Below are 72,089 nucleotides of genomic sequence, written 5' to 3' on the forward strand. Positions count from 1 at the left end.
CGTTGGGCGGACGCCTCGGGGACGTCTTCCTGCTGGCGTCCCTGAGGCTGCTTGTCCTTCTGGAAGATGGCTTCGACCGCCTCCTGACCAGAGGCGAACTTGGTGGCAATGTCCATCAACTCGCTCGCCTTGGTGGGAGTCTTGCGGCCTAGTTTGCTCACCAGGTCGCGGCAAGTGGTACCGGCAAGGAACGCCCCAATGGCATCCGAGTCGGTGATGTTGGGCAGCTCGGTGCGCTGCTTCGAAAACTGTCGGATGTTCTCCCGCAGGGACTCCCCCGGCTGCTGGCGGCAGCTTTGGAGATCCCATGAGTTCCCAGGGCGCACGTACATGCCCTGGAAGTTCCCAGCGAAGGCCTTGACCAGGTCGTCTCAGTTGGAGATCTGCGCAGGAGGCAGATGCTCCAGCCAGGCCCGAGCGGCGTCGGAGAGGAACAGGGGGAGGTTGCGGATGATGAGGTTGTCGTCGTCCGTTCCTCCCAGCTGGCAGGCCAGCCGGTAGTCCGCAAGCCACAACTCCGGCCTTGTTTCCCCCGAGTACTTGGTGATGGTAGTCGGGGCTCGGAACCGGGCTAGGAACGGCGCCCGTCGTATGGCCCGGCTGAAGGCTTGCGGACCTGGTGGTTCGGGCGAGGGGCTCCGATCCTCCTCACTTTTGTGGCGCCCCCCACGCCTGGGGTGGTAGCCTCGGCGCACCTTCTCGTCGAGGCGGGCTCGACGGTCGCGGCGGTGGTGCTCGTTGCCGAGGCGATCCGGGGCTACAGGCGGCGCGTCCCGCGTGCGCCCGGTGTGGACCGAGGCCTCCCTCATGAGTCGGGAAGTCGTTGTGCGATGCTCCGGGGGGCACCCTTGCCTTCGGGAGGCAGAGCTTTCGGCCCGTCGGACCGCGGAATCCTCCAGGAGATTCTTGAGTTCTCCCTGGATACGTCGCCCCTCGGTGGTGGATGGCTCCGGTATTGCTCGGAGTAGTATTGTCACTGCAGCCAGATTCTGGCCGACCCCGCTGGAGGCCGGGGGCAGCCTTGCCCTGGCATCGTCAATGATACGGCGCTAGACGTCCCGGGCCTGATGACGCGCTTCTCCGGCGAGTGCTCGGCCTGCCCACTCCTGCTCGATGTTTTGCCGGAGCTGCACAAGTTGCCCTGCTTCCTCGTCGAGCTTGGCCTGCATCTCGCGGATTTGCTCGAGCGGTGTGTCCTGACCCCCCGCAGGGAGTGGGACCACAGCTAGCTCCCACGGGATGTCAACACGAGAAGCAGGCCCAAGGGGATCGTCATCCTCCGGCATACCAAGGTGGTTGCCTTCATCGCGACCCCCCAGATCGACGTGGAAACATTTGCGACTTGGGTCACAACCTTCGTCGTCAAGGTTGTCGCCGTCATCGGAGCAACCGGAGTGGCAGTAGTCACATGCGGTCATGAGGTCTCGTATGGCACTAGGATCATGGAGCCCGGAGAAATCCCAACCGGAGTCAGGACCGTCCTCTTCCTCGGAACCCTGGGGCCCGTAGGTCGAGACGGCCATCAGTCGGTCCCAAGATGACCACATATGGTACCCCGGAAGGTTAGGATATGCCTTTATGAAAGCGCTCACCAAAGCGGGGTCGCTTGGTGGATCGAAGCTGAATCTAAAAGGCACAGGGTGGAAAACGGACGGTACCTCTTGATCGATGGACGGTGACGAAGTCGCGTCGAGGACGGACTGCACCGTTATCTCAGGTACGAAGCTAACGCCCAACAAGTCCTTCGCGAGTGTGCTAGCGTCATCTGTCTGCTTGGGGTTGGCACGTTGCGGGGAAACGACACTCGTCGTTGTCTCAGGTTCGAGGACAACGCCCGACATGTCCCCCGCTGGGGTGCCGGCGTCATCGGCTCGCTCCGGACCGACAGCCGACGAGGCGCCGCCTCCCGCCTGGCCATGGTTGCCCCGTCTCCTCCTTCTACAGCGAGGAGGGCGGCGGGACAAACCCGGATGCTGCTCTTCCTCCATGGGGGAAGACGTCGTCGAGTTCGCCGCCGCTGGGCGAGCAGACGACCGTCGTTGTTGCTGTCGCGCTGCGAGGGGAGGAGCTCCATGTCGTAGCTGCCGTCGAGGGACATGAACTCGAGACTCCCGAAGCAGAGCACCGTCCCGGGCTAAAGAGGTTGCTGAAGACTACCCATCTGGAACTCAACGGGAAGTTGTTCGTCAACACGCAGCAGGCCCCTACCTGGCGCGCCAACTGTTGACGTTTCGACCCTGGGGGGTCCCTGGACAGACGAGTAAATTTGTCGCTGCGTGCCCCTGCCCAGAAGGGTTGGCGCAAGATGGAACACAATAGGAAAGTGTGGCTCGTGTTATCTCGCACCAGGGGGTGTGCTCATAGTAGGGGTTACAAGCGTTCGCGAGAGGGAGAGAGAGAGCCTGTTCATCAGCTCGTTCTCCCCCGTGCGACCCTCTCGCATGAAGGCCCTGGACCTCCCTTTTATAGATGCAAGGAGAGGGTCCAGGTGTACAATGGGGGTGTAGCTATGCGCTAACGTGCCCGGCAGAGAGGTGCCTGAGCCCTGTGTACATGCCAACGTGGTTGTCGGAGAGGTGCTAGAGCCCTATGTACGCGGTAACGTGGCCGTCGGAGAAGCGCCTGAGCCCTGTAGAAGTGCACCTGTCGGTGCTGCTGGGACCTTGCTGACGTCTCCTTGCTTCCGTAGGGGGCTGAGAACCACCGTCGTCATGGACGCACGCGGAGAGCCATCATTACTTGTTACCGGGGCGAGCCAGATGGGACGCCGGTCTTGTTCCCCCGTAGCCTGAGCTAGCTAGGAGTAGGGTAATGATGTACCCCCCGTGGCACAGTCGGTCGGAGCCCAAGGTCGGGCGAGGCGGAGACTTCTCCTGAGGCTGAGGCCGGGGTCGGGCGAGGACGTGATTCCGCTCGAGGCCGAGGTTGAGGTCGAGCCCTGGGTTCGGGCGAGGCGGAGACCTTCTTCCGAAGCCGAGGTTGAGGCCGAGCCCTGGGGTCGGGCGAGGCGGAGACCTCCTTCCGAGGCCGAGGCCTAAGGTCGGGCGAGGCGGAGCTTCCTGTTGCGCCCGAGGCTGAACTTGGGTGCTGTCAGCCCCGCCCTGGTGGGTGGCACAGCAGTCGGAGCGGGGCTGGCGGCGCTGTTTTCCTGTCAGGTCGGTCAGTGAAAGGGTGAAGTGACTGCGGTCACTTTGACCTTGCCGACTGAGGCACGCGTGTCAGGATAACGTGTCAGGCGATCCTCGCATTGAATGCGCCTGCGATACGATCGGTTGGTGAGGCGATTTGGCCAAGGTTGCTTCACAACGAAGCCTACCCGAGCTGGGCTTCGCGCGAGTTGAGGGGCGCCCGTCGCTTGAGGAGGCCCTCGGGCGAGGCGTGAATTCGTCCGGGACTACTGTTCCCGCCCGAGGCCGGGCTCGGGCGAGGCGAGATCACGTCCCTTGGGTAGACGAAGCCTTGACCTGAATCGTGCCCATCAGTCTCTGCAGCTTGTGCTGATGGTGGTTACCAGCCGTGTTTAGGAGTGTTGGGGGTACCCCTAATTACGGTACCCGACAAGTTTAGTGTGTTAACTTGCAGAAGAAATGAATCTCGATTACATAGTTTTCATGTTTTTGCATTTCGAGTCCCAAGTTTAAACCAGTACCACTCGATCCAAGATCGGTGTTGCCTCGACTTGCCTCCCCACTATAGTGGATTGGTCATATGCAGTCTCTTCATCATCAGGCGAATCAATGTCGGAGTAATAGATATTTTCCCATTGTCCCCTTACCTTGGTCCGGGTAACACCTTGGTACCAAGCCTGGTACCGCCTGTAGTCGTTGTTGTCAGGTGGGTCCTCATTGTCGTCGAGGTTCTCATCTATGTCTTGCCAATCTTCAATGTAGGCATGGTGGTGTCTCTTGAAGTCATTAATCTTCTTATGTTTCCAACGATCAAACCTGAATGTGAACCACAAAAGTCATTTGTAGATGCAAAGTAGCCTAAATTAATTTAAGAAACCACACTTACTTGTTGTAAGGAAAATGGACGCCGGGCCATTTGAAAGCTCTCTTTTGGGTTTTGGTGGTTTGGATGACAACCCAATTATAGGACTAACAAGTGTACTAAGTGTTGAACAAGTGCTTAATGCAAAGCTAACAGGGTTCAACACAAGTGAACAAGTGTGATGGTCCAAAGACTGGATTACCTATAGATAATGGATATCACACGTAAGATGGACATTGCTTAAGTGAGACTCAATGTGCGTAACTCAGAGACAATCGATCAAGCCAAGGATGGAGGCAAGAAGAGCTTCGTGGTACCAAGTGCACGGGAGAAGGTCAAGGAGACCAGGAACCCAAAGCCAGGGGTGAAGAAGAAGACTTGCAAAGTCAAGGTTGATCGAGTTAAGAAGAGTTATGGTGCATCAAGGATCACTACATAAGGACATGAGTTACAACCAATGAGGTAACATCTATAGTTATGTGGTGTAAGTCATAAAGCTCAAGATCAAGCTCGAGAAGTGAACAAGGGGGTTGGAGCTCAGATATGTCGATCTAGATCAAGTCAAGTTGACTTGATGGTTTAGAGTCCAACATCAACCTCAAACATGCCAAATTGGGTAAAATGATGAAAAGGTTAAGTATGTAAGGTTTGAGTGTTCAACCATGTTGCATACACCTCTTACTACAAGTTTGGTGCTTTGGTTTGCTCTCCAACTCCTTCTGTAGAGAAAGTGCCATTCTGAGCTCTGCTTGAGGAGAAACAGAAAGGTTAGGAGAAGAACAAGAAAGAGGTAAGTTTCTAAGACTAAGTCAATTGGATTATACTCTAAATGTGTTTGTTTAGGTCTCAGGAAAATCCTCCCAAAAGTTGAAGTCAAACGGAGAAAGAATGGAGGAAAAAACACTTAGTGTGTTGTTGGCTGGTGCATGGGATAGTGAATAATAATTATCCGGTGCACAGGACAGTGAATAGTAACATGTTCGGTGCACAGGACAGTGAATAGTTACCTGTCCGGTGCACAGGACAGTGAATAGTAACATGTCCGGTGCACAGGCTAGTGAATAGTAACATGTCTGGTGCACCAACGGCTAGTTCTTCCAGAGAAGGAAACTGTCAATCAGATCAGTTACTGTTCACTGTCCGGTGGCGCACCGGACAGTCTGGTGCACCCACAGACAAGGAAGGCTGGGAGCTTCCAAATGAAGCTTCAACGGCTCATAGGCCCTTTGGGACTATAAAAGGTACCCCTAGGCGCCTCCAACAAGAATAGAAGTGCAGCCAACAAGTCCATACATCATTTGGATCAATTCTTTCTCTCCCTCTCTTGTGTATCTCTAGTTTGTGTAAAGGCGAAGTTATAAGCCTTTAGAGAGAGGGGAAGTGCTGCTGAGAGCTAGAGCAAAATCTTGGGCGCATTGTTACTCTGTCGGAGTGCTGTCAAGAAGATTGTAAGCAACCACGGCATCGTTGTAACTGATATCAACATAGTGGAAGGCTCTATTTGTCACACTGACAGATCTGAGCAAACAGAGGAAGGAGTTGAAATATACTCCAAGCCAAGGTGTGGCTAACTCCAACGAGGACTAGGCAAGCATTTCAGGCTTTGCCAAACCTCGGGATAAATCCCTGTGGTATTTTAAGATAGGAACTTCAATTCCGCTGCAACCTACTCGAAGGGTCTTTCATTCCTCTGTGATCCAACCTTCGAGTAGAGTAAGAATTTACAGTTTTTACAGTGATAATTATTATTTGCCTATTCACCCCCTTCTAGGTGACATCCAGATCTTGTTCTCGGGCATAGGGAACTTTCAATTGGTATCAGAGCTAGGCCTCTCCAGTGTGGTCTTAGCCGTCCAGAGATGACGATGTCGTCACAAGAGGTAACTGTAGAACTTCTTAATTCTGATGGCTCTAACTATGCATCTTGGTATTTTCATTTATATAATACTTTTAGGAGTTTAGGTCCTGAAGTAGAGCAAATATTTGATGCTAGTGATTTGCCCATTAATATTGATATGAAAAATCCATCTGAGCATGATCTAAGATGATTGAGTCAAAATTATCGAGCCTATGGCATCCTAGTCAATTCCCTTAGCAAAGATGTTTATTTTGCTGTCATAGGTAGTAATAGTGACGTTCTTGTCGATGCTCATGATCTATGGACTAGAATTAAAATAAAAATATTCTAAGTCCAAATGTACTACTTCTACTCCCTATGTTGCTTGTGGTACTAATCTTTCGAAGGGAGAAGAAAAACGATGAGTCCACCTCACTGACAGGTTTGTCTTCCACTAGTTATAAATGTCTTATTGCTAACAATGATAGTGGAGACGAAAGCGATGATGAGGAGGAATATGAGGATGATAGCGAATATGAGTCTTCATCCACTAATAATAATAACATGGAAAATGAGATCGACGATGTGGAAGAAGAGGAGATTCATCGGTTCTACATCCATCTCAACAAAGAATACAAAGTGCTCTTGGTTAAGCTGTTCAGGAGGAACAAGGAACAAGGCGAGATGCTTCTCAGGCTGGAGGAGACTCTCATCAAAACCAACGACAGCCTGGAAAAGATGACCAAAGAACATGAGGAGCTAAGGTGATCTATTGTTCGTTGTCTACGCAAACATCTACAAAGAACATGAGGAAAGGTGATCTATTGTTCGTTGTATACACAAAGATGTGCAAAGAACATGAGGAGCTAAGGTGACCAAAGAACATGAGGAACATCAGGGAAGTCTCCTGCAACACACTCGGGAACCACGGATTGGTCGTTTTCTACGCAAAGCAATCATTCATTCAACACACTTGGGGAATAACAAAAGAACAGTACACCAAACATGTGCAACAGGGTAAACATATGTTCAACAGAAAGGTAAATACACACAGGTGCATTCTTGGTTTGGGGTAGGTCACTATGCCAAGTGATCTATTGTTCTCTAGTTAAGCCTATCTTAGCAAATTACTTACTCAAATACAATTATTTCAGGGATGGGATTATACATTAACTAGAGTTGGGTCTATAAACTTAAGAATTTGAACACTCATTAGGGGCTTTCATGTTTATTTTATTTCTAATAAAGTTTCCATAGCCTTACTCTAACCTAGACACCAACTATAATATTGAGACATGGAAATAGTGGATGTACATAATTAAAACAGATTGAAAATATTATAATGAACATTTCCAATTTGAACCATCCAATTTGGAGTTCATATGACAAAGTTATGAATTTTGGAAGTTTTAGAATTTAAAAACTCTAATTTATACCCATTTCTGTGATTAAAATAAAGTCCAGGGGTCTCTCTACAAGAAACCAGGGGCTCAGGCGAAAGAACATAGGACAGGTTTATTACTGAGAAGCTGGGGGTCTCTTTACCAAAATCACTAGGCGAAGGGGTTGAGAGCACCTAGAGGGGGGTGAATAGGTGATCCTGTAAAATTCAACACTAATAGCCACAAAACTTTGTTATGTAAGTTAGAACGGCTAAGTAGCTTGAAGCGAGTTCTTGTGACCACAGATAATCAAAGGTAAAGTACACAAGAGACACGCGATTTTTATCCTGTGGTTCGGCCAAGTAATACTTGCCTACTTCCACGTTGTCGCGTCCCAATGGACGAGGGTTGCACTCAACCCCTTTCAAGTGATCCAATGATCAACTTGAATACCATGGTTTTTCCTTTCTTTGTCTTTCTCCCGTTTGCGAGGAATCTCCACAACTTGGAGGCTCTCGCCCTTACAATAATGATCACAAAAGAAGCAAAGAAGTAAGGGAGGGGAGAGCAACGCACACAAGACTCAAATCACAGCACAATCACGCACACAAGTCACAACTTGAGCTCAAAACGCAACCCACGGAGTTCACAACTCAAATGGAGCTCAAGTCACTATCTCAAAGAATCAAATGCGCGAAGTTGGAGTCTAGAAGTCTTAGAATGTTTCTTGAATGCTTGAGTGACTCCTCCATGCGCCTAGGGGTCCCTTTTATAGCCCCAAGGCAGCTAGGAGCCGTTGAAGACCAACAAGGAAGGCTATTCTTGCCTTCTGTCGAATGGCGCACCGGACAGTCTGGTGCGCCACCGGACAGTCACTGTAGACGGTCCTGTGCCGATCTCTTTCCTATTCTGGCGCAGACGACCGTTGCAGATTCCTGGCAGTTGGCGCACCGGACACTGTCCGGTGCACACTGGACAGTCCGGTGCCCCCTGCCGATCGTTGGTGCGGGCCACGCGTCGCCCGTGGATTGCGTGGTCGACCGTTGCGCTGGCGGCCGTTGGCTCACATGACAGTCTGGTGCACCACCGGACAGTCCGGTGAATTATAGCCATACGCCGCCGATTTTTCCCGAGAGTGCCCTGTTCACCGGAGGCTAGCCTGGTGCACCGGACACTGCTGGACAGTCTGGTGTGCCAAGCCGAGCTAGACTTTGGCTGTACCAAGCCAAGTCTTTTGCATTTCTTTTCTTCTCTTCTTTTCTCTGTTTCTAGCACTTAGACAATATATGTTAGTACTCAAAACAATGTACTAAGTCTAGAAACATACCTTGTTACATGATTTGCACTTCTTGCTTGTTTGGCACATAATCAACTCACTTAATGTGTGTTGGACATTTAATCACCAAAACATTATAGAAATGGCCCAAAGGCACATTTCCCTTTCAATCTCCCCCTTTTTGGTGATTTATGCCAACACATCAAAAAGCAACACAAATAAGTGCAACATCGATGCAAATAAGGACCAAATTGTTTTTTACTCTAATTTGGCATATTTGGATCATTCTTTGCCACCACTTGGTTTGTTTTTGCAAATCAAATTCATTTTCCTAGCTCTAAGTCAAACTCACTTGTTTGGGCACAAAGAGAGATATTCCAATGGAAAATTTTATCAAGAGCCAAAAACTCCCCCTTTTTCCCATAATCATAAATTTTCCCTCACAAGAGACCAAACTTTGCAATAAGAGTATTTTGGACAAATCAAAAATTCTAACTCTAGTATTTTCAAAATTCTCAAGTGGTAGCTGATCCATTTGCTTTGGCCTTAATTTCTCCCCCTTTGGCATTAAGCAACAAAACGGGATCATTTTTGGCCCTTTAACCCCATTGCCTCACCAAAAATTGTCAATTAAGAGCAAAAGGCAATAAGAGCATAAGAATGAACTTGGAGGTGAGTACACTAATACTGGAGTGCAGTGGAAGTCTTTGCATGGTCCAAGTTCACCTTTCCCTTTGAATGCACCTTTGAGACTACATCAAGTAACTCAAATACAAGTATTAGTCTCAAAGGGTCAAGTTGTAGCACTTCTCCCCCTAAATATGTGAATCATTCACACATGGACTTGTGAGGTCCGGGGATCCCTTGCACAACTTGAGCACCATAAATAAGCAACAAATTGCATAAATGTATAATTAACATGATCAAAGGCATAAAACACATGTATGTTATAGATCAATCCAAGTTACGCGAATCTAAGACATTTAGCTCACTACACAGCCTGCAAAAGGTTTTCTCATCTAATGGCTTGGTAAAGATATCGGCTAGCTGGTTCTCGGTGCTAATATGGAACACTTCGATATCTTCCTTTTGCTGGTGGTCTCTCAGAAAGTGATGTCGGATGTCTATGTGCTTAGTGCGGCTGTGTTCAACAGGATTATCCGCCATGCGGATTGCACTCTCATTGTCACATAGGAGTGGGACTTTGCTCAGATTGTAGCCAAAGTCCCGGAGGGTTTGCCTCATCCAAAGTAGTTGCGCGCAACACTGTCCTGCGGCAACATACTCGGCCTCAGCGGTGGATAGGGCAACGGATGTTTGTTTCTTTGAGCTCCACGACATCAGGGACCTTCCGAGAAATTGGCACGTCCCTGATGTGCTTTTCCTATCAACCTTGCACCCGGCATCATCGGAGTCTGAATATCCAATCAAGTCAAAGGTAGACCCCTTTGGATACCAGATCCCGAAGTAAGGCGTAGCAACTAAATACCTAAGAATTCGCTTAATGACCACAAGGTGACATTCCTTGGGGTCAGATTGAAATCTAGCACACATGCATACACTAAGCATAATATCCGGTCTACTAGCACAGAAATAAAGCAAGGAACCTATCATAGACCGGTATGCCTTTTGATCAACAGACTTACCTCCTTTGTTGAGGTCGACATGCCCGTCGGTTCCCATCGGTGTCTTCGCGGGCTTGGTGTCCTTCATCCCAAACCGCTTGAGAAGATCTTGAGTGTACTTCGTTTGGGAGATGAAGGTGCCATCCTTGAGTTGCTTCACTTGGAACCCAAGGAAGTAGGTCAACTCGCCCATCATCGACATCTCAAACTTTTGAGTCATCACCCTGCTAAACTCCTCACAAGACTTTTGGTTAGTAGAACCAAGTATTATGTCATTGACATAAATTTGGCACACAAAAAGGTCACCATCACAAGTCTTAGTGAAAAGAGTGGGATCGGCTTTCCCAACCTTGAAAGCATTAGCAATTAAGAAATCTCTAAGGCATTCATACCATGCTCTTGGGGCTTGCTTAAGTCCATAGAGCGCCTTAGAGAGCTTAAAAACGTGGTCGGGATACCTGTCATCCTCAAAGCCAGGGGGTCGTTCCACGTATACCTCCTCCTTGATTGGCCCGTTGAGGAAAGCGCTCTTCACGTCCATTTGAAACAACCTGAAGGAATGGTGAGCGGCATAGGCTAATAGAATGCGAATAGACTCTAGCCTAGCCACAGGAGCAAAAGTCTCCTAGAAATCCAAACCTGCGACTTGGGCATAACCTTTTGCCACAAGTCGAGCCTTGTTTCTTGTCACCACCCCGTGCTCATCTTGCTTGTTGCGGAACACCCACTTGGTTCCCACAACATTTTGCTTAGGACGTGGCACCAGACTCCAAACTTCGTTCCTCTTGAAGTTGTTGAGCTCTTCCTGCATGGCCAACACCCAGTCCGGATCCTACAAGGCCTCTTCTACCCTGAAAGGCTCAATAGAAGAGACAAACGAGTAATTCTCACAAAAATTAGCTAGACGTGAGCGAGATGTTACTCCCTTGCTTATGTCACCCAATATCTGATCGACGGGGTGATGTCGTTGGATCGTTGCTCGGACTTGAGTTGGAGGGGCCCGTGGTGCTTCTTCTTCCATAGCTGGTTCTTCTTGTGCTCTCCCTTGATCACGCACCTCTTCTTGAGGAACCTGTTCATCATTTTGAGTTGGGGGATGCACCATCGTTAAGGAAGATGGCTGATCTTGCTCTTGTTATTCCTGTGGTCGCACATCACCTATCGCCATCGTGCGTATTGCGGCCGTTGGAACATCATCTTCATCTACATCATCAAGATCAACTTGCTCTCTTGGAGAGCCATTAGTCTCATCAAATACAATGTCGCTAGAGACTTCAACCAAACCCGATGCTTTGTTGAAGACTCTATACGCCCTTGTATTTGAGTCATACCCGAGTAAAAACCCTTCTACTGCCTTGGGAGCAAATTTAGAATTTCTACCTTTCTTCACTAGAATGTAACATTTGCTCCCAAATACACGAAAGTATGAAACGTTGGGTTTGTTGCCGGTAAGAAGTTCATACGAGGTCTTCTTGAGGAGGCGATGTAGGTAGAGCCGGTTTATGGCGTGGCAAGCTGTGTTCACAGCTTCCGACCAAAACCACTCAGGCGTCTTGAACTCTCCAAGCATTGTCCTCGCCATGTCGATAAGCGTCCTGTTCTTCCTCTCTACCACACCATTTTGCTGTGGTGTGTAGGGAGCGGAGAACTCGTGCTTGATGCCTTCCTCCTCAAGATACTCCTCCACTTGCAGATTCTTGAACTCGGACCCATTGTCTCTTCTTATCTTTTTCACCTTGAGCTCAAATTCATTTTGAGCCCTCCTTAGAAAGCGCTTTAGGGTCCCTTGGGTTTCTGTTTTATCCTGCAAAAAAGAACACCCAAGTGAAGCAGGAAAAATCATCAATAATAACAAGACCATACTTACTTCCCCCGATGCTAAGGTAGGCAACGGGTCCGAAGAGGTCCATATGTAGTAGCTCCAGTGGTCTTGATGTTGTCATCACATTCTTGCTGTGATGAGTGCTCCCCACCTGTTTTCCCGCCTGGCAAGCTGCACAAGGTCTATCTTTCTCGAAACAAACATTTGTTAGTCCTAACAAATGTTCTCTCTTTAGAAGTTTATGAAGGTTCTTCATCCCAACATGTGCTAGACGGCGATGCCACAGCCAGCCCATGCTAGTCTTAGCTATTAAGCATGCATCTAGATCGGCATCCTCTTTCAAAAAATCAACTAAGTAGAGTTTGCCGTCTAATACACCCTTAAACGCTAATGAACCATCACTCCTTCTAAAGACAGAAACATCAACATTTGTAAACAAACAATTGTAGCCCATGTGGCACAATTGACTTACAGACAGGAGATTATATCCAAGCGACTCTACTAAAAATACGTTTGAAATGGAGTGCTCGTTGGTGATAGCTATCTTGCCCAAGCCTTTAACCTTGCCTTGGTTCCCATCTCCAAAGATGATCGTATCCTGGGAATCCTTGTTATTGACATAGGAGGTGAACATCTTCTTCTCCTTCGTCATGTGGTTTGTGCATCCGCTATCGCTTGAGCCCCCGGATGCATAAACCTGCAAGGCAATTTACATTTGGGTTTTAGGTACCCAACTCTTGTTGGGTCCTATAAGGTTAGTCACAATAGCCTTTGGAACCCAAATACAAGTCTTGTCTCCCTTGCATTTGGATCCCAACTTTCTCGCCACTACTTTTTCATTTTTACATAAGAGCGCAAATGAAGTATTGCAAGCATGGTAAATGGTAGAAGGTTCATTACATACTCTCCTAGGCACATGATGCACAACATTACTTTTCCTAGGCCTACCATGCACAAAAGTAGAGCTAGAGGCAATCATAGCATGTGAATTAAAGGCATCATGATCAAAACTCCTATTATAATGAGCATTTCTAGAAAATTTTCTATCATTATAAATGAAAGCATGATTCCTTTGAGTACTATTAGCCATAGGGGCCTTTCCTTTCTCCTTGTTGGGAATGGGAGCCCTTTGGCTTGTTAAGTTCTTGGCTTCTTTTCGAAAGCCAAGTCCATCCTTAATTGAGGGGTGTCTACCAACGGTGTAGGCATCCCTAGCAAATTTTAACTTATCAAAATCAACCTTGCAAGTCTTAAGTTGAGCATTAAGACTTGCCACCTCATCATTTAATTTGGTAATAGACGCAAGATGTTTATCACAAGCATCAATGTCAAAATCCTTGCATCTATTGCAAATTACAACATGTTCTACACATGAACTAGATTTATTAGCTACCTCTAGCTTAGCATTTAAATCATCATTCAAAATCTTTAAACTAGAGATTGATTCATGGCACACAGACAATTCAGAGGATAACATTTCATTTCTCTTAATTTTTAGAGCAAGAGATTTTTGCACACTAACAAACTTATCATGCTCCTCATATAAAATATCCTCTTGCTTCTCTAGCAATCTATCTTTTTCATTTAAAGCATCAATTAACTCATTGATTTTATCTACTTTAGTTCTATCTAAACCCTTAAATAAATCAGTATAATCTACTTCATCATCACTAGAATCATCAGCGCTTGAAGTAGTATACTTAGGGGTTTCTCGAACACTTACCTTCTTTTCCTTGGCCATGAGGCAAGTGTGGCGTTTGTTGGGGAAGAGAGAAGACTTGTTGAAGGCCGAGGCTGCCAGTCCTTCATCGTCGGAGTCGGATGAAGAGCAGTCCGAGTCCCATTCTTTGCCAAGGTGCGCCTCGCCCTTTGCCTTCTTGTAAACCTTCTTCTTCTCCCTCTTCCCATGCTTTTCTTGTTCCTAGTCATTTTCATTATCGGGGCATTGTGCTATAAAATGACCAGTCTTACCGCATTTAAAACAGGAGCGTTTTCCCTTTGCTTTGTTCTTGTTGAGGTGCTCCTTTCGTCCTTTTAGTGCGGTCTTGAAGTGTTTAATGATTAGGAACATCTCTTCTTCATTTAGCCCAACAGCTTCAACTTGTTCCACCTTGCTTGGTAGCGCCTCCCTGCTGCTTGTTGCTTTGAGTGCAACGGTTTGAGGCTCGTGGACGGGTAGTGGACCGTTTAGAGCATTGTCCACATATCGGGCCTCCTTCACCATCATGCGCCCGCTCACAAACTTCCCAAGGATCTCCTCGGGCGTCATCTTGGTTTACCTAGGATTCTCACGAATAAGGTTGACAAGATGAGGGTCAATTACCGTAAATGACCTTAGCATTAGTCGGACGACGTCGTGGTCCGTCCATCTTGTACTTCCATAGCTCCTAATCTTGTTGACCAGGGTTTTGAGCCTGTTGTATGTTTGTGTTGGCTCCTCTCCCCTGATCATCGCGAACCTTCCCAGCTCACCTTGCACCAACTCCATTTTGGTGATCATGGTGGCATCGTTTCCCTCATGAGATATCTTGAGGGTGTCCCAAATTTGCTTGGCGTTGTCCAAGTCGCTCACCTTGTTGTACTCATCCCTGCACAAAGATGCTAGCAACACAGTGGTAGCTTGTGCATTCTTATGAATTTGCTCATTTATGAAAATGGGGTTGTCAGTATTATCAAAATGCATTCCATTTTCAACAATCTCCCAAATACTAGGATGGAGAGAAAATAGGTGACTACGCATTTTGTGACTCCAAAATGAGTAGTCTTCTTCATCAAAGTGCGGAGGTTTCCCAAGTGGAATTGATAGTAAATGAGCATTAGAATTGAATGGAATACGAGAATAATCAAATGAAAAGTTTTGATTAACCGGTTTCTTCTTAGACGAGTCGTCGCCGTTGTCTCTTGGTGAAGAAGAGGAGGCGTCGCTGTCGTAGTAAATGATCTTCTTGATCCGCCTCTTCTTCTTCCCGTCCCTCTTCTTGTGACTCGATCCTGAGTCAGTGGGCTTGTTGTCCCTTGGCTCGTTGAAGAGGGACTCCTTCTCCTTGTCGTTGACCACCATCCCCTTTCCCTTAGGATCCATCTCTTCAGGCGATTAGTCCCTTAGATGAAGAGAACAGCTCTGATACCAATTAAGAGCACCTAGAGGGGGTGAATAGGTGATCCTGTAAAATTCAACACTAATAGCCACAAAACTTTGTTATGTAAGTTAGAACGGCTAAGTAGCTTGAAGCGAGTTCTTGTGACCATAGATAATCAAAGGTAAAGTACACAAGAGACACGCGATTTTTATCCCATGGCTCGGCCAAGTAATACTTGCATACTTCCATGTTGTGGTGTCCCAATGGACGAGGGTTGCACTCAACCCCTTTCAAGTGATCCAATGATCAACTTGAATACCACAGTTTTTCCTTTCTTTGTCTTTCTCCCATTTGCGAGGAATCTCCACAACTTGGAGCCTCTCGCCCTTACAATAATGATCACAAAAGAAGCAAAGAAGTAAGGGAGGGGAGAGCAACGCACACAAGACTCAAATCACAGCACAATCACGCACACAAGTCACAACTTGAGCTCAAAACGCAACCCACGGAGTTCACAACTCAAATGGAGCTCAAGTCACTATCTCAAAGAATCAAATGCGTGAAGTTGGAGTGTAGAAGTCTTAGAATGTTTCTTGAATGCTTGGGTGACTCCTCCATGCGCCTAGGGGTCCCTTTTATAGCCCCAAGGCAGCTAGGAGCCGTTGAAGACCAACAAGGAAGGCTATTCTTGCCTTCTGTCGAGTGGCGCACCGGACAGTCCGGTGCGCCACCGGATAGTCACTGTAGACGGTCCGGTGTCGATCTCTTTCCTATTCTGGCACAGACGATCGTTGTAGATTCATGGCAGTTAGCGCACCGGACACTGTCCGGTGCACACCGGACAGTCCGGTGCCCCTGCCGACCGTTGGTGCGGGCCACTCGTCGCCCGCGGATTGCGCGGCCGACCGTTGCGCTAGCGACTGTTGGCTCACCGGACAGTCCGGTGCACCACCGGACAGTCCGGTGAATTATAGCCGTACGCCGCCGATTTTTCCCGAGAGTGGTCTGTTCACCGGAGGCTGACAGTCCGGTGAATTATAGTCGTACGCCGCCGATTTTTCCCGAGAGTGGCCTGGCGCACCGGACACTGTCGGTGCACCACCGGACAGTCCGGTGTGCCAAGCCGAGCTGGACTTTGGCTGTACCAAGCCAAGTCTTTTGCATTTCTTTTCTTCTCTTCTTTTCTCTGTTTCTAGCACTTAGACAATATATGTTAGTACTCAAAACAATGTACTAAGTCCACAAACATACCTTGTTACATGATTTTCACTTCTTGCTTGTTTGGCACATAATCAACTCACTTAATATGTGTTGGACACTTAATCACCAAAACATTATAGAAATGGCCCAAAGGCACATTTCCCTTTCAGGGGTATCAGGTGTTCTCGGTCATCGAATCTCAGATCAACGGCCGAGAACAAATCAGCGGGCGGGCGGGCGAGCGTGGGTGCGAGCGTGCACTGACAGGCGAGCCAGGGTGGTCAGCGTCTCATGGGTGAGGGCGGGGCTGACCGGTGGGGCCTAGCGCCAGGGGAACTAGCGACTAACGAGAGGGGCCCAAGGGCAGGGGCGCTAACGCGAACCGGTATCTGAGGATCCAGGCCGTTGGATTAGGGACGGGTGGCTGAGATCGTGCGCCTAGAGGGTTAACGACTTTGGGCGACGCCGCTCCCATCCGCAGTGGTGAAGTCGCCGGAGACGAGGCGGGCATGGGTTCCAGTGGGTCTGGGGTCGTCGAAGTAAGCTAGGGCTAATGAGGGGGACCCGACGAACTCAGTGGCGGGGTTTTGGCCATGAGAGCGGGACTGGAAATGGGTGAACAACGCAGGGGGTGCTCCAGGCGAGTCGGTGGGTACTCCAGCGTGCAATCTCGGCCATGGATTGGGGCGATCGAACGCACTGAGGCCAGCGCAGGCTCTAGTGAGGGGTTTGGGACATATAGGGCCAAGACTTAGGCATGGGGCAGAGTTACATTAGCTGGACACCGTGCAGGTGCGGTGGACCGACGCGCAGTGGCACCGACGAGCTCCAATTCGCCGCAGAGGAGAGGAATCGAGGCAAACAAGGCGTGGGGGTGATTCCTTACCTTAGGACGGCGCTCGAGAGGGCTTGGCATGGCGTCTAGAGCTCCGGGTAGTCAGCACGGCGGGCGCGCGTCACCGGCGAGCTCGGGCGGCGGCGGCTATGCACGAGAAGGGTTGGGAGCAAGAGAAGTGAGGCAGGGGAGAGATGGCGGGCGTGCGCGAGGCTCAAAAGGAGCTACAAGTCGTGGGGCGTGACGTGGGTTGGCTCTCTCGATGTGCGTGCGCGCCGGGCGAGCGATGGTTGCGGGGAAGACGGGACTGACATGCGGGGCCGAGGCATCAGCAGCTACATGCACGAGGTGGCTGGCGAGTGGGTCCCGCGGCATAGAGGCACGGCGCGAGAGGGGGAACGGGCAACGGTGCTGACAGGCTAGGCCCACGGTGGAGAGAGCGAGGGAGCACGCGGGGAAGAGATCAGCGCCGACAGGTTGGACCCACCGGGTAGAGGGAGCGGAGGAGCGGGCGCACGCGGGGAGAGCTGGCCCTAATGGGCCGAAAGGCCGAGCAGGGGCGGGCTGCGGGCTACTTTTGCCTTTTCCTTTTAATCGGGATTTCTATTCCCTTTTCTTTTTCATTTTCTCTATTGAATTCAAACCCAACCAAGCCACAAATTCAAATTTGAATATTTCAAACATATGCATCAAACAAAGATCAAAGTTTAAGCTCAACATGATGCAACAATTTATGTCTCCCCTAGGGTTTAATCTACTAAAGTATTAATACACCTCCAAATAGATAACCAAACTTCTACTGCAAGAAGGGAAAAAGGAACACCTAAACTTGGTAGATATTAGAGAAGAAATTTTATACCCCCAAATTTAGGGTGTTATAGCTCTTCCCTTCAGTAGAGGTGCTCGCCTGAGGGCTGGCTATCATGTTGCTGGGTTGCTCGACAGGCAGGTTGGTCGGTAGCCCCGCCTCGCTGGGTTGCTTGGCAGGCAGGTTGGTCAGTGGCCCCGCTTCGCTGGGTTGCTCGGTAGGCAGGTTGGTCCACGGCCCCGCCTCGCTACGTTGCTCCGCTATATTTGTCCGGTGGGCGGGTTGGTCAGCAATCCCGCCTCGCCGAGTTGGGTCGGCTTGGCGGTCCGTCATCGGGAGGCCTTTTGGACCTTCACGCCGAGTTGCCTAGCAGGTGGGCCGGGCAGTTAGTGGGCCATCTTTGGGAGGCCTTTAGGCTTTCTTTGGGTACCCAACAATCCCTTCCTTTCGCAAAGGCCTCATGAGAAAGCATAAGATCATTGAACTCATGCACTCTTTGATTCTAGTGGTCTAGAATAACATGTTACAACATCTCAATATCACTCTATGTGAGCTCACCAACCGAATGGTCATCATCTGAATCAGAAGCCATAGCAAAGCGTAAGGCTCCGCTTCATTCCTAAATTCAGGACTATTGGAGGCAATAAATCCATCTCCAAATTGGACACGTGACCTGATCGCAGGATCAACCACAACATCAGGAATATCTCCTACAACATGGACCTATATACAAGAATAAACTCACGACAATGAAATAAACGAAGTTGTCATGCTCCAAAATAATGATCAAGTGCAAAGAAAACTTACTGCAAGGGGTTTGTGCCAAAGGGCTACCATCATGACAATCTAGTTGGAGGTCATGAGTCCCACAATCATTTCTAGGCTCACTTCATGGGATCATATTGGAGGCAGATTGAGCATTAGGCACGGTTGGCATGACCTCTACACCACGATCATAGTTTTCCTCTTTAGGTTGAGAGCCAACTACCAACCGTCGTACCACCACCTCCATGATTTGCTTTTGGGTTCTCGTAGCTGATCTAACATAACTATCCTATTCCCGCTGACACTCAATTGGGATGATAAGTCTTTCCACGTTGGGTCGAGGACCTATGTTTAGCACTCCATCAACGCGCGATCTCGTGAACATCATGCCAACTGATCTTCTCCTTAGCCTTAGCAACCACCTCACTAAATGAGGGTCTATCATCGAATAGCGTGGCCACCCGTTGCATGTCAATGAACTCAGCATTTCCATAGCGATCTTGTTCCACGATGCCTCCATGGTATATGCCCAAAAAATGTCCATCTATTTGAAACACAAATTTAATGTTCAATAACCAATTATGATGGTTAGTGCCTAACCCCATCTATTATGACTAACTAATAATGAATTACTAACTAATACCTAACTACTAACTAACTAATAACTAACAAAGAATTGCTAACTAAAAACTAACTACTAGCTAAGTAATAACTAAAACGAATTAAGTACTAACTAATATTGAATTACTAATAATAACTAACTACTAATAACTCAAGATAAAGAGTTATACCTAAAGTCGCGGTGGAGTACGACTAGTGTTGACGGTGCAGTGGGACAATCTCCTCTTTGCAAAAAAGGAATATGATACTAAATATAAATTTTCGATAGCACCTCCCCTGCATATGGAGGTTTTTAAAACCTCCAAATTAACGTCACATTCATCACAAGCAGCACGTTCATCACATTCATCGTCGTCATTTAACAATAGCAAAATCAACAAATACATATATACCTACATAAATTACAAAACAAAATCAATAACTAACTAGCAAGATTACTAACTGAACCCTAAACAAAAATTAGTACTACAACATTTTTCACACCTAGTGGCGAGCTCGACGGACGACGGCGAGCTCGAGGACGAGGTGAGGCCGGGGAGAGAGAGCAGGGGCGCGGGGGCCGACGACGACGCGTGAGGCTGGGGTCGTGGGGCCATGGCGGGTGACAATCGTGGGCCGAGGGCGCGTGGTGGTGCAGGCGACTCGACGAGCGGCAGGTAGCGCAGTGGCGTGGAGCACGCGCCGCGACCAGGGGTGGGGCGCGACGGTGCTCTGCGGCAAGAAGCGGCGCTGGTGTGCAAAGGCGTAGGCGAGCGATGGGCAAATGAACAAGTCGAGCGGGAAAAGGAAGTGTTGGGCGGGCGGTATTGAGAGGTTAGGCGTCAAGATCTATGGCACCTACCCCGTCACGTCACCAGCCACGTGAGGCCACATCGAATTTCACGAAGGATACATAGACGTCAGTGGAATTGGCGCTGACACGTGTAAGGTCAGCGCCAATTGCGACGGCATTGACCTTATGGTACATTTTCTGAATTCAAACAAAAAAAAGACATATTTGTAAAGAAAACCCTGGAAAGTAATGAATAGAAAAAGAGACAGTGTGCCCTCTGACTATAGGTAGACTGATTGATTTGCCTGCCTGCCAATAGCCCAATACGATGACGTGTGCGTGTCTGAACGAACGGACACAAGCCATGGAACTTGCGTTCATGGAGAAAGACCTGCTAGCTGTACTTGAAATGGGGCCCTCCAAATGCCACATCTCCTAGGCATCCTTGCTTAAACCGGGGATGAGCAAAGAAGGTGTCCACGAGGACCACGACGGCGAAGCGCTTAACCCCGCTCATGGTGGCTAATGTGATCTATTGAAAATTCTTCCATTGGTGTGGATTGCGGTAAAACGGTGGTCATGGAGGCGTTGCCGGGCGGGGCTCCCTGCAGAATACAATTATAGGCGAGACACGATGACGCGAGACATGCAGATCATCATATCCAAAACTAGCTAGAAGGCTGGTGGTCCGTCCATTCATTCGTCATCGCCCCCGAGTCAAAATCAAATGCAGAACTTTTGCTACCAAGTCGTGCCACACGGCACAGCGCCTCGACTCGATCCATATCCGGTTTTGGCATTGCTCGCCGGCTGGCAAAGTAGGCTAGCCGCGCGGTACGGTTCCTCAACCCCGGTTCTCGCGCCTTCGTTCGACACACGTCACTACCGCCATCAATACTGAATTTCGACACACGACACACGTCAACCAAACAAGCTTACTATAGTATACAATGACGGTTGCCGCTGCCTGGGAACGGGAAGCGTCACCCTTGGTCTGGCGGCTGAATCCACGAACAGCACGGTTCAGGCAACCATCCGCCCCTCGTGTCACGCCGATTCTGTTATAATGTAGATATAGAACACGAAATTTAGAGAACGTTAAAGAAAATTTAGAGGACGAAATCTTTTAGAGTGTGTTGTAAAGGAAAGAGAATATTTTTTTAGAGAACGAAATTTAGAAAACGCTACTGAAAATGCGATATGGACGAGAGCGAGTTGTCCATAGTCACCTAGCAGTGTGCCCCACCCATGCATATCCACTGAGTCCGAAAGCCGATGAGCCTTTTTGCGTGAAAACGATCGGTCTTGAGCCCAGTCTCTACTCTTGACTCAGAGGTGTTTGGTTTCACCAAACTAAACTAAAATTTAGTTTCTATCATATCGAATATTTAAATAAGAATTACAAGTGTTAAATATATAAATTAATGACATAGATAAATACTTAGACGTCGAGACGGATTCATTAATTCTAATTAAACATATATTTAATACTCTTAATATATTTAATACTAGTAATTGATTTTCAAACAATCGATATCACATAGACTAAACTTTAGTGGGGATAACCAAACGCTCCATCAATCGCTAGCTAGCCTGGCTAAGCCAGATAGCGCTGGAAAATACAGCGAGGGGATCTCGCCCAGCTCAGGGCCTCTGTGCCCGCACAGTTGATTTGTTTCACCACCCATACAAGATAAGGCTTTGTTATACGAGCCCCTTCCTAGCTAGCCTTGCCACATGCCCCTGCTACTATTTGTAAAAGACCTGCAGATTCCAGCAAAGTGAGAGCCCGCTGGACCCAGATTCCCATGTGCCCTGCTCCCCCCGGCCTCCCCCACGGGTACTGTGCCTACTGCACCTCTGCACCCCGGTCCTCTTCTTCCACCCCCTCTGCCTTTGCACTTCCCTGCGGTGTCATCCATTTCATGCTCACTTCCTCTCGCTCTAGCTTACACCTTGTTTACATCATCTAGAGATTAGCGCTATTCGTTCTTGGTTCAACTAAAATTTAGGTGACAAAAAAAAAACGTATTCATGGAAGAGAGACTTTGAAATTTGAGATCCAATTTATAAGCCCGACTCACAAGTGAACTCACACGTCATTGTGTGTGACAGGGGTGTCAAATCTTGAAAGGATTGCGAACTGAATGTGCGTGTTCTGTTGTAGCCAACGAAACTGAAATGCTACATGGTTGGTCAGATAGGCATCGTTTACCGGAGTTTTCGTGTGTTTCAGCTGAACGAATGCGTAGGCAGTGAAATGGCACTAGAGTGGTAAAACACGCGGAATAAAAAAAACTTTATGTGACTAGTCTACCTCAATCCATTATAAATCTACCTGGGGCTGGGGTGTCCCTCTCCCCCGTCACCTCAAAAACCTCTCCAACCCCACCGGTCCACCACCGCCAGCCACCTCTCCCTCGCTCTCACTCAGGTCCCCCGCAACACGACGAGAGGCAGCAGGACCGGAAGGCGCCATGGCCACCACCCGCGACGTCTCCGCCGCCTCCGCGGCCGCCATGTTCCACGTGTACCAGCCCATGCCGATGCCATCCACGGCGGCGGCCCCCGCGAAGGCGGGCAAGAAGGAGGGCGGCAAGGACCGGCACAGCAAGGTGAACGGGCGCGGGCGGCGCGTGCGGATGCCGATCGTGTGCGCGGCGCGCGTGTTCCAGCTGACCCGCGAGCTGGGGCTCAAGTCGGACGGGCAGACCATCGAGTGGCTGCTCCGCCAGGCCGAGCCCTCCATCGTGGCCGCCACGGGCTCCGGCACCACCCCGGCCGTCTTCGTCTCCTCCTCCGCGCCGTCCACGTCCTCCTCCTCCCACTCCCACTACCAGCAGCAGCAGCAGCAGCAGCAGGCCACCGTCGTCGTCCTGGGCAAGCGCCCGCGCGAGGAGGGCGGCGACGCCGCGGCGGCGTCCGTGCCGGCGTTCTGGGCGGCGGCGCCGCGGACGACGGCAGCAGCGGACGCCAGCTGGGGCTTCTCGCCGCTGGAGGCCCAGCAGGCGGCGGCGGGGTACGTGCCCATGGCACAGGCGCAGCAGCAGCAGCACCACCACCACCACCTCAACCTGCTCGCCGCGCTCTCCGGTGCCGCGAGGCGCGCCGAGGCGGCGGAGGAGACCCGATGACTGCTAGCCTAGTAGCTACATGCATCCGCCACTCGCGCGCATGCATTGGTCCTTTGTTGTCCGTGTGCTCGCTCTTGGCAGCGTAAACGTTCTTGATTTTTGTTTGTGTGTGTGCCCTTGTGATCTTGGCTCGTTAGCTAGAGTAATCCAGACTTGTTTTGACACACGGGTGATGATAATGCATGCGCAAGGATCGATCCATGGCATCTGAGAAATTAACGTTCAGATGTGCAATCACCATCCAGGCTATTGCTAGCTAGCTGTAGCTGCGGATGAAGCAGATTACAGCAATGATAACCGGCCTGCGCGCGGCGAGGGGGCGAGGAAAAGGAGGAATCAAAGAATTCCCTTTCGCCAGTCGGTCGCTTTTCCTCTCGTCAAAAAGGCTGCGGCGCCTGCGCCTGCGCCTGCGCGCGCGCGAGGCACAGCCGCGCTCTGAAAGGTGGAGGCCGTTGCGTGCCTGTGCGCTGCTGCTTGGTTTCCCCGAACCGGTTCGTGTCAAAGCTCAAAGCTGGACGCAACTCTTCTTCGGCTCCAAACTGTAAAGATGCCCTGCCCTGCCCTTGTCGAGCCACCATGCCACGCACCTCAGATGTGAGATGCCTTATCCTCTGGTCTGGTCTGGTACACTGCTGGTTGACCTGGCATGGCTAACAAGCCACGGCGGCGGCGTCATGTGAACTGACTGGTCGCTACTAGACTCCCTGCTGCTAGGCCAAGACCCAAGAGCGAAAAATGGGTCCAACTCGAACGGCGAGAAGAAGAAGATGGACGCCAATAATAAAGTGCATGCGACGCGTGCCACATGGATGTCGCTGGCCGTACCTGGCAGGCCAGTCGCCCGATGTACATGACACGCAGCAGCTAGCCACGTACTCCTGCCGGCTTCGTGTGGTAGACTAGTAGCAGTAGTTCCTTCCGATCCCATCTACTTCGGGCATCGTCTCAGGCAGGAGCAGGACTCAGCCTCTCCGGCTAGGCTAGTAGCTGTAGCTCTGAGTCTGATGAGTCAGGGCGCACGCATCGCATTGCATGCACCCGGCCCGGCCTTCGTAACAGACTAACAGTGCAGCCTCCTGTTCACCGGTCGCCTCCTGCTCCATGCCAAGGCCGAATTTTCCTTGATTTTTTTTAAAAAAAATTGAAATCCAAAATATCTCGCTGAGAACCGTTTTCACCTAACACCAGGAATTCAAAAAAATCGCCAGTTCCCGTCGGTTACCGAAACGACTTCTATTGTTTATACGGTGTTTTGTCTCTATAGATTACAGTTACAGCAATCCAAACAACTGACTTTAATTCAAAGCGAACAAGCACCGGGATTGAAATCCCTGCTACCTACATAATTGCAATATCGATCCTTTGTATAACATAGATAAACATGAGGTGTATTGGTTAGCAGGTGAGAGCTTTGTATCGATCCTGGCTAGACGCGGTCGGTACCGTCCGCTGTTTGTACACGTGTCAACATTTGATGTGACTATTTAATTTCAAGCATTTGATTTTGAAAAAAAAATCTAAACAATTGAAAAAAAAATACTAAGCCCACACCCCATAGATAAAGGGAGAGTCATTTCCTTCTTTCACCCACGTTCACTGTTCCATCACGAACTTGCTTCTGTAATTGAGCCATATGCAGTCAACCGATCAAACCAGCCACCGCCATCCCCAAGCAAAAGTGTAGCACCGCCTATAGATGATCAAGTGGGACACGCTAAATAGGCTCGCAAAAAATATGACACGACTCCTAGTGCTTGCCAGCACGACATGGGTCCAATGGTGTGCATGGACTGCCACCCCAGCGTGATAGACTCGCACAAGCACGATATGATTAATCACGACTTAGATCAACTGACGGTCTTTAGAACTATAAATCCACTTCTTAGTGGTATGATTGCTCATGTTTTAAAATTATATATGTAGTCTTAAAAATGTTCAAGATCTTTTGAGCTCTTAAATTGAAATAGTGACTTATTAATTGATATGACCATTTATATGTGAGTGTTGTATAGGACCGGCACGAAACGATTAGATAGTATAGTGTTGTGTCTAAGTCAATAGTTAGACACTTACGTGTTTGGTTAGAGGCATCGAATGGTCCGGAGTCATCCGAACCTACATTCGAGCCTAAAATAGTGTTTGGTTACCATCACAGATTCATCCCATCCGTCATCCCCTCGTTCCGATCTAAAACTAAAATCTAGAAGCTACTCATTCCTCACAAAACATGCGGACCAACTCATTCCTTCCATCCGAACCTATAAAGAGTGAGTCCATGCTGGATCACCTGGTTTCAAACAGGGTTATTCCATTAACCAAACAGACTGTTATGTTATGACACGATTATTAATAATGTCAGCATCAGTTTGCTTATAAACGTCGAGCGCGCGTGACTGAGTAGACGAGGAGAAAACCCTAGAGACGGAGAGCACGATACCAACTACCAAGTGTCAAGTCTCGTCAGGTTCGGGGTGTTGCCCGGCATGCTCGATGCCGTCTGGCCAAAAGCGTGGCGATCAATCGATTAGCGCGGTTAGCTGGACGAGTTGCTCGTGCGGTTCATGTTTTCCTACGCGCCATGCTTTCTGCTTATGCATCTAATTCTGTGATTTTCTAAATAAACATCAAGCGGGGATAGCTCAGTTGGGAGAGCGTCAGACTGAAGATCTGAAGGTCGCGTGTTCGATCCACGCTCACCGCATTTTTTTAATATATTCGTTCTGTCGTTCTTCCTACTCGGCTACTCCACCCCAATTCGATCTTACAATGCAGAATGCCTGGCACTGTTTCTCATTTGATTTTGCAAGCGAGGGCAAGGTTTTTTAATTTAGCTGCTAGCTGTATCAAACACCGTCTGGTCCGCAGGAACCGATTATTTTCCTGCTTATGAACCGAATGGAACCTTCGAGTACTGAGTTGAACCATACATATGGCAGGGAACAGTGATTAGCTTAATTATTTAAGTACCATTTTTTATGAGTGCAAAAACCCATTTAGGTCTCGTTTGTATGATGACGTTATTATGGTCTCGATGCTTTGTTTTTGATCCACAGCTGCAGTTACGGAGACAATAGCTGCTCGGGTGAGGCAGAAACTGCAGCCTGTGCCTCGTTGGAGGGCAGCGAGACGCACTCCAACATCATGGCTTCACGCCATCTTGTGAAGAGCGTCACAGGATGGCGTACGATCTTCTGGGGGACGAGCTCAGCTCAGGTCTCCACGCCGCCGCGAAGACCACGAAAGAGCTAGGATCTTGACTGCCCGCCTGCGTATAATAACGACGTCGAACAAGCGCTTGTCCCGTGCTTCAAAATAGGTCTGCCGGCCATAGTAGTATCGTGGAACCGTGAACTGGTTGCCAGAACAATGGCATTGGCGTGCTGCTCCTTTGATGGCCTGGTATTCGGAATAGACTGGAGTGGATAATTTATCGCAATTATATCGTGTATGTCGGGCTTAGAGTTTTTTCCTTCTTATTCTTTGTGGTTATTAATGGAATCCGTTGTTTCTTTGTTAGCCATGTGATCATCTGGAAAGAATTCTGTGTTGCTGGCAGCATCTGTCGACCTGGCTGAATAATCCGTGTTCGCTTCAGATTAAAGACTGAACTGATGCAGCGGCAATCTATATAGACAAAATAATATAGAAGCGGCAATCCTTTAAAGTTCAGCACTGCGGAAACATGTGCGAATACAATAGTACGGATTTCTTTCTCGTGGAATCTCAATCTCCTAATGCTGACAACGGTGTTGCTGCGTCACCGATCCTGTCGCCGCGCTCATGATTCCCAGACGACTGCTGCTACTGTTGTTCGGTCCACTGGGCGCCTTTTCTCAGCGGCGGGGGGAAATGCATGGCATGAACGCAGGTTTTTTTTTTCACAAGGCTGCGAAACTGACGGAAACAGTTGCTTTACGATTTGCTGTTGTGCTGCTAGAGGAGAAAGAACCATGGGCACGAGCAGGGTTGCAGATTTGCGGTATGGTGGTGATGCTGATCATGATGCCACAGCTGCCCTGCCCCCATGCCACAGATTTGCAGTATGTCATGCTGATCACGGAACCAGCACAGCGGGGTTCCAGGCCTTGCATGACAGTATTTTTCAGACTCTACTGTGTGCGTCTGTGTCACGGGGATATGTGAAATTTCAAAAAAAAAAAAAACAATATGCCCCCATGCAGGATCGAACTACAGACCTTCAGTTTACAAGACTGACGCTCTACCACTGAGCTATAGGGGCACTTTTGTTAAAAAGTTACCAAGCTATTATTTAACGTTACAAGGATAGAAGGCCAGAAACAGCCCATCACGAACTGAAATGCTATGGGAGTACATAACGGTAACGGTTTCATGATGCTGGAATTAAACAGACACGACCGGCAGAGCTCTAGAAGCTGGTCAACTGATGATAGTTTTTCGGTAGATAGATAGACATGCTTTGGCAGAGCTGATCCCACCATGTCGAATCCAGCAAAACAGTTTTGTTTTTTTTTACCCAGAGAGATTATTCTCTGTTGATTCTGTAAAAACATCTCAAGATTAGCTTCTTCTGATTAAATGGAATGATTCTCCATCGTGCTTTTAAAAATGTATATATATACCGAAGAATTACAGAAAAAAAAAACATTCATGTGCACTCTGAAGACTTTGTTCCACATCTTCCTCCTGGTGAACAACAACAAGCTATCCTTCCATGAACTCGCATAGCTTTCATGCCCACGGCTCTGCTTGCGCATTTTTTTTTCCTTACAAGAAAATTCCTCGTTTTCTTCGCATACTGTGACCGAAATCCCTTTTCCGCCCAAGGCGACAAGTTCTTCCGGCTCTTCTGTGGCCATGGTGTGTGGGGTCAGTTGTGGAAGGTCCAGATTAACCACAAGGTCACATTCTGGCACGTCCAGTCCTCTGTCTGCCAGACAGCTCATTTGGATTGAGTGTGATGGAGAGGCGGCGGAGAGGGTCGCGAGGCCGCGACTCGCGATGGGGGAGGAACCTCTAAATTTTCACTCTTATATCGTGTTACGAAGCAACGTTACCTAGATTCTATCTTCTAATTTTCTACTTACCGGTTCTCTCTAAATTCTCCGTTTATATCTCAGTATAATCATAAAATATTATTTTCTGAACCCATTCATCTACTAATAACTACTGCAGAGCACGAGTCTCGAGGGAGGGGGAGCTGTTGCCGTAACTCCAAAGCTGGCGGTTTCCTGTGCTTTCCACCAAGACTGTAGCATGTCGAGGAGCCAGTAGCGGCTTCCGTTGCGGCAAAAGAGCCCCTAAACAACTACAGGAAAAGCGGAGTGGGCAGCGAGCGGGTGCCGCTGCAGTCAATTTTAGAGTTAATTTGGTGACAAGGGGATCCTGGGAGGATTGGAGCGAATTAAGGGGGAAATAAACTAATTTCCCCCTCAATCCCCTCTGATCTTCTCGGGATCCCGGATCACCAAATCAAGCCTTAGAGGTGTCGATGAATGATTCCTCACTAGATTTATGGCTTGTTTGGTTCAGCTTTTTTCTGACCAGCTTTTCTGAGAATCTAGCTGTGAGGAGAATCTGGCTGTGTAGAGAATTTGAGTATCATTAGGATTACGTGCGGAGGAAGATAAAGTTGTCCATGGGGCTCAGGATCTATAAAGTGACGGATTACTACTATTGGGACGTTTCAACTGATTATATGTTTATGTTAATTTTGAATGGTTTTTCCCCAAACGAATTTTGTAGAAGCTGACTGAAAAGCTGAGTGTTTGGCAGTTCGTAGCAGCTTTTGGTGGCCAGAAGCTGCGAAAAGCTGAAACAAACAGGGGCATAGACACATGTACTCATCCCCATAAATCTATATTTCTCTCCATCTTCATCCTCGTACCCATCGTAGATATAAGATTCATTCCATATACATTACCATTTGAGTATCGAGTCCCCAATAGATCTTCATCCCTACAAGAAAAATATTATCACATTATATTTTATATGACATTAACAGCTACACGACATCTAACAACAATGCATCACCAATAAATCTGATATATAACAAGAAAATATTGTTTAACCATACAAAACAGCAAAAACAAAGTGACATGTGAACTGTGGGCGACTCGTGGCCGGTGGCTGGCCACCTAGGTTTGGTGGATAAGTGTTTAAAAGGGTTGGGAGATATAGGGTTATTTGTTGTACTTATTGCTTATTAGGTTGCACACCTAATTTTAACAGGTGAATTTTACGCATAGGTGTTCGAATTTGGATAATTGCTTCTCATAACCATATCCGCTTATCCAATAGGTGAGGATTTTGTCCTGTATTTATACTAATGAAGACAATTTTTGTCCCATACCATAACCTGAATAGGGGAATTTCCCACGGGATTAACGGCTATCGGGTCCCATTGACATCTCTATTTGGGATGAGATTACGGCTAGGCAGGGCAGTGTTAACATTTGAGGCTTTTCTTTACACTTTGGGAGTTTTGGACTTCTTTTGGGCTTGTTTGGATTCAGTGGACTGATGAGCATATAATCCATATAATCCCTTGCTAATCAAATGACTACCTAGGAATTATATGCTCCTCAATCCTCTCTAATCATCATGCAATCAAAAGCCCTGAAGGTTTTAGACTTTACTTTTTACACATAAAATGGTTAAAATGAGGCGAGGAGGAAGAAAGGAATGGGAAAACACTGAAACATTGTTGATATGAACAGGGGTTTTGCTTTTTATAAAATATTTCAATTTAGTTTTTTTTAGATAGAGAACACTGTATATCAGGTTTGACAAAAATTCAACGGATACAACCTGCAGAGACAAAATACAAATTTAAATATATGGTGTATATCACACGTTTTTTTCACAACAAAAATTCAACGGATACAATCTGGAGAGACAAAATACAAATTTAAATACATGGTGTATATCACACTTATTTTTTCAGTTCTTGAATTATAAATGAGAGAGCGGCTTCTGGTGTTTCGTGTCATTCCTATTTTATCTCATATTTTAAACTTCAATTTATAAACGGTATCATCTACACTGTAAATCCCTCTATTTTACACGATATACTGTGGACACCCTTATAAAGGACAAACTTAGGAGTTATTTGGTTCGTGGCTAAATATATCACATTTTATCTAGGGTTAGTTATTCGAACTAACATTAAGTAGAAAAGTTAAATAAAGTATGGTAAGTTAGGTATCGAATCAAACGTGCCCTTAATATCGAAATTCTTGTGGGAGTGCAAAGTATAAACTAAAGTCTTTCCCGCATATTTGTGGACAGAGGCTTATATAGTATCGTAAAATATGCGGCTTACATACCACCAATTCTTGTAGGTGGGAGCAGTGTTTGAGCATAAGACAACAGACCGAACACTGTTTCCCTGTTTGGCATAACGCCAAAACAAAGATCTATACAAGCGATGCAGATAAAAAACAGAACTGCGTACAATCCACTGAAACCAGTCTATTAAAATGCACATTTTTTTAATACACCCGCTGCACTGGCACAATACATAATGCAAATACGTTCTTTGGTCAGACAACTTATTTCATGGTCTTTTGCGCTACTTTCTACAGATTAAATCACATGCATATTGAATTGGGTACTGAATATGATCATGGCTTGCATCCGTTGTGGTCTCAGGTTCTTGCATAGATTTTGACAGTGAAAGATCAGCAGCAATGTCAAGCACTCGCCTCCATGACCGAGCTCTTCAAATCTTAGTTTTGCAGTTCACACTAAATCTGATTTCAACCGAGATCACATTTTAGAAGAACATCTCAGCAGATGGATCAGATTCCAGCAAACTGCCATCGAAATTCACCTTACAGCCAGCAGGAAACTGCACTCCAGCTTGCTCGCAGCTGTCCCTTGTAACCTGAGGGCATGACCGAACATCCAAGTACTCAAGAGCCTTGAAGGATTCAATCACTCTGCCGACCCCTGCAACTGTGAGCCGAACACAGCTGCTGATCTTCAAAACTCTCAGTTCAGACTGAAACCCGTATCCTTCCCCGTCCATGAATGCATTGTCGGTTATCTGGTCACAACATCCGACATCAATGGCTACAAGAAGTTTACAGTTAGACAGCAGGCTTTGCAATGATGTGTCTGTTATTTTCAAGCACCAGTCCATTCTCAGGCTCCTTAAGCTACTGGAGCAGGCAAGAGCAAGTGCTTGTATGGAGCCATCGCTAATGTTCCGACATCCACCAATGACAAGAGTCTCTAGGTTACTGCAAAACTTAGCTAACGAATAGATGGACTTATCTCCCACCTTGCTGCAGTCCAATAGCTTTATTGACACCAAGCATGATGAAGAAACCTCAGCGATCTTACAGACTCCAGGATCACTAACTTTGTTGCATTTGCTTATGTCTAGTGATTTTATGTGATGACAGCCATCAGCCAGAGCAGATATACCAGCATCTGTTATGCTGTTACATCCCGCAGCTCCAAGTTCTACCAATTGCAGGCAGCTCTTTGATAGAGCAGTCAATAAATTATCTGTTACTAATTTGCATCCCATGATTTGCAGCTGACTCAATTTTTTGCACCCTAGTGCAACCGCCTTCAAACCTTTGTCACTCAGCTTTATGCAGCGAGAAACATCAAGGGACTGTAGAGATGGCAGTCCATCTCCCAATTTGGCAACTCCGACATCAGAGATACCTGTGAGACACCATGAACCAGGGGAAGTCTAATAATCAACAGAACTCAGTTAAGGACATTTTCACCAGAATCACTGCACTAAACACAAAGATCCAGAATGCCCCAGATAGTAATGGCTTTAAAGGATAGCAAATTGGTAATGTCAGCCAGCATAAGAACAAGAAAAAACAAAAAAGACATGCCCCCCAAGAAAGATCTGTTAACAGGATACCAAATTGGCAAATTTAACCGTTGTTGGAAACTTGAGATCTCAGGAGACCATAACTTAGGTAACTAAAACTGTCGCAAATAATAGCAAAGCTGTAAAAAAATGGGGTCTATGAAATAAATTGAAAGATGAGGCAATATCCTTGAAAACAGTACATAAGGAATATAAAACTATTCCAGCTGGACAAAAAAGGTTTTGCACATAGCTTTTTCCCATTTTTCTTATAATTATCTTTATTTTAACAATAATGAGAGAATTCGTTCTAGTTTCAGAAATGAACACAGCTTCATGTTCTCACAAGGATGAAATGAACCACCAGAGGCTAGTGCAAATTCATCATCAAATATGTGGGGTTCATTTTTTCCTCGAAATAAGCTTGATAAAAAGGTTTACACAACATATAAGGTTATAAACTTACCCCTAAGATTTAGGAGTAGTATAGATAGGATTCACCTCCAGAATGACAAGAAAGTTAATTCACAAACTGAAGGACCTCACAAAGAAACTCCAACATCTCCCAGATTAGAATATGGACTTGAAATAGACTAAATCAAGACTGCAAAATAGATTACAAGTATTTATCCAATGTACGTGAGACTAACATTCTTAGAGTATGATTGAATCGGTAAGTCTCTGAAGAACTCGAAAATGCACTATAAGGTTAGCGCAAGAAAATGCGCTATATGTCATCCACCAAATTGATAAACAGCACATGTGGGTAGCGCAAGAAGAATAGATGGCCGCACCTTTGCAGTTCTGCAGCGCGAGGACACGCAGGTTGCGGAAGCTGCTGGCGATAACGTTGAGGTCGTCGTCGATGACCCCAGGGTAGAAGGAGCGGGAGGGCGACTGAGAGAGGTCGAGATCCAGGACACCAGGGAAGCGTGCAGCGAGGCGGCGCAGCATGTCCGGGCCGGCGCGCGCGCGCAGGCGCCGCCGCTCGGAGCTCTGGATCCGGAGCCAGCGGCGGCACACGAGCCCGAACGCGTCCCGCTCCGCCTCGGGCCCCAGCCGCCTGAGCACTGCGCGGAGCTCGTCGTCGGTGAGGACCTCGTTGATGATGGCGCCGCCGCCGGCCGGCGGTGGTACTGACATCACTGGAGGTAGGATTGTAGGAGGAGAACTTTCCCCCCTTTTGTCTCGTCAAGTTAATAGAACTGTCACGGTGGTACAGGTACAGCACAGTGGACAGTGGAGGATATAGGGCACAGGGAAGCCTGCTTTTTGAAGAAAAGGATGGAAACCTGCTGTACTGGCGGCGGCTGGTTTAGCCGATGTTTTTATTTTACTTATTAAAAAAAATATGTTTATGCCTTCTTTGAAAGTAGGAATTTCACATAAATAGTATAGAAAATTTATAAAATTAGTTCAAAAACACAGAAATTGATCCCAACGAGGTCTTAGAGTTTGTTTGGTTCAGAGTGACTAAAATATAGTCACTTTTAATCACTAAAAAAGCAAATAGTGTGACTAAAAGCACCCTACTAAAATGTAGTCCTGTAGTCATCAAGGGATGACTAAAAAGTGACTAAAGTGATATTTTTACTGCATTTGCCATCCTACTTCCATGTGCTCTAATAAATAGGGGTAATATAGTCTTTATGCATAGGAATCAAAGCTCTTTAGTAAGGTTTAGTCACTAAAACCAAATAGGGTACTTTAGAGCCTGTTTGGTTCCTTTAGTCCAGTGACTAAAGTTTAGTTAGCGGACTAAATTTAGTCCCTACCATGTTTGGTTCTGGGGACTAAAAATATTCAGAACACATTAAATAAATCGTAAGAGAATCAAAATATCTCTTAGCATTCTCCCAACATTAGTGCAACTGAAATAAAGGGGGAAAAATGAAATTAATATGGTTTAGTCCATTTTAGTCACCCCTCAAGTGACTAGAGACTAAAACAGTTTAGTCTCATTGTTTAACAATTTTAATACTAAATATGATTAAAATGGAGGAACTAATCTTTAGTCCCTCAAACCAAACGGCCGTTAGTAACTAAAATTTTGTCATTAAAGCCTTGTCAGGCGACTAAAGGAATCAAACAGGTAGTCCTTAAATTTCTATTTGATAGGTATATACTGTTTGATAGTAGTGACTAAATTTTAATCACTAAAGTTAAGGAGATGGGAACTAAACAGTCTCTTAGATTATGAATAGATTTGTAATCTATTTTGATCCTACGGTGTCATAGAATATAACACAGAACATACATAGCTTGACTTCATAGACCATGATATTAAAATACCATACACAGTTCGACGTTATGATTTATGACGTTGAGATCGAAATAATTAATTTTGGCATAAGGTCTTGCACCTGTTGTCGTATTTTTCTCTCTCGCTTACCTCTCTTTTGCTAGTGCCCCCGCCCATCCTTGTCTAGTTGTTTGTTCGCTCGTGTGTCTATCCTCACTCGTGTTTTCTTCTGTTGAATCAATATAGGCCTGGTCCATATTAATATTTAATAATAGTCGATAAAAAGGTTCACTCTAATGCTACAGTGTACTACTACTTTATTATCATATCAGAAGTTTAAGGGACAATTCAATCAACTTAAATAGGTGTACCATTGGTGTATCTATTGAGAAGCTAAGAAAAAGATGAAGGACTGTCACGCGCGCGCTGCCGGCCGGGCAGTGCCCGTGGCCGTGGTAGATCAGACCTTGTCTGAATATTCCTTCCTAATGGTTGCACATTTTACCTAGTACGAACACCGAACAGTCTCAGACGCGTTGCACACAGCCATTCCTGTCTCACCTTCTGCGAGTACAGAGAGTGTTGGAGAGTAAACCTCCGAAATCACCGTTCGCAGAGTGACACTTGCATGGGTGTGCGGACGATCAGTTTTTGGGGAGCATACTCGCGACTGCTCGCTTCGTCCGCCCGACCAACGCTGATCAAGTTCCTTGTCGCCGGTGGCGTTCGAGGGACTGCACTGCGTACATATGACTGCATCGACTGCGTACGACTACATCGAACATACGCACGAGATGTCTCGTGTGAATGGAACTACTGGATGCCTTGAGCATCGGTCCCTATGCAGGGTACAATATGTTTTTTGTATTTGTGCATATTTTACTATTGTTCACTAATTATTTGAGTAGTGATACACACATGCACATACATGTCGTCACATACATCACTGTGATTTTCTGGATTAAATTAAAACTAAAAATGCCTATTTGTCCAACAATCCAAAAACCTGATATTAGGCATTTTTTGTTAGTGATTTTGCTGCTGCGTTAAAACCAAGTGAACCTTTTGATGGAACTTTTTACAAGAGGTGGCGTAGTAAGATGATACTGTGGTTGAATGCAATAAACTGCTATCACTCCGCATAGGGGGAATCCGAACAGTTCACTCCTGAAGATGAGAGAATGTTCGACGTTGCCGATAACCTGTTTCGAGGCGCCGTGATTGACGCTCTTGCCAACAAAAGATTTCGGTGTTTCTGATGCTGGTAGCAAGCTGTACATCATGGAGTAGCTGTTTGACTACAAGATGGTTGAGAACCGTCTTGTAGTTGATCAGGCTCATGAAATACAGGCACTGACTAAAGAACTCGAATAGTTCCCATGTGTCTTGCCTGACAAGTTCGTGGCTAGCGGTATTATCGCTAAGCTGCCACCTTCTTGGACGGATTTTGCTACCACTCTAAACCATAAGAGACAAGAGTTTAGCGTGGTTGAGCTTATTGGTTCTCTTGATGTTGAGGAAAGGGCGAGAGCAAAAGACACTCGTGGAAAAAGAGTTGAGACTCTAGTGCCAATGTGGTACAAAAGAAGAATTCTAATACGTCACATAATAATAAAAAGAAGAATAAGTAACAGAATGCCAAGAAGCCCAAGCAGGCAGCCTCGTTTAAAAGAAAGAACAAAGGTGCTTATTGCTTTGTTTGCAGGAGTACTGATCACTGGGCAAGTGCTTGTCCAGACCATAAATTTAACCAAGAGAAAAAACCAGCTCAAGAGAAGAAATCAGTAAACATGGTTGTTAGCGAGACCGCAGAAGGAACATCGGGGTATGGTAATCTTTTACCTACAGTTCTTTCAGTGTGTCAGTCCCCTGAGTGGTGGGCTGACACTGGTACGAACATTCATGTGTGTGCTAATATCTCTTTGCTTTCTTCTTATCATTGCAAAGGAGCTGGAGCCTTACTGATGGGGAACAGATCACATGTGCGTGTTTTTGGTGTTGGTACAGTCATTCTTAAGTTTACTTCGGGGAAGACAGTGCTATTGAAGAACGTGCAACATGTCCCCTCCATCAAAAAGAATCTTGTTAGTGGCTCGTTGCTATGTCGAGATGGCTATAAACTTGTGTTCGAGTCCAATAAATATATACTATGAAAGTATGGGACATTTGTTCAAAAAGGCTATGACAGTGGATGCTTGTTTCGCTTATCTTTGCATGATGTGTGTAATAAGTCTGTGAAAAATGTGGTTTCGAACGAGTCTTATATTTGGCATTCACAACTTTGTCACATCAATTTTGGTTGTGTATCGCGGTTAGCGAATTTAAATTTAATCCCGAAATTTGATTTAGTCAAAGGTTCTAAGTGTCAGGTGTGCGTGCAATCTAAGCAACCTCGCAAGCCTCATAAGGCTGCGGAGGCAAGGAACTTGGCATCACTAGACTTAATACATTCTGATTTATGTGAGATGAACAGAATATTGACTAAGGGAGGCAAACAATGTTTTATTACTTTTATCGATGATTATACTAGATTTTGTTATGTGTATCTCTTAAAGTCAAAAGACGAAGCTTTGCATTATTTTAAGACCTACAAAGCTAAAGTGTAAAATCAACTTGAGAGGAAAATTAAACGGATATGTTTTGATCGTGGTGGAGAATATTTTTCAGGTGATTTTTCTGATTTTTGTGTGGAACATGGTATTATTCATGAGAGGACACCACCATACTCACCATAATCCAATAGGGTTGCTGAGAGAAAGATTCGTACTCTAACTGATTTGGTTAACGCCATGTTAGAGACTTCAGGACTATCTAAGAAATAGTGGGGTGAGGCGATCTTGACGGCTTGTCACGTCCTGAATAAAGTTCCCACAAGGGTGAGGCGATCTTGACGGCGTGTCATGTACTGAATAAAGTTACCACAAAGAACAAAGAAATCACACCATTCGAGGAATGGGAAAAGAGAAAATTAAATATCTCTTATTTTCACACCTGGGGTTGTTTGGCTAAAGTGAATGTGCCAATTAACAAGAAGCACAAATTAGGATCGAAAACTGCTGATTGTGTTTTCCTTGGGTATGTTTTTCACAGCATTGGATATAAGTTCTTAATTATAAACTCTCGAGTACCGGACATGTTGGTTGGTACTATTATGGAGTCCAGAGATGCTATGTTTTTAGGACGAATTTCCTATGAAAGCTACAGATGATACATTTAGTGATGAACCAACGATACCCATGAGCATTTTATTCCGGTAGAACACAATGAGGAATCCCATATACATAATCTTGTGCAAGATGACAATGTATCAACTCGAAAGAGTAAGAGACCAATGATTGAAAAGTCCTTCGGTGATTATTACATTGTATATCTTGTGGATGACACACCAAGTACCATTGGAGAGGCATATTCCTCTCCTGATGCTGGCTTTTGGAAGGAAGCAATAAGGAGTGAGATGGATTCTATTATGTCTAATGAAACTTGGGAGGTCGTTGAGCGTCCTTATCGATGTAAGCCCATTGGGAGTAAATGGCTATTTAAGAAAAAGCTTAGGCATGATGGTACTATTGAAAGGTACAAGGCGAGGCTTGTAATTAAAGGCTATTCATAGAAGGATGGTGAGGATTTCTTTGATACTTATTCACCTGTGGCTCGATTGACCACAATTCGTGTGCTACTTTCTTTGGTAGCCTCTCATGGTCTTCTTCGTCCATCAAATGGATGTTAAGACAACATTCCTAAATGGAGAGCTAGATGAGAAAATCTACATGGAGCAGCCAGTTGGGTTTGTAGCAAATGGTCAAGAAGGCATGGTCTGTAAGTTATTGAAATCTTTATATGGCCTAAAACAAGCACCTAAGCAATGTCATAAAAAGTTCGATAGAACTTTGACATCTGCCGACTTTGTTGTGAATGAAGCATAGAAATGTGTATTGTTGGTCACTTGTTCCCAAATGATGTGAATCAAGAACAAGGCAACACAATCGTTAAAGATGAAGGATCTTCGTCCTCTGAAGCATTGCTTCCCCTCGGAATCAATGAACATAGGACGAAGGTCATGAAGGGCATACCATCATCATCTTATGAATAAATTAAAATGCATAAATATAAATGTTATGGATACAAATCATTTATTCATTCATGTCAACATTATTTATAAGAGTATGAACATAATTCATATTACATTGATACCTTTGGCTTGCTCGAAGGTGTTGACGCGAAAGAGAAATTACAATTCAGCGTGAACAGTACGATGCTACTGTTCATCTATTTATAGGCACGGGACGCAACCCGGATAAAAGTACATTTATGTCTCTGACATTTACTTATGATCGTAACATAAATCAACAAGGACTAGGTAGTCTTTTTTCCTTTCAGTCAGCATCATCATCAATCTTCATCACCAGTATAAGTCGAAGCTGTCAGTCTGGCCATAGCTTTGGTGTTTATTCTCATCATCCTTAGATCATGTCTTCATTTTGTACACTTTCATCATGAGGGAAAGACTTCCATCTTAAAGACGAAGCTCCCTGTAATAACTTATACTGAAAGCAAATGGTCAATTGTGTTTTTGAGGGCCTTTGGAAGAGGAAGGCCCCCAACAGTAGCCCCTCACAGTATTAATTTGTTTCTTTACAACAATTTTAGACTGCGACGTGAACGAAGGTCTTTAGCTGAAGGTCCAAAAAACACCTTCCCTTTGCTAGAATAGCGATCATTCTGAGCCATGGGACCCACCGAATTGTGGGGCTCTGAGTATATATATATATATATAATGTTGTATTACATATGTTTTTTGTGCCATCTAGCTTTCATACTACAATTGTCATTTTAGCTTTCCTATTCTAAGTGTAATTGTTTTTGAGCTTCGACTTTCTGCAGTGATCATCACTGAAATGGCTGAGGATAAAAAAAGCATGGATCCCACACTCGCTGGCTTCTACGAAGCCATGGAAAGGGCCAACGTAGAAAAAATCACTAATGAAATGTGAAGTGTCCCAATCCTCTAGACTCAAATGTGATACAATTACTAGTCCCAGGAGGCTAGTAAACACATTTATACATCAGATGGTTCTAGATCTGCTTAAACGAGACAAACCTATAAAGGTGGCGATCAACTTAAAGAATTGGTCCACAACTCGATACATATCATCAGAGTGGGGCTGAAGCAGCCCGATATACACAGCGAAGCAAATCAGCGGTCCAACAGCCACAGGCATGGTTGGGAACAGGCGTAACTCTTACCCGATCAAAGATCTCCTTCTCTGAAAAACAACAAATAAGTAAGAGTGAGTACTTACGTACCCAGCAGCCCACATTCACCTACGGAATGGGGAAATCAGATATAATGCATGGAGTATGTGGAGCTCAGGATATTTTGCAGAAAGAGCAATATTTGATGCAGGGTTATTTTGTAAAACAATTTATATTTTTCAAAGCACATCCTCTCCGGAAGGAGTAGAAAGTTTTTCAATATAGAACAAAATCCCCTGACAAAATCATCCAGGTATCTCAGCAGTTTTCCACTGGTTTTCATTTTTAAAAATAGCTATTGGACTTCCTGTCCACCATAGTTCACGGCTCGACCACTGAACCTTTGAAACCACTTTTCAAAAGCATTTTTGGAAAATAAAACACTAATTGTCAAATCCAAGCCATGACTCATCCATATCCGTGGACGCGGACTATTTGAATAGGTTTTTAAACTCTGCGTAGAGGGGTACACTTTACCCACTAGTCCGGCTCTGCGATCTTATCGCCAATGAGATCCGACACCGAAGCTCTTTCCTTCCTTGCATGTTCTTACCTTATCGATTATACCGGAAGGAACAAGGCCACCACCATGCCCAAACCGGACAAAACATCCCCCTTCCCTATCCTCTGATGCTCCCCAGCTGTCATAATCCCGGGGTTCGGACCGTGCAAGTTCAGATTGAGTGACTGCCCATATAGTCTCAAGTGGTTGTACTTGATAAGAGTATAGGTAAGGAGTTATGACAAACCGGTCCTTAGGCGAGTGTTGGGGCGAAGGCAAAGCCGCCACCCTCTGCTCGAAGTCTTCGCCGCAGTCGCTCGGTACGACATCAGACGAAGGCCTGCGACGAGGTCCTCCCACCGTGCGGCCTCGTCCAGTTCGGAGGCCCACGTGCGATCCGGCCCATTGTAACGGGCCCTGCGTGGCCGTCGTGTGTTACGGGCCTCATTTGTAAAGGCATTCCTGTAATTACAGTCTGTAACCCTGCTTTATGGGAATATTCCGGGGATAACCTGGGTAGCTGAGGGCACATGCGTCCTTAACACAAGGCGCTGGGCGCTCAGGTACCTATAAATACCCCCGCACAGTGCCCGTGAGAGGCCAGATCAACAGAGCTACTGCCTTCTAGCACGTAACCCTGTTGTCATCACTGTTCACCCTTGTTGGCCTCCTTGCGACAGAGAGCAAGTTCCAACATTTGGCGCCCACCGTTCGTGCTACGAGAAAACCACCCGCGATGGCACCCAAGAGAGCTAACCCGAAGGCTGACAAGGCTGCGAAGGCAGCACTGCTCGCCGCAAGAAAGGGCAAGGCCCTCGTCCTCACCCAATCCACCCACCAAGAGGTCACCGAAGACAATGTTCCCTGCACCTGCGAGGACGACACTTTCCGCACCTGCGGCCCTGAAGGACAATCGCAGCCACCCCCAGGCTTCGCCCCACCAGAGGACGCGGACCTCACCGAGGATGGTGAAGTCCTCGGCGTCTCAGCGGAAGAACAGCTACAGCTGCGCGCCCTGCGCCTCAATAACCGCAATCTCTAGAGGCAGAAAGAGATACTGGAGGCCAAGCGCCAGCGTGTGTCCGCACTAGCCAAAGTGCGGCAAATGATACGCGACGAAGAGCAGAAGGCCCAAGACCTCGAGCGGGAGATCGCGCTGATGCAGCGCGAAGGCCACCTTGGCCTGCAGCATGAGCCACCCCTCCACCAGCGCGCACAACTGGAAGATACGCGCGAAGGCCACCTCGGCTTGCAGCATGGGCCACCCCTGCAACACCGAGCACAACCGGAAGACCCGCGTTTCCCCCAGCGCGACCACACCTTCCAGCACGCCGCGCCATTCCAAGGAGTCAACTATCTCGACGAGCGAAGTCCCCTGGCGCCACACCTGCAAGTGACGCCTTGGCCAGCTAACTTCCGAGCAGGGACATATCCCAAGTACAACGACAGCACCGACCCGGCGCAATACATAATGAGTTATCAGGTCGCCGTCGCATCCGCTGGAGGGGACGACGCCACAATGGCGAAGTCTTTCATCATCGCCCTAGAGGGCCCAACTCTCACCTGGTTCACCAGATTGCCTCCGCTGTCCATTGATTCCTGGAGAAGTCTCAGGGACAAGTTCCTGCTCAACTTCCAAGGATACCGCCCAGACACCGACGCCTTGGCCGAGCTCTCGCTTTGCAAGCAGCTGGAAAAGGAGACTCTGCGGGAGTATTACCGCAAATTTTTAACACTCAAGTCGCAGCTGCCTTCCGTTAATGATCAGATAGCTATCCACTACGCCATCAGTGGCCTTCGTGCCGGCGTCCTCTACAGCCACTGCATCAGAGATCCGCCCAAGAACCTCCAGGAGCTATATCAGCTCTTTGAAAAATATGCCAAATCCGAAGAGCTCCACCAGCGCAAGGTCGAGTCACAGCGGAAACCCAAAGATGCCCCACAGTCCAGCCGTACGTGGACGAGGACTCCGCAGCCAGACTCCGGTCGAGACGGCCGTAATCAGCAGCAAGTGCACAACATCGCCAACCAGCATCCCGCTGCTGACCCCCCTCGTCGCCAGGAATATCCCCCCCAGGGCCGCGGAAATGGAACTCGTGGTAGGGGCCGAGGGCGCGCACAGCCGCCGCGCTGATTCTACTACTGCCTCTTCCATGGCGAAGACTGCGCCCACCAAACCAAAGACTGCCCCGAGACGAAGGCCACCAGAGACAGAATGGCACGGGCGCAGCCAGCCGACAACCCCAGAATTGTCGCGCACAATTACCAGCAACCCCCTCCACCATATATCCACGCTCCCGCCCCGCATCCACCGCACCACGCTTACCAACACCATCAGGAAGTACAAATCGTACCTCCTCCACCCCCACCACCACACCAGCAACACCAAAACATCCCCCATGCCCCAAAGCAGGAAGACTTCGCCAACCAACCATATCGCGGAGTCATCCACATGATAACTGGGGGGTCTAGCACAGACTTCGACACCAAGCGGCAGAAGCGGGACCACTACCGCAACATCAACCATGTCGCCGTCACTGGCCCAGTCGTGCAGACAAAGTGGTCCCACATACCGCTAACCTTCGACGCACGAGATGTCGACTTGCGCAGCGCCCCCACTGCGACGCCATGGTTATCAATTGCAGCGTGGCAGGCTGGGACCTGCACAAAGTCCTAGTTGACAACGGCAGTCAGGCGGACATCATCTTCCTTCACGCCTTCGATCGCATGGGCATAAGCCACAGCCTGCTTAAGCCTTCGGGCAACCCGTTGTATGGCTTCGGCGGCAAGGGCACCTTCCCCGTCGGCAAAATAGAGCTGCCTCTCTCCTTCGGTGTAGCACCCAATGCCCGAAGTGAGCAAATAACCTTTGATATCGTGGACATGGTATATCCTTACAATGCCATCATGGGCCACGGCTCCATCAATAAGTTCGAAGCAGCCATTCACGGACTGTACCTATGTATGAAGATACCAGGTCCGTTAGGCGTCATCACAGTCTTCGGCAATCAACAGACTGCGCACAACATAGAGCGGGACTTCGTGCCCGGTCAACGAAACGTGCACTGCCTCACGGCCCAGCGCGAGGTCCCTGCGCCCGCCAGCCCAACCGATAAGCAGCACGACAAGATACAGCTGCAGAGCCAAGATGGGACCAAGACTATCCCCCTCGATCAGGCCACGCCCAAGCAGACAGTCACTATCAGCGAAGACCTCACCTCGCATGAAGAAGAGAAACTGCTCTGCTGCCTGTCCAAGAATAAAGATGTCTTCGCCTGGTCCGCCCTCGACCTGGTCGGAGTCAGCCGATCCATAATTGAGCACAACTTGGGAATTGACCCTTCGGTGCGACCAAAAAAGCAGAGGCTTCGCAAAATGTCCGACGAAAAGACAGAGGCCGCCAAGGCGGAGGTGCACCGCCTCCTAGAAGCTAAATTCATCGAGCCAGTGGCTTACCCCACGTGGCTCTCAAATGTTGTAATGGTGCAGAAAAAAAGCGGGAAATGGCGAATGTGCATAGATTTCACCAGTCTCAACAAGGCCTGCCCAAAGGACAATTTCCCACTGCCGCGGATCGACAAAATAGTCGATAGCGCGGCCGGATGCGAGGTCATGTCACTCCTCGACTGCTTCTCCGGTTACCACCAGATATACATGAAGGAGGAAGACAAGGCTAGCACCAGCTTTATAACACCCTTCGGCACATATTGCTTCATCAGAATGCCGGAGGGACTCAAGAACGCCGGGTCCACCTTCTCCAGACTCACCAAAACAGTACTCGAAGGGCAGGTCGGCAGAAATATATTTACATATGTGGACGACATCGTCGTCGCCAGCAAGAACAAGGAGGACCATCTCGCCGACCTCGCCGAGACATTCGTGAACATGCGAGACGCACGACTCCGCCTAAACCCGGAAAAGTGCGTCTTCGGCGTTCGCCAGGGCAAAATATTGGGCTACCTGGTATCACACCGTGGCATCGAGGCCAACCCAACGAAGATCCAGGCCATCGTAGACATGTTGCCTCCGCAGTCCGCCAGGGACGTCCAGCGTCTGACAGGCAGATTGGCCGCCCTCAACAGATTCTTCTCCAGGTCCGCCGAGCGAAGTCTCCCCTTCCTCAAAACACTTCGCGGTGCAAAGGACTTCGCCTGGGGACCGGAGCAGGCAGCGGCCTTCGCCTCACTAAAGCAGTACCTGTCGGAGCTGGCCATCCTCACAAGCCCCGACTCCTCGCTCCCCCTATTGCTCTACGTCGCGGCCTCGCCGCATGCTGTCAGCGCAGCACTAGTGCAGGAGCAGACAGTCGAGGGCGCGGTCAGGCAGTGCCCTGTTTACTATGTCTCCGAGGTACTGACACCGTCCAAGTGCAACATGACAGAGCTGGAGAAGATTGCCTACGCAGTCGTTATGTCTTCGTGCAAACTGCGCCACTACTTTGAAGCATTCAAGGTCCGAGTCACCTCAGACAGGGGGCTCGGCGAATTATTCAGAAACCCGGAGGCATCGGTAAGAATTGCCAAGTGGACAGCCGAACTGTCCGGCTACCACATCAGCTTCGAGCCCAGGACAGCCATCAAGTCGCAAGTCCTGGCAGACTTCGTCGTCGACTGGACTGGGCCAATAACACAACCAGACCTGTCCACAGAGAAGGTTTGGACGATCCATTGCGACGGCGCATGGTGCCATGCGGGGGCAGGCGCCGCTGCAGTCATCACCTCACCGGCTGGGGTCAAGCACAGATATGCAGCACGCCTCAGATTCGCTCTGGACTCCGACAGATGCACAAATAATATAGCAGAATATGAAGCAGTCATCCTCGGCCTCCGCAAGCTAAGGGCCCTCGGAGTCACCACCTGTATCATCAAAACAGACTCCAAGATAGTTGCCGGCCAGATCGAGAAAGACTACGCAGCAAAGGACCCCGCACTTATGCAATACCTCGCGGCCATCCGAAGTCTCGAGAGACATTTCAAGGGATTCACCTTGCAGCATGTGGATAGGGCCAAAAATGAGGAGGCTGACGCATTGGCCAAGGCCGCCGCGAGGGGCGAGTCCTTGCCCTCCGACGTGTTCTTTCATATCATCGGCACGCCAGCCGTCCGGAGCCCCGAAGGGCTCCAAATAACTAATGACAGCGAGGGCCACCGCATAGTCAACCTAATCATGACCGAAGACTGGCGGGCACCAATAACCCTGTTCCTACAGGGGTACTATCATCCAACCGACGTCAGTGAGGCCAAGCGCCTCAGACATCGAAGTCGGGACTTCGCACTGATTGAAGGCCAACTCTACAAGAAAGGGGTCAGTCAGCCAATGCTTAAGTGCGTCACCGAAACCGAAGGCATGCAGATCCTACGTGAAGTCCACAGCGGCACGTGCGGCTCGCACGCAGGGCCAAGGGCCCTCGCTGCTAAGGTGATCCGCCAGGGTTTTTACTGGCCCGCAATGATTTGCGCCGCAAACCGGGTCACAAGGTCCTACGAAGCCTGCCATAAGTTTTCCCCTCGGTCAGGCAGCCCCTCGCAGTACACAAAGCTGATCGCCCACACATGGCCTCTCCAGCGCTAGGGCCTGGACATTGTCGGGCCCCTGCCCACCGCTCAGGGGAACCTTAAGTTCGCCTTCGTCGCTGTCGAGTACTTCACCAAATGGATCGAGGCGAGGGCTGTTTCTACAATAACATCGAAGACTGCCCAAAAATTTTTCTGGCAGAACATTGTTTGCCGCTTCGGAGTACCGTCCGAACTAACAGTTGACAACGGCAAGCAGTTTGACAGCCAAGACTTCAAGGATTTCTGTTTCTCCATTGGCACCAAGCTTGCCTTCGCCTCAGTCTATCATCCGCAGTCCAACGGGGTCGTGGAACGCGCCAATGGGAAAATTTTCACAGCTGTCAAGAAGATGCTCCTTGATGAAAAAAAGGGCAGATGGACCGAATTGTTACCTGAGGCAGTCTGGGCACTAAACACGACTGAGTGCAGAGCGACTGGGTTCACTCCCTTCTGCCTTCTATACGGATCGGAGGCCATGACCCCGCAAGAAATAAAGCATGGGTCCCCGCGAACAGTTCCGTCCGCCGTCCCCGACGTGGACGAGCCAACTTCAAAGGATCTCATTGACGGAGACCGAGTCTTCGCCCTACAGGCCCTAAACAAATACCAAGCCCAGACCAAAGCATGGCGCGACCACACAGTCATCCCAAGGGAGTTCAGCGAAGGGGACCTCGTACTCGTCCGAACAGCTCGGACGGAGTCCAGGGGCAAGCTGGAGCCCAAGTGGGAGGGCCCCTTCATAGTCAAGACAAAAGCTTCCCCCAGCGCTTACAGGCTCACAACGCCAAACGGCGAGGACCTGGAGCACTCCTGGAACATCGACAACCTCCGGAAATTTTTTGTTTGATTCCTCAGGGCCGATTTCGCCCTTGTAATTCGCAAAAACAATCTTGTATCGGCCCGCACTCTTTTCCTCCCGGGGGTGAGGTTTTTAACGAGGCGGAGCCATGTAATATATGTGTGAAAAATCCCTCGCAAAAACATGCGTCGAAAAAAGACCGCGACGACGGTCTTCGACATTCGACCAATACGAGGTCACCGCGAGGCTAAGCGCTAGCCACCCTCGCGTGCGACAAATCCGCGCAGAAGTCGCCTAAAGGTGCAGCCGGACTAGCACAACAAGTGCGAAAAAACCAAAGTCTACCGCGAAGACTATCCGTGCAGAAGTCACCTAAGGGTGCAGCAGGACTAGCACAACAAGTGCGAAAAAACCGAAGTCTACCGCGTAGACTGTCCGCGCAGAAGTCGCCTAAGGGTGCAGCCGGACTAGCACAACAAGTGCGAAAAAACCGAAGTCTACCGCGTAGACTGTCCGTGCAGAAGTCGCCTAAGGGTGCAGCCGGACTAGCACAACAAGTGCGGAAAAACCGAAGTCCACCGCGAAGACTGTCCGCGCAGAAGTCGCCTAAGGGTGCAGCCGGACTGGCACAACAAATGCAGAAACGACAACATCAAACCGTCCGCGCCAAGACCGACTACAATCACACCAGACAAAGTATACAACGCCTTCGCAGACATAGACAAGCGAGGGCACACAACTACATCATACAAGCCTTTACACATATACAAGCGAGGGCACCACACTCTACATCGGCTCAACCTTAGGAATAATTCCCATCTCCCTATAATTAAATAATATTATCCTAAGCTCTTCACCCGCAAAAAGACTTCGCAGTTCCCCTTCACCTGTACTCTCGGCAGCCGGCAAAGACAGCAGTTCCCGCCGGCCAGCCCTACTCACACGAAGCCGAGCCCCCTCCGCCCCACTAACTCTACGCTTCGCAACCGCCCTTCGTCGTCGTCGCCCGGTGCTAGGGCCTGGCACATCTCCTGCGTCCGCGGCGTGCGGCGAAGCCTCCGCCGTAGCCACGTCCAAAGCCGCAAAGTAGTCCAAATCCTCCTCCGACGACTCCTCAGTCCACTCAACCGAGCTCCCAGAGTCAGCAAAATCAAAAGACTCAGATGCAGATCCACCACATTCATTACCACCTTCCGCGGTCGAAGCCGCCAAAAATTTAGTAGTAGCGGTTGCGTGCGCAGGCCCAAAATCTTGAACCTGCGCAGCAACCAAAATTCAGCGACATATACAAATTTCCCTAACCCTCTACACCCACTACGCCACCTGCGAAGGCCCTGACGTTGCGGGAGCCTCCGCCGCTGGCTCCGCCGTTGCTTCCGCTGTCGTTTCCGCCACCACCACGGGATCTTCAGCACTCGGCGCAGCAGCTGCGGGGGCATCAGGCGCGCCTTCGGCGACCTCTGGGGGCAGGTCTTCGCCGGCCGCAGCGGATGCGGAGGCATCCGGTGCGTCTTCCGCAGTCTCCGGGGTCGGCTCCAGGGCGGCCCCAGACACGGCCTCCGCTGGGGTCGGCTCCGGCTCAGGCGACGCGCTGTTCAACGCCCCGAAGTCGTCCACCCTCTCGCCACGCGCCACCTAAGACAAAACACACAAAAGTCAGCACACACACAGCCCACATCCAACAAACGCCAAAAAAAGAACACGTTACCTGAGCCCTCGCCGTCTCGGCCCGCTCCCTGACCACCTCGCGACCGTGCGCACCCCACATCCGGTCGTAGATGGCTCCGGCGGATTCCTTCACAACGGGGTCCTCAACCTTAAAGATATCTCGCTCGAAATCTTCATCGGCTTGGTCGAAGACCTCGAAGTGCCGGCACCCTTCGCGGGAGAGCGCATTCATCGCCCCCTCGCAGGTGACCAGGGAGGCATACGACATAAACCCCTCCACGATAGTGGGGAGCGCTTGCAATTCCTCCTGCACCCACTCCAGGCAGTGAAGTCCGGCCTCTCGGCCCGGCACTTCGAATTCACCGGTCCCCGCGCCCAGCTCACGGTATGTATCCATGAGCTGTTTGCGCGTCCGCTCTGCCTCCGCGCGCGACACGGCCTCGGCCCTCTCCATGCGGCTCTCCAAGGCAGTGAGCCGCTCCTGCAGCTGCTCGGCGCGCTCCCTGGAAATATTGCCCTCCGCCCGTGCCAATTTGGCCTCAGCCTGCGCAGCCTTCTCCCTGGCGAGGGCCTCGTTGATCTCCCTCCTTTCCCCCGCCAGTTGGCGCCGGAGGTCAGCCTTCTCCTTCTCCAGTATGACCACCTTGTCCGTCAGCTTACGGCACTTGCTGTCGGCGGCCGATTTTTCACGGACAGCGTCGGCATGTTGTGTCCGAAGTCTCTCGACTTCGGCAGACACAGCCGCCGTGAGGGCCCCCGACGCTGTACGGTTGGCGAAGTCAGCCACCTGCAGAACACACGTAAGGCCGCGTCCTAAGCAAGCAAAAAAAACACACACACCTTCTTCAGCCGGCGGGACGCCTGACTCAGCGCCTCCGTCGCCTCCTCCAGCCGGCGGGACGCAGCGCCCGCCTCATCCCTGACAGCCGTGAAGGCCGACGCCTCGCCTCCGGCGCTAAGAGCCCCGCCCTTCGCCTTCGGCACCACGGCAGCCGTCGTGGTCGCCGCGACAGGCGCAACTATAGCAAGTTGGCCTTCGTCCGACCCTGCGACGTACCGACGAATAAATTATATATATATATATATATATATAAATGAAGCCAACGACTTACCACCAAGATAGTCGTCCACACTAATATTGGTGGCGAAGTCGGCGACGCGTTTGCCTGACAACGACAACGCTTGGGCCGCCTTCGCGACCTCCGCCACTCCGCCGGCAGGCGGCACCACCTTTGTCGATTTGGAGCCTCCGGCGCCCGCCGTTGCCTCCGGCGCCTTGCTAGATGCAGGGGCGCCCGACTTCGCCGACAGCGGCGGCTTGCCTCCGCCGGGGGCCGCTGCCTTCGCAGCCCCCCGCTGCCTCTTCGGCCTGGCTTCAACGAGCCTGACGGCCGCCTGCCGCTTTTGTGCAGCTCCCTGGCGATCCTTGTCCATCACTGCCGACACAACAACAGCAATATTCCGCCCGTAAGGAAAAACTCTCCATTTACGAACCATGCGAGATGTAAAAGAGTCTTCACCGGCCGCGCGGGGGATAGGAACATTCCTAGGCCAGCAACCCCCGGTAACCCTCAGCATCCGAGTCGAAGACTCCCGGAGCTCGAGCGAAGACATCCTTCCCCCGGGGGCCGCGCACGTCCTCATCAGCTCTCTAGCAAAACCATCAGAAACCCCAAGACCTCCCATAACAGTACCTAATTTTCTCTTTTTAGAGGATGGGACGGCGGTCCACATCGTCTTGACCAGGGTAGCCTTCATACGACAATTGATTTAATTCGAAAACCCTGTTCAAACGGTCATTCGACCCACGGATATCCCAGCTGCGCGGGCCCTCTGTCCTCGGCACGTAACGTCCAACGAGCCGCACCGCCCCACCCTCCGCCTCACGCACAAAGGCGGCCGGGTCGCGGTTTTGCAGACTCAGTGCGAAGGCAGGACTTCGCACCATCTTCCCACCATGGGAAGGCATCTGGCGAGGGCACACTTCGCCCAACGCCCAGCCATGCGCCAAGGGCCATACCCCGTACGCCACAAATTCTTCAACCAAGTCGCGCCCACTGCTCAGGCCGGCGGCGCACCGAAGGGCCCCTTCGTCCACATCCCCCTCCGCCACTTCAAAGGGCGGGTACGCTGAGTAAAAATGAGAGCACATCTCGGACACGGGGAGTCCCTCATGGCCTTCGACGGTACCCTCAGCAACGTAAAACCAATATTCATTCCAGTTGCCCCACTTGTTGCGGGCGCAAGGAACCAACTCGACCACCTGCATCGTGGTCTTGCCGGTCTTCGGCGTGAATGTGCAGGACCCGAACTGAGCGACTTCGTCTCCAATCATCTTCTTCTGCCAGTGCAAACAATAATACTTCGCAAACACTTCGACCGATGGCTGTCCGCCGTACGAAGTCGTCGCCCAGACATACTTCGACAGAGCCACCATGGCATTCGGTGTCAGCTGATGTATTTGAACGTTGAACCTGCGCAGGACTTCGCCAACAAATCGGTGCGCAGGCAAGCGGAGTCCGGCGGCAAAGAACGCCTAAAAAACAACCAACTCGCCCTCCGGCTCGGGGACTTCCTCCGTCCCCGGGACTCGAGCAACTCCGCCGCCGAAGTAACCCAACCGCTGCATATCCTGCACGCGGACCGACGACATCCGCGACACGCCAAAATCAACAGAATCGCCGGCGCGCAAATCCTCCGCCATCAAACTACCCAGCGTCTCCTTAGACGAGGCGGCGGCCGACGGCGAGGGATCGACCGGCGGCGTAGCGGCAGCGGAAGAAGACGAGGACGGCATCGCTACGTACCGTCGACGGCGGCGGGCGGTCTGCTTCACTCGAGCCAGATCTCCGGCGAACAAGAGCACGGCGGGCAGACGAGCAGCAAGGCGGCGAAAAGGGCGGCTAGGGTTTTCACGGAGCGCGGAAAGTGAAGTTCAAAAAGCACCGACCCCCGCCCCCTTTTATAGACAGGGCGCACTCCAACAGGGCGCGACGCTTCGGGAAACCCGCAATCCAACAGTACGCCGTCAATCAACGGTCACGTCAAAAACCCCCGCGGAACCACTTCGAGCGAGGGCAGCGTCTCCGCCATCTAGCGATGTCTTCGGCACCCGGTGACTTTGTCGAACTGGTCCCTCGGAGGGCAAATGTTGGGGCGAAGGCAAAGCCGCCACCCTCCGCTCGAAGTCTTCGCCGCAGTCGCTCGGTACGACATCAGACGAAGGCCTGCGACGAGGTCCTCCTGCCGTGCGGCCTCGTCCAGTTCGGAGGCCCACGTGCGATCCGGCCCATTGTAACGGGCCCTGCGTGGCCGCTGTGTGTTACGAGCCTCATTTGTAAAGGCATTCCTGTAATTACAGTCTGTAACCCTGCTTTATGGGAATATTCCGGGGATAACCTGGGTAGCTGAGGGCACATGCGTCCTTAACACAAGGCGCTGGGCGCTCAGGTACCTATAAATACCCCCGCACAGTGCCCGTGAGAGGCCAGATCAACAGAGCTACTTCCTTCTAGCACGTAACCCTGTTGTCATCACTGTTCACCCTTGTTGGCCTCCTTGCGACAGAGAGCAAGTTCCAACAGCGAGAGGGACAATCCTTCATGCTCACACCTAACCCGGCTGAGCCATCACCTTAAGGCCCTCCCAAACTAAGGAGTCCCTGATCATCCCACTCAAGGGTGATAAGGGTGACAACCCTTCATCATACCCATTTTGAAAAAAAACATTTTCTTTTGAAAACTCACACCTTTTCCCAAATCATATTGTAACAAAAATGTCGAGGAGTATAAAGATGAGTTGCGGCAAAGTTCTAAGGCTGGGTGGCCATTTTAACATGTCTCTTAGCAGCAAAATCAAATCATGCATAAAATAACAGGCTGAGGGTTGTGGTTGAAAAGCATAGGTAATTTATGCAACAAAGGGATCTAGTGAGCTTGCCATGCTTTAACCGGCGAAAGTGTGAGAGCTCGCGGAACTGGCTTCTGGCTCCACCGTCTGGCGTAGACTTGCAGAACTGGCCTTCACGAGACGGCACGAGCGCTCCGGTAACTTTGCAACATGAATAAGCAAACATACAAACTAACAAGTATATCATCAAATATTTAGTATAGTGGTCAGAATGATGATATATTGATGGGTAGAGTCTTGAGCAGAATCTGTGTCATGTGGTGCTGTGATATTCCTGGTGGTGGAGTGGAGGTGCTTACGAGGAGGTTGGATTGGAGGCGAAGTGACAGTAGGCGTGTAGGCGGCAGAGCAGTGTAACCGAGTGGGGGTTGCCTTGGCTGAGGGTGAGTGTGTGGAGAGGGAGAGGGTAGCTGGGTGTATTTATAGCTGGGTACCTGTGGTTTAGTACGGTAGAGTTCATTGTTGGTGAGAATAGTGGCGAATGAATCGTCTGACTTAGTCTGAACAGGGAAATTATAGGCAGAATATGGGACAAGAGTATTTTGGGAGTTTTCTGGAATATGAACCATGCTTAAGGGATGACATGGTTGGATAGGGAATATTTTGATAAGAATTTAGAAACAAGAATTATTGGAATCTGAGTTTGGATGGAGGAGTTTTGGATCTTATAATCATAGGAATAAAAAGAAAAGGGAAAAGGAATATTCCTGGAATATTCTAGAATTTGAATATTTAGAGATATTTGGAAAATCGAAAATACAAATGTATTTTTGAGCGGAGTGTCAGAAATTATTTCTGGGCTATTCTTGGCAGAGGTTTATGTTGGTGGCAACTGTTCCTACCTACTGTGGCACATGAGACAACAATAAGGCGGAGCCCAAATATCTGGAATACTATGGTACTCTGGTCCGGGTGGGTTGTGGTATCTTGGGCCAGGTTTTATAGGATTGATGGCGTATCCATACAAACATGGTTTGCCTTTCTTTTTGGAAGCCTAATTCGAAAGAATCTCAAAGTTAAGCGTGCTCAACTTGGAGAAATCTGGGATGTGCGACCAGGTGGGAAGTTCTTACTGGAAGGAAAATCACAGTCACTGGAGTTCGTATGACTGGAATATTGGTCTGGCAGGTCTTAGGTGAGCTAGACAACATGATGGATGAGCAGTTGAATATTTGGGTGATCGAATGATCGATGAAGTGTAACGATGAATAGTAACAATGAACGATGAATAGTGACTATGAACGAACGATGAACGATGAATAGGGACTATGCACGAACGATGAATAGGGACCATGAACGAACGATGAACGATGAATAGGGATTATGAATGAACAATGAACGGTGAATAGGGACCATGAACGAATGATGAACGATGAATAGAGACTATGAACGAACGATGAATGATGAATAGGGATTATGAACGAATGGACGAACAATCGAATGATCGGACGAACAAACGATCGGACTTTCGGCAGCATAACGGTTGAACAAAGATTATTTAGATGAACGAACAGACGAACGGTCGAACGATTGGACGAACGAACGAACCATGAATGATCGGATGAACGATCGAACGATCGGACGAACGAACGAGCAAACTATGAACAGGTGGATGAACGATCGAATGAACGACCGAACGATCCTTGTGCTTGTGTTGTGCTTGTGTGGGAGTGGGAGTGGGGGGGGGGGAAGTGAGTAGCCATGAAATGGCTTGGGGTGGCTTGAGGGGCCCTTGCCCCTCTATTTATAGGGAAGGTGGGGGGATTAGGGGGAGGAGGCGAGGATTAGTGAGAGGATGCGAGGATTAGTGTAACACCTCAGGTGTTACCATGGCTAGAGGAGCACACCTTGGTGCTAAGGACTGTGATCACATGTGGTAATAACTTAAGGAGAACATAAGAACCTTGGAGACCATGTGTTAACCAAGATTGCTAATGACCTAAGAAGTATTACTCAAACCTTTGTGCACTTACTACCTTGGGCAAGAGGAGGGAAAACCCTAGACCTCTCTTGAACCCTATCTCCCAAAACCATGGTTAAGAGGGGGGAGAGAGTGGGCAAATGTGCAAACCATGAGTAATCTTTAACCAAACTTTAAGTAACCTTATAACCAGCAATTGTGGGAAGGATATATTGCAAAAAGACCCCTAGAGAAACCCCAAATACATTCCCTAAGTAGAGAGAGAGCTAGAGCTCTCTAATTCTCTCTAAGTTAAAAACTACACCTACACTAAAGATCAACCGTGTTCACCTTGAAGATGGCACCAAAACCACCTATGTTCTATACCAAAAATGTGGCATACCACCTAGGGCACCCACTGGAAAAAGCTGAGCCCGAGATCTTGATGTTTGACATGCCTTGGCATGGTTTTTGTCGTGAGGTGGGCAGAGTGACATACCTGATTTGGCGACCGAAGATGTCCCTACCTAGGCCATATCTGCCATGGCAACTCACGGATGAGAGACAGCCCTAGGTGCCAGGAAAAGACTCGCACCGGATTTTTGCCAAGATTCGCACGTTTGCGACTTGGGTGAGCTGTGGAACACGGGCAGAAGAAAAGCTCCACGTGTTCGACGCGCTCTGTGTGCGCCAGAGCACGCCCGCGCGCGCCCAGCGTCGCGCCAACGGTTAGCCGACGCCATGGCCCGCGCCCGCGCCTATAAAGCCCACTCAGGCGTCGACCATACTTCTCCGCACACGCTCAAACCTCACCGGAGCTCAGCTCACCGTCGTTTGCCCGTGCACGGCGTGTCCGCGGCCACCCGAGCCCCTGCCGCCGTAGACCGGCTAGCCCAGCCTTTCCCAACCCCGTCCGACCCCCGGAGACGACTGAGCACACCTCAGTGAAGCTCCCCGAGCGAGGAATCGAAGCCTGCTTCGCCGGAGAGGCCAGTCCACGGTCGCCGGAGTTCACAACCCCGCCGGAGTGCGTGGACCGGGTAATCCACTGAACCATTTTCCGATTCCTTGTGCACACGGTCTCTACGTCACCCCGTGAAGCTCACCGTGCCCTTGGATTGAACCAGATCGCCGTGATTTGGCCGGCACACCCGCCGCCGACGAGGACACCCGCCTGCGCACGTGGACCGAGCGATTCCGGCCATCCCCGCCGTCGAGCCGTACATCGCTGTGACCGCCAGAGCCTCCCCGAGCCAACCCTGCCCCTCGCCGGACCTATCTCACCGCCGGTAAGCCGCGCCACCCTTTTCTTTCTTGCGGGTACTGTTTAAACCTAGGGAAGGACCGCGGGGGAGAAGGAAAGAAGTCTGGGGGGTTTTGTGAAATGTCAGAGACTCAAATGAATAGTAGCGCGGGGGTATAACTGAGAGAGTTAGTTTGGAAATAACCCAGGGTCCTCGGTGTAAACTGCTTTTCCAGGAAACCTTTATTAATCTGATTTTAAATTTGAATAGAAACTTTAATAATTCATAACTTCTGTTTAGTTCATCCAAATTTGGTCAAACCAATTTTGTCAGACTCTAAATAATGTAAACTACTTAGGAAAAATATAAAACTCCTATGTACTACAGAAACTTTAGGGTTCTGATTTAATTATTGTTTTGACCAAAAGCTAAATAATAGGGATAAAAATAGTTGCACTATTTGACTAGGGTTAGGAAAAATTGGAGAAGTTTATATCCACCTACTGACCTGTTTAAAAATGCTAAACTTCTCTGTCCAACCCATTAATCTAGTTTTTGCCATTTAAGTTACAAAATGCTTAAGGTTAGGAAAATAGAAAAGGTGATTTAAATAATGAACCAGAGGGCACCCCTATTTTTGTTAAAGTACTTATTCAATGTAGTTTACTAGAAAAATCTATTATACCCTGGTTTAGTATAAAATAAGTAGGATCCCTTTTATTTTAAGAAAACAAGGAAAACTTAGAAAAACCCTACAAAAATAAACCCAAGGTGAAAACACCCCAACCCTTGGGATAATAAATATTTTGTTATTAAAAGCTTAGGAAAAATATGAAATCTGCTGTTTGACATTTTTCAAATAACCATGTAGTAGAAAGTGCCTTTTTGGCATTTAACTTTAGAAAATCACAACTAAATGACCATCCCTTAACTTTCTGTGATTTTTTGCACAGAAGCCTATTATTACTGTTAAAGGCCAACAAAAATAACCCTTAGGGCAGATCCCAACTCTAATCGAGAGATGTAGTGCAAAGTGGCCAATTCTACACAACTTTTGTCATTTTTGTCTAAAGCATAGCCTTTTATTTTAAACCTCAAATTCCTAGAACAGGCTATAATGACCAATAGCAACCCACTGTAATTTTTATAGAATTTTTGGAAAATATTAAACCACTATCGTAGATCAAACCTACACTAGAAACCATAAGTAGAAAATAAAGAAAAGGGAAAAATGAATAATAGGAAATTAGTGTCATCCTAAAACCCTTATTAACTTGTCCACTGAAATATATAGAGGCAACACAAATTCCCTATGCCTATCCCTAGCAAAACCTAAACCTAGAAGTGATAAGCATAAACCATTAAAAGCCACGTATGACCCAGAAACCCTAAATTGCTCATTAACTTAGTTTTTCTTCTCTTAGCGTAATGTTATTAAATCCTGCATAATCATAACATACATGCTCATTGCATTTCGATAGACTGTAACCTTGCTGACGGAGAGTATGTCCTCGTGCCGGAGCAAGGAGCTGCTCAGGAGGTAGCCCCGGATCCAGCACCCGAGTCTGCACCAGAGGATCTGCCTGCCACAGCCTTGGAAGGCAAGCCCCGGTTTTATGCATAACCGTTTATATATGTTATTTTACTACACTTATTGTTTGTAGGCTTATACTGTGCACTTAAGTGTAGGAGCTGACTGAAACCCTAGTTGCATGATCTCAGGAATCCTTTTGAGATGGATACTAGTATGCTAGGTCGAGTAGTTGCTTTATTTAACTAGGATCTCGGTAGAAGACGAGTGATTTTTCTAGCACTCGCGCGAGATCAGGAATTGGTTGTACCCACTTTCATACTATCATGATACTAGTATGTGGACAACAATCCTTGGGGATTGGTTGTCTACGAGATGGGAAAATGGAATAAGGATTAACGTGCAGATACCTGTGTCAAGCGTTTGAACGTACTAAACACATACCGAGAAATATGGTAAATCGGTAAGCCTAGTACTTGAGTGAACCTGCCGGCAGACTTTACCCCTCACGCGACCTGAGACGTGGTCTCCCATTCCGGTTATGGTGGGTACAAGTGCGGTCACTGCACGACGGCAGTCGGGGTCAGTGAGGCATTGTACGCCAAGGCGGTGAGCCCTGATCTGTTGCCAGGGGATCAATGGGGACGGTTGATGTGTGTGGGGACGGAGTGCCCCTGCACGTCGTGTGTTTAGGTTTACCTTGCAAGGATAAAAACTCGATTCGAATCGTCTGCTTCTCGCAGCTAATGAGACTGCTTGATCCATTGTACTGCATTGAGTAACAAGTGGAAATATGATGAGTTTATATAAGATGTTGATTGCTAATAATGCTTGCTACTATGTATGAGTAGATAGTACACTTTTAGCCTTAAGAGAGTCACACTTAAATTGACAAAGTTAAAACTTGACTTAGAAACTCAGCTAGTGCTTTTGGCAACCAAACCCCACAGCCAAACAGCTGCATGTCTAGAGGTAGAGGAGTAGACTCCTCACACCGGGTAAGTCTAGTTGAGTATTAGTATACTCAGCCTTGCTTGTGACATAATTTTACAGGTTCGCTGGAGGACATGGTTGCTGGAGTGACTTGGCCGTCCATCTTGCCACCGGGTTGGACTGTCGAGTGGGACCCCACCTCGGCTGAGGAGGAGCATGAGGAGTGATGGGACAGGCTTCCCCATCTCTCTGTTTAATTATCGTTAGTTTATTTCCGCTGCACTTCGAACAATGATGACTACTTTTGCAAAACTCCGATGGTAATGTAATAATTTTAATACTCTTACATGCATGGTTTTATGCTTTATTGTATTTGCTCTGTGACTCACAATCGTGTGAGATTGTGGTACTTGATCCTGTCAGTGGCCGTGTCGGACTAGATCCGAGGGATTGACGGGTTATTCCCATTTAAGTGTGGTCTAGCCTCTAAGGCAGGGCTTAGGCACTTAAGTTGGAATAATTCGGGCAGTTCCGCCACAGCTGGTATCAGAGCTTGTACCACCACAGAGGAATCAATAAAATATAAATACCATCTTTTTCCAAAGTAAAACTTGATAGAAACAATGTTGGATAGATAGTAGGACGAGCAAGATAGACCTAGGACGTGAAGCCTTAGGATGATAGAAGGGTAGCTAAGTGGCTAAGTGATTAAGCCCTACATGCCACCTTAATGGATGGGAGTTCATCCCTATCCCCTTTACATTGGTGAGGTCGTTCAGGACGAGCATGCATGCATTCTTAAATTAAACAAATGGATATTTGAGTAAAGACTTAAAAACAAGATGATAACCAACCAAGTTTCCCAGTACCATTTTATTTAACTAGAGAAAGGCTGAGTCTTATTTTTCTTGTTCTTTTTATAATTCTTTTCTTTTACTTACGCTTAACCGTACACAGATGGCTTCCCACGGATCCTCAGACGACGGAAATGCACTGTCCCACACTGACGGGCTTGCACGAGAGGGCTTTCCCCGCATTTTGTGGGAGGTACTTCAGGGGGCCGGATACATGACGCCTCCTCAGTACGCGGTACAGCAGTTCGAAAAGCACCGAGTGCCCCGCTGTAGGGTGAGGATGACCTTGGAGCCTCATCCCCTACAGCCAGGCTGGCGTTCACTGGACTCTGAGTCCTTTGGATACCGGGCTGAGGACACGATAGAGGCGATTGCTCTGCACGGGTTGACCACTTTCTGCGGATTCCATCCCTTGGAGCTGTCTACCCACCCCATTGGCTTGTTCCCCACGGAAAGGGAGGACGACCCAATGTGGAAGGATCGGGTGGAGCATGCCAAGGATATCTGGGCTATCTACCCAGGTCAGACTGCGCATTTGACTGTACGGTGCATGAATGCTCTGTACCGTCTGCAAGTGATGCGTGGTGAGGCAATGTCTCATCTGATGGCATTGTTGGAGGCAACAAAGATCACCCTGGACAACAGAGAGGAGCTCGTGGTTGATTTGTCCACTGAGATGGTGGAAAAGGACTTGCAGGTGGAGCAGCTATCCAATGAGATCCAAGAGCTGGAGGAATTAGTGGGTACCAGGGAGAACACCATAGAGGTTCTCGAGGACCAGCTTATTAACACTCAGCAGCAGCTTGCTGAGGCTAATGAGCACCTGGATATGCATCACTAGGAGATCCAGGACATGGAGGCCAACGAGGACGTCGACATCGAGGGAGGAGAGGAGCCTGCCTCCAGCGTAGACACTGCTGGCTTCAGGAGACCACCTTCCCCCGAGTCGAGTGTTGCCTCGTTCGCTCACTAGGTGTCAGGGGTAGAGTCAGAAGTCAGTGATGGTAGGACTCCTCGCAGCTAGCTTAGCTTTTGCACCCTTGGGGTACTAGGCTAGATAGAGTTGAGTCTTTTTGGGGACCATTGATGTAACTGTGATAAACTCTTTTGGAAGCATGGTTGATGATGTCAGTTTTAAATTTGGAAGGAAAGTTTATGCCTTTTGAAATCCTTTTGTTTATGTCGGAATCTATCAAATTGCTTTTGACTCTTTCGCCGCGATTAAACCTTGAACTTGGAAATATGGTGTTAAGTATATATGTGGTTTTTCAGATGGCCGAGAGGCAGCGTCGTGGCCAGAATGAGCGCGTTCCTCCACCGCCGCCACCGCCTCCCACTCTGCAGGAGCTGATGGCTCAGCAGAATGAGATCTTGAGGCAGCTAGCTCAGCGTCAGCCGCCACCTCAGCATTATGGTGGTGGGGACCATCAGCGTCACCCCGCGACAGCTACCTACCATGAGTTCCTCAGTACCCAGCCTCCACTGTTCACAAGGGCAGATGACCCACTTGATGCAGATGTATGGTTGAGAGTAGTGGAATCCAAATTCCCGCTACTCCATGGAGCTTGTTCAGAGGTCACTAAAGTCAGGTTCGCCACCCAGCAACTTCGTGGACCCACAAGGACTTGGTGGGACCATTTTCTTGCCATGCAGCCAGAGGATCGAGAGGTGGAATGGAGCGAGTTCAAGGCAGCTTTCCGGGGACACCACATACCAGCCGGGATTATGGACCGAAAGCTCAACGAGTTTCTGGCACTCACTCAGGGCAACAGGACCGTGTTGCAGTATGCTCAGGCTTTTAATGACTTGTGCCAGTATGCTGGATATCATGCAGATACGAATGAGAAGAAGAGAGACAGGTTCAGGAGGGGGCTCAGCACTAAGCTCCGTGACCGTCTCAACACCGTCAGGGCCGACAGCTACAATGAGTTGGTCAACATGGCTATCTCCCAGGAGGACTGCATTACAGCTCGACAGGCAGAAAAGAAGAGGAAGACCCCTGTGGCAGGACCCTCAGCTCAGCCACAGCGCTTCAGGATTGTGTCCGACACTCAGAACAGGGGACCCCAGCAGCAGCAAGGGAGATGGGTGATCCGACTGCAGCAGCAGCAGCAGGCACCCAACCGCACCCAGTTTCCAGCTCAGAGGAACAATCAGCAGCAGCAGCAGTATCGCTAGGCAAATGACAACAGGTGTTTCACATGCGGCAACACCGGACATTATGCTAAGAATTGCCCCAGGAACCAGCAGAGGCAAGGGCAGAATGTTAATCAGAATCAAGGCAAGAGACAGAAGGTGCAAGTGAGGCTGAACTTCACCACCATGACTGATATTCCAGAGGGAGCACCCGTCATGACTGGTATCTTTACAGTTTTGAATTATCCTGCTATTATTCTTTTTGATTCTGGTGCTTCGCATAGTTTTATCAGCGCCAAATTTAGTGCCAAGTGCCAATTGCCTTTTCACCACACCAATGGGAGCATTACCATTTCAACACCAGGGGCAGGGTTGCCACCTATCAAGTCAACATGCATGTGCCCATAAAGTTTGGTAGTCTAATAATTAAAACCACCCTCCTCATTTTGGGTTTGGATAGCGTGGATATTATATTGGGAACGGACTGGTTAACCAGGCACCAAGCAGTTATTGATATTGCAGCTAGGGCCATTGAGGTGCACTCACCAACTTGTGGTGAAACTACACTATATTTGCCCGACCAAGGATGTACCCGTTCTTGTGCCTTCGTTATGATAAAATCCCCAGTGGAACAGATCCCAGTGGTCTGTGACTACCCAGATGTTTTCCCTGATGAATTGCCAGGGATGCCACCTGACCGAGACATTGAGTTCGCCATTGAATTGCAACCTGGGACTGCTCCTATCTCCAAGAGACCCTATAGGATGCCTCCCGCGGAATTGGCAGAACTGAAAAGCAATTGCAAGAGTTGTTGGACAAGGGGTTCATTCGCCCAAGTACTTCACCATGGGGATGCCCAGCCTTATTTGTGAAGAAAAAGGATGAGAGTTTGAGAATGTGTGTTGACTACCGCCCTCTCAATGCGGTGACTATCAAGAACAAATACCCACTGCCCCGCATTGATGTTCTATTCGATCAGTTGGTGGGAGCCAAGGTATTCTCCAAAATAGACCTTCGCTCAGGTTACCATCAGATCAAAATCCGTGCCAGTGATATTCCCAAGATGGCCTTCTCCACCAGATATGGGCTTTATGAGTTTTTGGTGATGTCTTTTGGGCTGACCAATGCCCCGGCTTATTTCATGTACCTGATGATCTCAGTATTTATGCCAGAATTGGACAAGTTCGTGGTCGTTTTCATTGATGATATTCTGGTTTATTCCAAGAATGAAGCCGAGCATACCAAACATTTGCATACCGTACTTCAGAGACTGCGTGACCACCAGCTATATGCCAAGTTGTCTAAATGTGAATTCTGGCTGAAGGATATTAAATTCTTGGCTCACACAATTTCTCAGGATGGGATATCAATTGATCCTGAGAAGGTACAAGAGGTGATGGATTGGAAACCCCCGACTACAGTGAAGCAAATTCGAAGTTTTCTGGGATTAGCAGGGTATTATCGGTGATTTATTCCGAATTTCTCCAGAATTGCCAAACCAATGACTAAACTATTGAAGAAGGGAGTCAAGTATGATTGGAGCCAAAAGTGCGAAGATGCCTTTCATACTTTGAGGCAGCATTTGACAACAGCCCCAGTGCTGGCTCAACCTGATAACACCAAGCCATTTGAGGTTTATTGTGATGTTTCTGGTACGGGATTAGGTTGTGTCTTGATGCAAGATAACAGAGTCATTGCTTATGCTTCCCGAGCACTCAGACCCCATGAGCAGAACTACCCTACGCATGATCTGGAATTGGCAGCTGTGGTTCATGCTCTTAAGATATGGAGACACTACTTGATGGGAGCTCACTGTAACATCTACACTAATCACAAGAGTCTCAAATACATCTTCACTCAGGCAGATCTGAACATGAGGCAGAGGAGATGGTTGGAGTTAATCAAGGACTATGATTTGGAAGTGCATTACCATCCTGGCAAGGCCAATGTTGTGGCAGATTCCTTGAGCAGAAAGGCCCAGTGCAATTGTATGAGCATGGATGCAAGAATTACCACCCTGTGTGATGAGTTGTGCAATTTGAACCTGGAAGTTGTTCCTTTAGGTGCCTTAAGTTATATCTCGGTAGAGCCCACATTGCAAGAGCAAATAGTCAGGGCACAGATTGAAGATAAGGGTGTTCAGGTTATCAAGGAAATGATCAAGCAGAAGGCAGAAAAATACAAGTGCTTCCATCAGGACAGCAAGGGAATTCTATGGTTTGGAGATCGATTGGTTGTTCCCAAGGACCCTGAGCTCAGAAAGAAGATACTGGACGAAGCTCACCTTTCCAAGTTCTCCATGCACCCTGGTAGCAACAAGATGTACTATGATCTCAGATCTTTATATTGGTGGACCAGAATGAAGAGGGAAATTGCCAAATATATATCCGAGTGTGACACCTGCCAGAGAATCAAAGCCAGTCATTTGAAGGCAGCAGGCCCTTTGCAACCCCTTCCCATACCATCTTGGAAATGGGAGCACATTTGCATGGACTTTATCGTAGGATTGCCCAATACCTCCAGGCACCATGATTCTATTTGGGTTATTGTGGACAGATTGACCAAGACTGCTCATTTCTTGCCAGTGCATACCACCCACAAGACAGAGAAGTATGCGGAAATTTATGTTGATCAAATAGTGCGATTGCATGGTATTCCAAAGACCATTGTATCTGACAGAGGAGCACTGTTTGTGGCACGCTTTTGGGAGCAGCTGCAAGAATCACTTGGGACCCAAGTAATACGAAGCTCAGCATACCATCCCCAAACGGACGGCCAGACGGAGACGGTAAATCAGATTTTGGAAGATATGTTAAGGGCATGTGCACTACACTACGGAAAGGATTGGGACAAGTGTCTTTCCTTGGCAGAGTTTTCTTATAATAACAGCTATCAGTCCAGTCTAAAGATGGCACCTTTTGAAGCTTTATATGGGAGAAGATGCAAAACCCCACTGAATTGGTCTCAAGCAGGAGAAAGGGAGATATTTGGGCCAGATTTGGTACTTGAGGCAGAGGAAAAGGTCAGAGTTATTACAAAGAACTTAGAAGCTGCTCAGGCCAGGCAAAAGAGCTATCATGACAAGAGGCGGAAGCCTCTACAGTTCGAGGTGGGAGATCATGTTTATCTTAAGGTGTCACCCACCAAGGGTGTCCAGAGATTCGGGATTAAGAGCAAGTTAGCTCCTCGCTACATTGGACCCTATGAGATCAAAGCAAGTTGTGGACCCGTAGCCTATCAATTGGAATTGCCACCTCACATGTCAGCAGTTCACAATGTGTTCCATGTATCTCAGCTGCGGAAATGTGTTCGCCTACCCACTGAAGTGCTGCCAGAACCAGACATTGAGATAGAACCAGACTTGTCCTATCAAGAGTACCCCGTCAGGGTACTAGATCAGAAGGAGAGATCAACACGGGCAAGGTCAGTCAGAATGTATAAAGTTCAGTGGAGTCACCATTTAGCAGAAGAAGCTACATGGGAGACAGAGGATTTTCTACGCTCTCGCTTCCCCGACTTTCTACCCAAAGAAGTCGGTACGTAACCCCAAAACCCCACCCCACCTGCCCTTTGAATACAATTATAAGAAAAACTTAGATAACCAGGATAGTCTAAGTTGTGAATTTAACTTAAAAAGGGCTTCCTTCTGAAGTTGCAAAGAGAATGACATTCGAAGAGCAGTTAACAAGAGAAACTTGAGTATAAGAAAGAGTAGCACACCCATGTGCCTCGTAGCACCCTCTAGAGGACTCTGCCTAAAATCTCGGGACGAGATTCCTTTAAGGGGGGAGGGCTGTAACACCTCAGGTGTTACCATGGCTAGAGCACACCTTGGTGCTACGGACTGTGATCACATGTGGTAATAACTTAAGGAGAACATAAGAACCTTGGAGACCATGTGTTAACCAAGATTGCTAATGACCTAAGAAGTATTACTCAAACCTTTGTGCACTTACTACCTTGGGCAAGAGGAGGGAAAACCCTAGACCTCTCTTGAACCCTATCTCCCAAAACCATGATTAAGAGGGGGGAGAGAGTGAGCAAATGTGCAAACCATGAGTAATCTTTAACCAAACTTTAAGTAACCTTATAACCAGCAATTGTGGGAAGGATATATTGCAAAAAGACCCCTGGAGAAACCCCAAATCCATTCCCTAAGTAGAGAGAGAGCTAGAGCTCTCTAATTCTCTCTAAGTTAAAAACTACACCTACACTAAAGATCAACCGTGTTCACCTTGAAGATGGCACCAAAACCACCTATGTTCTATACCAAAAATGTGGCATACCACCTAGGGCACCCACTGGAAAAAGCTGAGCCCGAGATCTTCACGTTTGACATGCCTTGGCATGGTTTTTGTCGCGAGGTGGGCAGAGTGACATACCTGATTTGGCGACCGAAGATCTCCCTACCTAGGCCATATCTGCCATGGCAACTCACGGATGAGAGACAGCCCTAGGTGCCAGGAAAAGACTCGCGCCGGATTTTTGCCAAGATTCGCACGTTTGCGACTTGGGTGAGCTGTGGAACACGGGCAGAAGAAAAGCTCCACGTGTTCGACGCGCTCTGTGTGCGCCAGAGCACGCCCGCGCGCGCCCGGCGTCGCGCCAACGGCCAGCCGACGCCATGGCTCACGCCTGCGCCTATAAAGCCCACTCAGGCATCGACCACACTTCTCCGCGCAGGCTCAAACCTCACCGGAGCTCAGCTCACCGTCGTTTGCCCGTGCACGGCGTGTCCGCGGCCACCCGAGCCCCTGCCGCCGTAGACCGGCCAGCCCGGCCTTTCCCAAACCCGTCTGACCCCCGGAGACGACTGAGCGCACCTCAGTGAAGCTCCCCGAGCGAGGAATCGAAGCCTGCTTCGCTGGAGAGGCCAGTCCACGGTCGCCGGAGTTCACAACCCCACCGGAGTGCGTGGACCGGGTAATCCACTGAACCATTTTCCGATTCCTTATGCATACGGTCTCTACGTCACCCCGTGAAGCTCACCGTGCCCTTGGATTGAACCAGATCGCCGTGATTTGGCCGGCACACCCGCCGCCGACGAGGACACCCGCCTACGCACGTGGACCGAGCGATTCCGACCATCCCCGTCGTCGAGCCGTACATCGCTGTGATCGCCAGAGCCTCCCCGAGCCAACCCCGCCCCTCGCTGGACCTATCTCACCGCCGGTAAGCCGCGCCACCCTTTTCTTTCTTGCGGGTACTGTTTAAACCTAGGGAAAGACCGCGGGGGAGAAGGAAAGAAGTTTGGGGGGTTTTGTGAAATGTCAGAGACTCAAATGAATAGTAGCGTGGAGGTATAATTGAGAGAGTTAGTTTAGAAATAACCCAGGGTCCTCGGTGTAAACTGCTTTTCTAGGAAACCTTTATTAATCTGATTTTAAATTTGAACAGAAACTTTAATAATTCATAACTTCTGTTTAATTCATCCAAATTTGGTCAAACCAATTTTGTCAGACTCTAAATAATGTAAACTACTTAGGAAAAATATAAAACCCCTATGTACTACAGAAAACTTTAGGGTTCTGATTTAATTATTGTTTTGACCAAAAGCTAAATAATAGGGATAAAAATAGTTGCACTATTTGACTAGGGTTAGGAAAATTTGGAGAAGTTTATATCCACCTACTGACCTGTTTAAAAATGCTAAACTTCTCTGTCCAACCCATTAAGCTAGTTTTTGCCATTTAAGTTACAAAATGCTTAAGGTTAGGAAAAACAAAAAAGGTGATTTAAATAATGAACCAGAGGGCACCCCTATTTTTATTAAAGTACTTATTCAATGTAGTTTACTAGAAAAATCTATTATACCCTGGTTTAGTATAAAATAAGTAGGATCCCTTTTATTTTAAGAAAACAAGGAAAACTTAGAAAAACCCTACAAAAATAAACCCAAGGTGAAAACACCCCAACCCTTGGGATAATAAATATTTTGTTATTAAAAGCTTAGGAAAAAAATGAAATCTGCTGTTTGACATTTTTCAAATAACCATGTAGTAGAAAGTGCCTTTTTGGCATTTAACTTTAGAAAATCACAACTAAATGACCATCCCTTAACTTTCTGTGATTTTTTGCATAGAAGCCTATTATTACTGTTAAATGCCAACAAAAATAACCCTTAGGGCAGAACCCAAACCTAATTGAGAGATGTAGTGCAAAGTGGCCAATTTTACACAACTTTTGTCATTTTTGTCTAAAGCATAGCCTTTTATTTGAACCTCAAATTCATAGAACAGACTATAATGACCAATGGCAACCCACTGTAATTTTTATAGATTTTTTGGAAAATATTAAACCACTGTCGTAGATCAAACCTACACTAGAAACCATAAGTAGAAAATAAAGAAAAGGGAAAATGAATAATAGGAAATTAGTGTCATCCTAAAACCCTTATTAACTTGTCCACTGAAATATATAGAGGCAACACAAATTCCCTATGCCTATCCCTAGCAAAACCTAAACCTAGAAGTGATAAGCATAAACCATTAAAAGCCACGTATGACCCAGAAACCCTAAATTGCTCATTAACTTAGTTTTTCTTCTCTTAGCGTAATGTTATTAAATCCTGCATAATCATAACATACATGCTCATTGCATTTCGGTAGACTGTAACCTTGCTGACGGAGAGTACGTCCTCGTGCCAGAGCAAGGAGCTGCTCAGGAGGTAGCCCCGGATCCAGCACCCGAGTCTGCACCAGAGGATCTGCCTGCCACAGCCTTGGAAGGCAAGCCCCGGTTTTATGCATAACCGTTTATATATGCTATTTTACTACACTTATTGTTTGTAGGCTTGTACTGTGCACTTAAGTGTAGGAGTTGACTGAAACCCTAGTTGCATGATCTCAGGAATCCTTTTGAGATGGATACTAGTATGTTAGGTCGAGTAGTTGCTTTATTTAACTAGGATCTCGGTAGAAGATGAGTGATTTTTCTAGCACTCGCGCGAGATCAGGAATTGGTTGTACCCACTTTCATACTATCATGATACTAGTCTGTGGACAACAATCCATGGGGATTGGTTGTCTACGAGATGGGAAAATGGAATAAGGATTAACGTGCGGATACCTGTGTCAAGCGTTTGAACGTACTAAACACATACCGAGAAATATGGTAAATCGGTAAGCCTAGTACTTGAGTGAACCTGCCCACAGACTTTACCCCTCACGCGACCTGAGACGTGGTCTCCCATTCCGGTTATGGTGGGTACAAGTGCGGTCACTGCACGACGGCAGTCGGGGTCAGTGAGGCATTGTACGCCAAAGCGGTGAGCCCTGATCTGTTGCCAGGGGATCAATGGGGACGGTTGATGTGTGTGGGGACGGAGTGCCCCTGCACGTCGTGTGTTTAGGTTTACCTTGCAAGGATAAAAACTTGATTCGAATCGTCTGCTTCTCGCAGCTAATGAGACTGCTTGATCCATTGTACTGCATTGAGTAACAAGTGGAAATATGATGAGTTGATATAAGATGTTGATTGCTAATAATGCTTGCTACTATGTATGAGTAGATAGTACACTTTTAGCCTTAAGAGAGTCACACTTAAATTGACAAAGTTAAAACTTGACTTAGAAACTCAGCTAAAGCTTTTAGCAACCAAACCCCACAGCCAAACAGCTGCATGTCTAGAGGTAGAGGAGTAGACTCCTCACACCGGGTAAGTCTAGCTGAGTATTAGTATACTCAGCCTTGCTTGTGGCATAATTTTACAGGTTCGCTGGAGGACATGGTTGCTGGAGTGACTTGGCCGTCCATCTTGCCACCGGGTTGGACTATCGAGTGGGACCCCACCTCGGATGAGGAGGAGCATGAGGAGTGATGGGACAGGCTTCCCCATCTCTCTGTTTAATTACCGTTAGTTTATTTCCGCTGCACTTCGAACAATGATGACTACTTTTGCAGAACTCCGATGGTAATGTAATAATTTTAATACTCTTACATGCATGGTTTTATGCTTTATTGTATTTGCTCTGTGACTCACCATCGCGTGAGATTGTGGTACTTGATCCTGTTAGTGGCCGTGTCGGACTAGATCCGAGGGATTGACGGGTTATTCCCATTTAAGTGTGGTCTAGCCTCTAAGGCAGGGCTTAGGCACTTAAGTTGGAATAATTCGGGCAGTTCCGCCACAATTAGTGGGAGATAAGCATGTATTAGTGAAATTAGCTTGTAGAGCTCACTGTATGACACCGGAGGCGTACGTATACGTATGAGCATGAGGAAAATTATGAAGAAAATATTTGTAGGGACTTTTAAAAATGATTCTGAAGGTATTTCTTAGGAGGAAAATATTTGATGAATTATCGGTGGAATATTTGGGTTGTATTTATGGAAATAATTTGAGAGGTATCACTGGGAAATATTTGTAGGATATTTTGAGGAGGATTTTGCAGAGAATATAGACCACTATATTTTATTTGTTGAGATCAACTCGCAAACAAACATTTTGAAACAAAATTTAAAATTCATTTTGAATTTAGAGCGAATTTGAGAAAATTTCAAGATTTGAATTTTTGGGGTGCTACAAAATGTTAGTTGGGCTGTCTGGTGACTCGAGTGACAGTGAAAGCTTCGATGCTGAAAGTGGGAATGAAGGTGTTGAAGATCGGCTGTGGAGGCCAAGCCACGTTGTTTTTGAAAAATCGGCTATCAGACAAAGGCAGATTGAGGTGATGAAAGGGAAATATTTTCATGATGTGTCCATAGTGAGGGCTGGAGGAGAAAACATTGTTCCCCTTCCTGAAAGTGATGAAGTGGTGGTATTCCGTAGCTTCATGAAAGCTGGTCTTCGCTTTTCACTCCACAAAATGCTGGTCGAAGTTTTGAAGACATTTGAGATATACCTTCATAAAGCGCCCCGATCCTCTGGGACTCAAATATGATACGATTACTAGTCCCAGGAGGCTAGTAATCACATTCCTTACTTCAAATAGTATAGAGTTCGAATAAAAGTTATTATAATACCAGAGTACAAGCTCTATTGAGCCTGAAATATCGAACACAGTGGAAGATTCAACTAGCCCAAGCCACAGGCAGACTGGGTGCAGACACAGCCCCCTTCTAGTCGAGCATAGCAGAAAAGAAGTCTTCAGCTACTGAAAAACATAAATAAATCTGGGTGAAAACACTAGATATTCCGCAATCCCATCTCGCCCGTAAAGAGAGAGGGACCTATATAATACATGCTTTATATGGTGGAGTTGAAGTCACTCTTCTTTTCCAGAAAAAGGCAATACTTTGATGGTTTTCCCCAAAGAAGGAAGTAGCATATTTTCACACTCAACCACCACTGAGCTTCCTGCTCCCGTGGCATTGTTTTCATTTCCAAAAACACACCCACTCACACATTTCCCTGTTCGCGGAGGTTATAAACACTAATTGTCATACCACACCAGACTCGTCCATACCAGTGGACACGGACTATTCGAATAGGTTTGAACTCTGCGCAGAGGGGTACACTTTACCCACTAGTCCGGCTCTGCGGTCTCATGGCCAATGAGACCCGAATCCGAATCTCTTTCTTTCCTCGCACGTCCTTACCTTAACGGTTATACCGGAAGGAGTCAGGCCACCGCCATGTCCAAACCGGACAAAACATTCCCCCTCCTTATCCTCCTGGTGCTCCCCAGCCATCATAACCCTGGGATTTGGACCGTACGAGTTCAGATTGAGTGACTGCCCATACAGTCTCGAGTGGTTGTACTTGTCATGAGTACAGGTAGTGAAGGATGACAAACCGGTCCTTATATGAGGGGACAATCCTTTTGCTCACACCTAACCCGGCTGAGCCAACACCTGAGGCCCTCCCCTAAACCAGGGAGTCCCTGATTATCCCACTCAAAAGGTGGCAAAGGCGAAACCCTTCATCATACACTTTTTGAAAACATCATTTAGTAAAAGCACCGCCCTTTTCTCATCCCACATTTTGTATTCAAAAGATATTCTTTAATGCGGGCTATCTCTCTTCTCTCAATGCAAAAGACCCAACCCTTATTCCCGGCTTAGGTAGTGGTAGAAAGAGTAGGTAATTTATGCATCAAGAGAAGAATGGACTTGCCTTCGTCGAAGTTCTCCTGACACGAAAGATCTATTTCGGAGAGGTCGGGTTCCTGCCCTTCTTCCAGAGCTACAAATTCCGGAGGATCAGATCCCTCTTCTCCTAGCAAAAATAGGTAATGAACAATACATCAACCATGGTGGCTTGGTGGACTGTGCCAAGTTTTTTAAATATTATTATTTTGTGCCCTATAATTTATTTAGACTATTTTTGGTGCATAAAATATCAATATATGCATAAATATATGAAAATAGGAAAAAGAAATGGAAAAAGGAAAAAGAAAAGGGATTTCCCTGCTAACTGGGCCGGGGGGGATTTTGGCCCAACTGGGGCGTGCGCGGCAGGCGGCCCACGGAATGGGAAACGAAGCGGGGACAACGTCGTGGGCACGGGCCCACGCATCAGAGGGAGGAGGGGGGATAACAGCGTCGGGGGGGGGGGGGGGGAGGCGGTTCGCGGCGGTGAGAACCGGTCGCCGGTGAAGTTCCGCGGCGGTTCTTTGCCGGTGGTCTAGTTCTGCGTCGACGGAATGGTGGCAAGGCATGAGCATAGGTAGGGGATTACGGAGGTGGGGTCAATTTGGCCGGTGGACGCTCGGGATGGCCAGTCCACGACGAGGTGGCGGGTGCCCGTGGCGGTGAAGTCACCGGCGAGGCTACCGGGCGCAATAGGCGAAGAAGTGTGTGCTAGGCCTGCGGCGCAGAGGCGAAGCTTAAGAGCTAAAGCAATTTGACCATAAGCCACCAAAGAGGGGAGAGCGGAGCTCACCAGAGAAGGGAGGGACGCTGGCATCGAGCTTGATTGGGTCTGAGGGAGGGAGGTGGAGTGGCTAAGGCCTGGTGTGGTGAAGTAAGGGACTCGGGGTGGTCCTTTTATAGGCGGCCGGGGAGGGGAAGGGAGGAGAGGTGGCGAGCACCGACGAGCTTGCCACGGCGGTGATGATGGCACATAGTGGCGACGGGACGACTCGGGTAGGCGGGGGTGAAGGGACGGCTCGGGCACAGTGTGCGGGGGCGCAAGGCGCCAAACCGAGCTGGTGAGCGCGTTAATGGCGAGGCGATAGGGCGGACGGTGGCCGGCGGTGAACGCGCCGATAGCCTGGTCACGGGCGAGGGGGAGAAGGGGCTGATAGGCGGGGCCCGCTTGCCAGAGAGAGGGCTGAAAGGGAAATGTGCCCTTGGGCCATTTCTATAAGAATTTTGGTGATTAGATGCCCAACACATTAATTGAGGTCTTATGTGCTATATAAGTGAAAAGTGCAAATCAGAGACAAAGGTATGTTTCTAGACTTGGTGAATTGTTTTATGTACTAACATGGTTATCTAAGTGCTAGAAACAGTGCCAAGAAAAGAAGAATTAAATTGGAGAAAAGTTGGCAAAGTTTAGCGAACACCGGACAATGTCCAGTGCGCCAGGCTGGCTGGCAGTGAACCGGCTGCTCTCGGGAAAACACAGAGACGTACAGCTATAATTCACCGGACTGTTCGGTGGTGCACCGGACTGTCCGGTGAGCCAATGGTCGCCAGCGCAAACGGTCGG

The 72,089-nt window shown here is 48.3% G+C and overlaps 2 protein-coding genes and 2 non-coding genes across 4 annotated transcripts; 2 read left to right on the top strand and 2 right to left on the bottom strand.

The window, feature by feature from the left end:
• Window positions 1–22,333: 22,333 nt before the first annotated feature.
• Window positions 22,334–23,384, top strand: LOC100284201 (uncharacterized). Its single transcript, NM_001279800.2, is given in 1 exon segment — window positions 22,334–23,384. A coding segment is annotated over 1 exon segment (657 nt). The 5' UTR covers window positions 22,334–22,490; the 3' UTR covers window positions 23,148–23,384.
• A 2,391-nt stretch (window positions 23,385–25,775) lies between these two features.
• Window positions 25,776–25,848, top strand: TRNAF-GAA (transfer RNA phenylalanine (anticodon GAA)). Its single transcript has one exon. It is a non-coding gene; the product is annotated as a tRNA-Phe (tRNA).
• Window positions 25,849–27,315: 1,467 nt separating this feature from the next.
• Window positions 27,316–27,387, bottom strand: TRNAT-UGU (transfer RNA threonine (anticodon UGU)). Its single transcript has one exon. It is a non-coding gene; the product is annotated as a tRNA-Thr (tRNA).
• A 3,040-nt stretch (window positions 27,388–30,427) lies between these two features.
• LOC100277153 (uncharacterized) lies at window positions 30,428–33,218 on the bottom strand. The gene is made up of 2 exons (NM_001150803.2): window positions 32,763–33,218; window positions 30,428–31,808 (listed from the first exon to the last, which is right to left on the bottom strand). Exons 1-2 carry the CDS (start codon window positions 33,109–33,111, stop codon window positions 30,904–30,906), a joined length of 1,254 nt encoding a protein of 417 aa, NP_001144275.2. The 5' UTR covers window positions 33,112–33,218; the 3' UTR covers window positions 30,428–30,903.
• Window positions 33,219–72,089: the final 38,871 nt, after the last annotated feature.

The sequence above is a fragment of the Zea mays genome, chromosome 4 (assembly GCF_902167145.1).
Source record: "Zea mays cultivar B73 chromosome 4, Zm-B73-REFERENCE-NAM-5.0, whole genome shotgun sequence".
Taxonomy (NCBI): Eukaryota; Viridiplantae; Streptophyta; class Magnoliopsida; order Poales; family Poaceae; genus Zea; species Zea mays.

Excerpts from the sequence above, each read along its gene's own strand:
- LOC100277153 (NM_001150803.2), bottom strand. The coding sequence starts at position 33,111 with ATGTCAGTACCACCGCCGGCCGGCGGCGGCGCCATCATCAACGAGGTC. Across the intron at positions 31,809-32,762 it reads CGCGCTGCAGAACTGCAAAG|GTATCTCTGATGTCGGAGTT; the intron begins GTGCGGCCATCT and ends GGTGTCTCACAG.